Here is a 56,758-nt window from a genome sequence, read left to right on the forward strand (position 1 = left end):
ATCAGAATAACACACAAAAATCAAGGTGGGTTTAAAATGATCATAAACCTAGTAATAAATACGATGATGATTAAGAAAAGATTAACGTTAGAGATTTGATTTGGGTGCAGGAATTAAGGAAATCAAGAAAAATAGGAGAATATGTATCATACCAAACGAGGGATTGAAAATTAGAGGAAGAGCATATATATATATATATATATAGATACATATATATATATATATATATATTCTCCAGTAGTACAGTGTAGATTACATGATGTAGTTGCTGAAATCCTACCTACTTGTTGTGTAAGGGATTAGAACCAGTGGGAACCAGTCGTTTGTCATCCAACGCCTGGTTCATCTTCTTCTTTAAGTAGTTATACATGAGATCTGATGATCCTCTGAAGCTCTTCTTCTTGAACCCACCATGAACGTCCTTGTTATCAACTCTTATTGCAACACAAGCAAAACCCAAAACCCAGACCATGAAGATCACTAAACAGATTCTCATTTTCCCACCCAAGATTCTTATAAATGATTTTTTTCAAACCCTTCAGACCTTATCATACATATACACACACACACACACACACACACATATATATAGACACACACACACACACACCTTCAAAAGCGACCTCAGAGAAAGAGAAAATAGTGGCAAAAGGAATTATGAAGAAGAAGAAGAAGAAGAAGAAGAAGAAAGTGCAGGTTAAATATACATGCAACACTAATACCTAAGCTCTACCTCGGGCTTGCCGTGCAAATCAACTTATTTTGATTTGAAACTTCATAGAACCTTATTAATTGCACATTTTCTAATTACAGTGCGCTAAATTCGAAGACTGTTAGTATTTTAAATTAATTAATATATGATTCTTACGTGCAACATTCTGTTCAATATTAATTATGTAGCTATACATATAAATGCCCACTTAAACTGCAGAGGATTGTACGTAGCTCCCCAGGATCCAGTGAGTTTTGAAAGGCCTTCTTCAATGGAAGCTTTGTGGAGTGAAAGATTAATGGTGCCAAATTAAAGCTGATACAGAGGCTGGTAGAATATTTAATTTATCCATATAGGTATGCTGTCGTGCCTCGAGGTAAAATATACTTCTATAATTCGACTCATTGAAAAAAAAAAAAAAAGAAATTACAGGTTTGTTAAAATAAAATAATATGTATATATTTTTATAATTTTACTCCCCTTACAGCCTTGAAGACAGAAAGGTCATAGATTTTCCCCTCTCTCTCTCTCTCTCTCTCTCTCTCTATATATATATATATATATCCACGTATCTGTAACTAATATAAAGTGAGGGTTCTGACTTTTGACCCGCAGTTAGCATTTTGCTTGTAAACCACGATGATATGGTACATTTTTCGGCCTGTTATATCAGTATTTATAAACTCGTCGTAGTATGTTTTCATCGCCCAAGTGCACACATGTATATATATATATATATACATATATATTGTATATATCTGTACGTTACAACTCATCTTGGGGAAGATAATATGATAGATGAAACCCTCGTATGATAATATAATATATTATTATAATTGATGTTTGTGTGTCATTTAATTATTAAATATATTAATTTTTATTAAAAAAATTATACAAAATGATCTTACATCTTAAATTAGAATTAAAATATTTTTATCACATCCTGTCTTAGATAATTAAAATCAAACCGAATTATTTAACAGTAATTTGAGTGTAAGTGCTCGCTAGCCTGATTATTTAAATCTGTGCCAAGCAGCTCAGAGCTCTGCTCTTACCTGTTTATAAAATGGGCCCAGCCCAGCCCAGCCCAGCCCATTTGACAACCATCAACCAAAATTCCATTAGTTCAACACCTTACGTATACGTATCCTTCTGAAATGTAATTTTCTCAGGAAAACAAAAAATGTAATGTAATGTAATAATTAATAAATCGCAATGGAAGACGTCATCTAAGTGATTGACATCTTATCTCGAGATTTTCAACGTCTGAGCCCCTTTTTGTTGACTGTCGACTATAGATCGGTTGACCACCTCATCGAACGGAAACACTTGAAATTAATCCCTGGGGACGAGTGTAGCATATAACATCTCTTAGTTGTCCACTTCTAAACCGCATAAGATTGAGTCGCTAAACTTTTTCCACTTCCCCATGTGGGCACGCATCCCTATAACAGCAGCCTTCTGTCGTTAACTCTCCCGTTTCATGCGTTAGGGGGCGCCCGTCAACATAATTTAATATTTATGGTAAGACCGTTTGAAAATTTTAGATAAAAATGTTTATGTATAATTAGAAAGCTAATATTCATTTTAAACAAGAAGCTATGAAGTTTGGATAAAATTACATGATAATTAAATTAATTAAATATAACATTATATTAATACTAAAACTATTAGTTTTATTATAATATTTATTGGATGTCACGTTTTTATTTTAAAAAATATTAAATTTATTTATAGAATATTTTTTAACTGAGATATTATCATAAAACTCCTTAATATTTTTTATTAATATCAAATTAGTTTTTAAAGTAGCTAATTCCCCATTAATATCAATTTCATACTAAAAATATTTTTCTAAATTAGGAATAATTAGACAAAATTTCTTTTATCAAATTTTCTAATGCACACATGCCATATTATTTAATCCGAATTATTCAAACTTTTTTTTAATAACAGACAATAAATATTACTTTAAATAACTAATAGCATTAAAATTATTATTAAAAAATAATAATATTACAAAAATAATTGATAAATCAATCATACATCGCTCAACGGGGAGCAAAAACAAACGCGCCAGACTGAGCGTGAAAAAGCGCACCAATGAATCACGATAACAGCCATTGCCTCTCATTTCCTCCGTTTCACACGATATTTTTTTGGTTTTTACAGAAAATGAGACAATCTATACTATGACTGTCCAATCCCAAAGCATATTATAATATTTGAATTATTATTTATTCCGGGCGTTATAAAGAGGGAGTCTCGGCTATTTTCTTCATTTCTTTCAGTTTACCATCTCATCATCTAACCTGTCTGGTATAGAACAAGGGAGCAACAGAAAGCGTTTAGCTTGCCGAGACAATAAGCTATGGAGAAAGCGATCGAGAGGCAGCGAGTTTTGCTTGAGCATCTTCGTCCTCCTCCTTCCTCTTCCCACAGTTTCGAGTCATCAATTTCTGTACGTGTGCGCTTGCTTTCATCTTCTGATATTTACGGTTTCCTTTTTACTTTAGTTTTCAGTCTATGCCGATTCGGTTACCATAGCTTGAGTAGTGTTTTAGAATTCTCCTCTCTCTCTCTCTCTCTCTCTCTCTCTTTTCTCGTTTAACGTGTTTGATGATCTGTACATGCTTTTTATCTCTTGTGCGGTAGAAATTTTGATTCATTTTGATTTGATTAGATATAGTATCAGGTATTGCTGATTTACGTAGCTTAACATAATTTATCTGTTTGGTTTGCTGATCTTACGGGATGATCTTAATCATTGAATTGGTTTTCTTACATGTGATCTGAAATTCGGGTCTATACTTGCTCCTTGGAGATTGGGAACTTCTGGAATGAGTTAACGTTCGGATTGAATTGTGACGTGTTCTGTTTTCTAGCCTTTATTTGCTGCATCTGACTTCCAGAACATGATATTTTACCATGAAAATATGTAGCCACTAATATCCTTTTTGCTATTGCTCTTCCTTTTTGTTTTCTTTGAGAAATTGTTGTTTAAGTTCTTTTGAGGAATTGTTGTTTAAGTTCTTAGTGGTTGTGTACCTCAAAATAGTTTCCTTTTCTTTCTTATACTCTTTTTGAATTGATTTATGTTTTATAATCCCAATCAGGCATCAGTCTGTTTAGCCGGAGACAGTGCTGCATATCAAAGGACTTCTTTGTATGGGGATGATGTGGTGATCGTGGCGTAAGTTGCTCCTTTAAGCTATTGATATTTTAATGCGTTGGCTTATAAACTGTTGAATTTTGTTTAGCACCTATTAATTTAAGTTTTGAGCAAGTCTCATTTGCTATTTATGACAAAAAATTTCCTGTTTTCGTGTTCCGCAGAGCATATAGGACAGCCCTTTGCAAATCTAAAAGAGGTGGTTTCAAGGATACTCATGCTGATGATTTACTTGCACCTGTTTTGAGGGTCTGTTAGTTGATGCTTTTACTTTGCGGTTTTCATTTTCTTTTCTGTATTATCTGATTTCTTTTCCCCTGCATTCTTCTCTCAAAACAAAAATGGTACTTCGTGCAGGCAGTGGTAGAGAAAACAAATCTGAATCCAAGTGAAGTTGGTGACATTGTTGTTGGCACGGTTTTGGCTCCAGGATCTCAAAGAGCAAGTGAATGCAGAATGGCCGCATTTTATGCTGGTTTCCCTGGTATTGTTTTTTAACTGAATGCATCATTCAGCAACTATTTGTCTTTGTCATTTTTTTTGTTGCCCGCTTATGCACTATTATGTGTTATAGAGACTGTTCCCGTAAGAACTGTGAACAGGCAGTGCTCGTCTGGGCTTCAGGCAGTTGCAGATGTAGCTGCTGCTATCAAAGCAGGATTTTATGACATTGGTAAATATTCTTAAGAATATGTTTTTGCACTGTCTAAGTGAATTTGTACCTTCATCTTATGTACTTCCAATGTAGGAATTGGGGCTGGGTTGGAATCCATGACAGTTAATCCAATGGCTTGGGAAGGATCAGTCAATCCAAAAGTATGATCTTCCTCTCCATATTTCCCCTCTTTAACTTGGTGAAGTGATTTGATTGGTAGGATTTCTTATCCCTCCCATTCGTTCTTGCTGATATTACAGGTAAAGAGCTTTGAGCAAGCTCAAAATTGCCTTCTTCCCATGGGTGTTACTTCTGAAAATGTTGCACAACGATTTGGTGTAACAAGGCAGGAGCAGGATCAGGCTGCAGTGAGTTGAAAGAATATTCAGTCCTAACATTTAACTGTGAGAGTGTTCTATATTAATTTTCCTCGTTTATTTTGTTAGGTTGAATCTCATAGGAAGGCAGCTGCTGCTACCGCTGCTGGTAAATTTAAGGATGAAATAATCCCTGTAGTTACTAAGGTAAATTTAAGGATGAAATTTAATGATGAAAAGGTCGTGTCTTTGTCTCTGACACTGTGTTTTCGGGGGACTGACATTCATTCACTGGGGCAGATTGTGGACCCAAAAACTGGTGAAGAAAAAACTATCACAGTCTCTGTTGATGATGGAATTCGTCCTGACACTTCTGTGTCTGGGCTAGCAAAGCTGAAGCCTGTATTTAAGAAAGATGGGAGTACAACTGCTGGTATTGTGTGACACTGAATACGTTCTTCTTTTCCTGTTTGAAAAGTTGGATCAATTTACTGAATATTTTATATTGACCATAGGAAATTCTAGCCAAGTGAGTGATGGTGCTGGAGCTGTTCTCCTCATGAAGAGAAGTGTTGCAATTCGCAAAGGATTTCCTATCCTTGGTGTATTCAGGTGTGTAATGCTATGAATGAGGCATGTGTTATCTGAAGAGTTGTAGCAATTTAAGAAGGAAACAGATTGTATGTACTTACAGTTACACAAACCCAGTATGTACAATAGTATTCCTCATGGAAATTTTACGGTGCATTTTGACCATAAAAAAAGTAGTTGCTAGTTTGCATGCAAAAAACACTTTCTCACTCACCCAACAGTGATTCACTTTCTCACTCACCCAACAGTGATTCAATATTCTTTTTGGATCAATCACTTCCTTGCTATTAGGAGTCTGTCTCAAGTTGAAACTCTTTGTCTATTTCTTTCAGAAGTAAGCCAAAATTTCGTATTCATAACATTTTTTGTCCCTTAATGGGTGGACCTAATAGTTGGATGTTATTTAATGAGATTGCTAAAGAGTAGCTAATATTATTTAGTTTTGAAACTGTATTTGAAGATTGCTGCCAGCTTTAAAGTGTGCTCTAGAAACTGGCAACGCCTTGGTGCCTTCTTGAACTATTGCACTTGTCAACCATATTGTCCTTTGCGTGAGATTTGACCTAGTTATAATCCATAAGCATTTTCTGAGGCCAACTAGTTGTCTCTGGGTTTTTTCCTTCTTAGATTTACTCTAACTTGTGCTGTTGTGTCTTTTAAGCTCTAACTGCTATAGCAATTAAAATATTAGCTTGTTTGTTTCATTTTGTTATATCTGTCAAGAAATCATCTGTTTAATTGTTAAGTGTTACTGGTGTTCTAATAAATGTGAGAATTTCTTGATGGTGCAGGAGTTTTGCAGCTGTGGGTGTAGATCCTGCAATCATGGGTATTGGTCCAGCTGTTGCCATTCCAGCTGCTGTGAAGGCTGCAGGCCTAGAACTGGATGATATTGATTTGTTTGAGATTAACGAGGTAGCAACTTTTTCTGTTTACGTTTGTGTCTCAAGTTCCCCTGTTTACATTTGTGTCTCGAGTTCCTCTACGGTAAAGGTAACACTAATTTCTCTTTGAACAGGCATTTGCATCTCAGTTTGTATATTGTCGTAAAAAGCTGGAGCTTGATCCAGAAAAAATCAACGTTAATGGCGGTGCAATGGCAATTGGGCATCCTTTGGGTGTAACAGGTATTTAACAAACTTAGGGTATTTAAGGGCTCTGTTGATTAATTCCTATTTTATTCTAGTTAATTTTTCACGTCTAACTTTCATGTTAGTATTATATTTTAATGTATGGGTTCACTCACATTTTAAAAATTTGAACTGAAAGTAGAATGTGTGTAAAAATCATTTGAAATCTACACTTATAATGAGAGTCCGCTTAAATTGATAAAATTTAAGTTCACTTTTATTTCCTAAATAATATTTTTGTTTTCTGTTATCTCTTGTTTTTATGTAATAGCTTCAGAAAATGTTTTAATGAACCATACAAATCTACGTTCCTCTCTAAATATTGAGATAGGATGTATTTTATGTAACCTTTCTAGAGTGTGTAGGCTTTTTCTCTCTTAATTCTTGTTATGCAGATTTGTTTCTGGTCTAACAACCTGAAATGTTTTCTGGTCCATCTGCAACTGCTTGCTGTTGTGGATAGTTGAGATGAGTTTCCCCTTTTCTTGAGATAATCATTTTCAGTAATATAAGGTGGTTATGAGTTAATTCATTTGATGATCGGCGTGTCAGTTTGCGTTGGATGTGTAATAATTTATTTGTGAGGTGGGAAAAAAGTAAGCTTTTGCATGATTCAAATACTGAAATAGATTGAAGTGTTAAGCTTTTGCCTGATTCAAAAAATGAAATAGATTGAAGTGCTTGCTTGCTTAGCGGTGGTATCAATCACCACCATGATTTATGAGCTCGGATGACCTGTTGATGATACTCAATGTCAGTTCCTCGTGTCAAATTTCAACTCTGGATTACATTTGAATAGTCAATTTAGCTATTTGGTTTTTCTCCTTGGAAAAAAAAAAAGAAAAGCTCTTTGAATGAAGAATAATTATGATGGAGGCTTGTTGTGGATAGCAAAATTTGCTGAACATCAATGAAAACTACAATTGTCAAATGATGGAACATGGTATATAGACTATGCTTCTATGTGTTTTTTTTTTATCGTCTTATGTGTTTTCCGTTGCAGGTGCCCGGTGTGTTGCCACTTTATTGCATGAAATGAAGCGGCGTGGCAGAGACTGCCGCTTTGGAGTGATATCTATGTGCATAGGTATCTCTCTTTCTCTTTCTCTCTCTCTCTCTCTCTCTCTATATATATATATATATATATATATATGTACGAGCATATATATATATATGTAATAAGTAAATGAAATTGAATTTGTGGCTGACGATGGGGGTTTTGGTTTAATTGCAGGCACAGGAATGGGTGCTGCAGCTGTTTTTGAGAGGGGTGATTGTACAGACGAACTCTGCAATGCCCGTAAAGCAGATAGCGGGCTGTTATCGAGAGATGCTCGATAGAATACATACTCTCTCAAGTTTATGCTACTATTAATAATGTCGGTTGAACACCGGAGTATGAATCTCATGCAATAATATGATTTTTATATTATCAAGAAATGACTAATTTATTCGTTAAGTATATCCTTAATTATGAAGCATTTTCCTACTCAGAAAATTAGTCTTAACAAATCCAATATTAGTTTTTCTACAAATGCTTTCGCCACTCACAAACAAGTTCTATGCAATTGCATTCTCCTTAAGTTGATACCCATTTTTTCTTCAGAAAAAAAAAAAATTCGTCTCACTTTTGAAGTGCTTATCAGCCTTACTGCTATTATTGATGGGCTCAAACAACAATCTTTTACCACTGTCTGTAATTGAGAATTCTCAAACTTGATAAATGATAGAAACAATCTCTTCTTGAAGTTGGTAATAAAAATCTCAATTATACGAGTTTAAACCATTCTAGCACACCTTCAATTGCGCGGATTTTGTGAATACACCAAACAAAAATTCTCAAAACGTTAAATAGTGAAAAACAATAAATGTAGTGAAGAAGAGTACATTTTTTTCCTCTCATCAGTAAATCTTTACATCTAAAGTGACACAAAAACCAAACCAGATTATTGAAGATTCTTGTCAATTGGACACGCCTCTAACATAATTTCTTTTACTGCATAACGCAAGATTTCACAGTATTAAAATTCATTTAACTACGTGATCTTCAGCATGAATATAACAGACCTCAGCATCATATTGTCTTTCTTCTAATATTACCATATTTTACATTAACCAATTTTGTTTAGAGAACTTTTATTTCTCTTTTTCTCCAAACAAGTGACTAATTAGATTTAAAAAGTTATAAAAATAGAATTATAAATAAAAAATTGACAGACAATTCAGTTATGTAGATTTTCATCATCTTCAAGACTTCGAGCATCATAGATCGAACGTGATGTACAAACCACTAGTTGCAACTATCAGTAATCAAGAACCATTTTGCCATTCATATTTCACTGTAAAACTGAAGTTGGGTTGGGTAATAAGCAAAAAACAAACTACATTACAGCTACCCTGCAAAAGATCCTTGCTAAAAGATCTCAGTGAGAAAAAAAAATGCAAGCTTGAATCTGTTTTGAGCATTAGATAGCAACACATTAGCACATATCAAAATGATTGGGATATTGATCCCTTGACCCACACCAGCAAGGGCCTAGAGCCCATGTCTGCTCGTGTTCCATGTCCGCTAATCAACATTTTCATCCTCCACATGGTTATCAATCACTCCATATTTGTTCAGGGAACATTAAGGCCTGTGGTAATCATATGCATACTGAACATTAGGCCCTATGTTAATTCAAATAGTTATAAACTTATGATATGCCACCTAACGGATGCTTAAAAAGTAGTTCTCCATTAGAGTATGAATTTTTTTTAAAACAATAGAATGTATTCCTTGGTGTCAAAGCAGACAATTTTTTTTACAAAAATATCAAAAAGGAAGAAAACATAAATAAATCAAGAATTACCTTTAACCCAGATTGCTTGTCAAACTTAACATCTCAATCTGCCTCTCTAAAGCAATGGGAATGCTAGTTTGAAGTTATTGATGATTTGCAAACTGGACATGATGATTTCTGTCTGAGCCACTGGTCAATGCACTGCCACAAACGTCAAAATGACAATTAAAATGCTTGATAATTAAGAGCGTGAAAGGCTTCTTAAATCAACAAAAGAGGGGGAGGATTCACACATCTTTGTGAAATTTGTGTAAGCAAGGGAGATGACGAATGGAATCACCAGTAGTTGGGGTCTCTAGACAAATTGCACAATCTTCTCCGAAAGCATCAGTCTGTGTTAAGAAAGAGAGCGGGGAAAAAAAACAAATTGACAATAAATCCTGAGAATTTTGAGAAAGCTTCCAAGTTTAATGATTTTAATTTTGGCATAAATGATCATAAAAACTGTACCTGCACTTTAGACACAGGTAAACTATTAATTTGATTGACAGATGCCCCAACATGTTGGTTATTGTTCTCATCAAGAGCCAATAGCATTTCATAATCATTTCTGCATAAAACAAACAAGAAAAATAAGAGAACTTGATAACTTGCATCTTATCTATTGGAATTCCATTTACTTCAAAAAATAAAATCCAAATGACTAATAAAATTGTTGAGCTCCGAATCTAAAAGTAAGGTGTCACTAGAAAATGATGCATCCTAAATCTTTATCTTTTTAGGATAAAAAGCCTCAGACTTTTTGAAGATATTAGAGAGTTTGTTCGATCCTTTTTGTTTTGATGCTTCACAAAGTTCAAAATTTGAGTTTTGAGTTTTCACCAAGTGGGTAAAAATAATGCAGAATAAGAAAATCTTAATTTGGAATAAATTAAACTCATTCTGCATTACCTCGTCCATCATAATCTTGTCTTCCTTTCTTTTATGATCCTCAAGACCCGAGTTAAACTCGAAAAAAAAAAGCCAAAGTCTCACTATCATCAGTTTTAACATATTCTTAATAAGGTGAGATGAGGATAGAATGGCCTCTTAAGTCAAATATCACCTAAAATTGGTAAAACTATCCAGTTTCAGCATGTTCAAAGTCGCCATATTCAGAAAATAAATCCTATTGTCGAACTCAAATGGGTAAATTAAGGTCAGGATCATCAGCAAAGTGAAATATCAGTATAAACACTAGAGAAAGAGCAAAGCTAGGTGGTAGCATGCTTTATTACATGATCTAGAGTTCTGCAAGAAAATAATAAAGTGAAGACTTCAGTCAAAACTACAATTCTCTCTTGAAGGAACGTCAATAAATATTGATCGCATAAAATTAAAAAAATTTAGAATGAAATGTTGCACACAGAAATATGAATCTAATCCACCACAGTATGCAAACAACTTAGAGAGAAAAAATGAAGCCAACAAGAAAAAGAAAAGAAGAAGAAAGTTATTTACGCATTGAAATCACGTTGGATTTGGAGAAAGTGACTGGTCATGCTCAAAGGATCACCAAGGTCCTCAAGTGCAGCCTCCATTTCCTCCAATATATCAAGTCTCTGAAAGACAGAGATCAATGTCAGTCACAACATCCAACTTTAAAAAACGGGGAAAAAAACAATAATTTGAACTGCTGAGTGTCCTCAATTGTACTCATTACATATAAAGCTCGCATAAGGAGGCTTCAGGAGTTACCATCTCTAAATTCATATGTGCAGGGAACCTGAAGTTCCTTGGTCTAGATGATGCTGCAGGCGCCCGGCCAGAAAAGCGACTCCTAAATTGCCTCATTCTAACAGGAGTGGAAGCTTGAGCCTGGGATACTCTCCGATTTGAAGAACCCGGCAAAGACTGTGTCTGGAGTTGTCTGCGCAAACGAGGTATTGAAGAGCTTCTCTGTTTAGAAAACACAAGTTATCACTACAAGGAACAGCTTCCTACAATAAGAAGAAAGTTTATGGAACTTTCTACAATAGATGTAGAAGGCATATCTAAAAGCATTGAAATAAACACGAAGAAGATAGTGTGATAAATTTCTTTGCAAGAGAAGCACTCCAAAAAAAAGCAGAGCTTGCATAAATCATCCCGAGTATATATGCTTTAGAAAGGAAATGTTCATTCTAGTATGCACAGATAAAATTTAGAACATGCTCCTTAAATAAGCAAAAGGTCCCAAATGGTACCTCATTAGTTTTACCAGTTTCCTTCCTATTAGACACTTTTACATAGTGAAATATTGACTGATTTTAACAAAAGTTAACTTCTAAACTTCACTTGTTAATTGCTCGACACTGTTACAGATGAACAAATGGTACGCTTGCTAATATGTATTCTATACTGCATTTCATGATAGTGATAATGACCACTTTACAGACTGTGCTGTATGGTGATTATGACTAGAGGCTAAAAGTTTTAAAAGCCAGTTTATGAATGATCCCAAACTATTATATATATATATATATATATATGTATGTATATTAGTCTATATACTTGAGAAAGAAAAACACATTCCATACACAGAAAAATTTAGAACATACTCCTCAGAAGTATGTTCCGATGACTATGCAAAAGTTCTCAAATAGTTTCCCATTAGTCTTACTAATCTTGCTCTCTAAGCGGATAGCTTTTAACAAAAACTAACTTCTAGCTTCAATTGCCATGGCTATGACTTATTGATGCTATTACAGGTAATAAATGGTACACCAGCTAAATATAGTTACTGCTGGTATCATGGTAGCTATGAATGTAAGAAAAATGATAAGGATCAAGTACATGCTCTCTTCTATGGCGATTATGACTAGAACCAGGAACAACTAGATTCTCCTCCTGCTGCAGTGCCCACGCAACACTTTCATCAACCTGTTTAAAAGCCAATAAACATACAAAACTTGACATTTATCTGAGGAATTAAAAAAGAAAATTTTCCATTTATGACAAAAGCAACCTCGTTGTCTCCACCAGATATTGTTGCTTCTTGATATAACTGTTCTTGGAGTGCACGTGCCAATATCTCATCTGCTTCGACTTGTCTTGCCCTTGCATCAGATTCATCACTGTTACTGCATATAGTACCTCGAGAACGATTGCATACCACATCAGGTGATGAATCATCAACTTCAAAAACTAAACCAGGCATAATTTGATGATGATGATTCCAGATCTTGGATGATCTTGAATTAGAAGATTCCCCAGAAGAACCAAGAAAAACAACTTCTTGTTCACCAGAAACATTTCCAGCGCATGCACCATGATTCTCTGAGTTCAATCCATTCCTCTGCTGCCTTTTGGTGACTATGTTAGCTACACAAAAAGGCTCACCTGTTTGATCAGGTTCAGGCACAACCTTAAAACCTGTTTGAGTTGCATCTTGATCAATAGAATAATTGTATGTACCTGTATTTCTTTTATCCCTCGCATTCTCTCCGATTATCTGTGGGTCACCAATGCGCTCAACATTGTTTATTCCAGAAGGATGCTGAGATGTGCTATATAGTGATTGATCTGTTTTCTTTGTACGATAGCGAGTGCTTCTCCATCCACCTAATCCTTCAAAGCATCCAAGTATATCTCCACTTGCATCACCGGTTGCATTAGCTTCCTCTTTATTAAGATTTGGACTGAAGAAATTATCTTACCAATAATTAGAAGCAACACACAATAAACAGATCCACCAAGATTTTGCCATGTCAAAAGTTTAAATCTATAACAGATGTCACAACAAGATTCCTATCTCATACAAGAACTAGAAGAATTATATGTTTCCTTGTAGGGTACATATTGGATAAATCTTTACAATACAAAATCATAAATCTAATTCCCAAGGAACAACATAATAATCAGCGGAAAAGCACAAATAATAGACACCTAAACGCAATGAAGACCTAAGAGGCCAAGTCTCAACAAATCCTAACTTCTTCAGCATCAATTTTAATAAAAATAAAAAGACACAAACTTATATCACATGATTTATAGGACAAGTAATCAGTGTTATCAAGTTAAGCAACATACAAAAGACCGCTAGATCAAAAGGCTGAAAGAATTAAGTAAACAAAGAACCATGCACCCTTTTGAACTGTAAGATTTAGGGAAAAAAATTCTGAATATTTACATATATTCATTACATAGAGTTAGATATATATATATATAGAAGAGAGATTTATATGTGGAAACATAAATCACCCTATTAATGATAGGAAATTAATTAATACTTACATACGAATATTTCATAATATATTTTGTAATATTCTAACACTCCCCTTCAAGCTGAAGCATAGATATTGATCATACCCACATTGTTACGAAAATATTCAATTCGGGTTCCATTCAAAGTTTTTATGAATATATCACCTAATTGTTCCCATGTTTTCACATAACTGGTAAAAATCAAATTCTACTGAATCTTCTCACGAATGAAGTGACAATCAATTTCAATGTGTTTAGTTCTTTCATGGTACACCGGATTTGAGACAATATGAAGAGCAACTTAATTATCACACCAGGGATTTTGCAAGTAATATAGGATTCAAACCCACTTCCACTAAGAGGTGTTGTATCCATAAGACTTCACATGTAGACTGAGCCATAGCTCTGTATTCAAACTCTGTACTGGATTGGGACACAACAGTATGTTTCTTACTCCTCCATGATACCACGTTCCCACCAATGAAAACACAATAATTTGTAGTGGATTTTCTATCAATTTTAAATCCACCCCAATCAGCATCTGCAGAGCATTCAATGTGAGTGTACCCATGATTGTTAAACAGTATACCAAGTTCTGAAACACCTTTTAGGTAGTACAAAATATGTTCTAAAGCCTCCCAATGTTTGACTGTAGGTGTATACATAAATTGACTAACAACACAGGCAGTATATGCAATATCTGGACGAGTAAATGTAAGATAATTCAGTTTTTCAACTAATCATCTATACCTTTCCGGATCATCAAGGGAGTTACTACCATCTTCAATAAGGTGTACATTTGGTACTATTGGGGTGTTATGCGGTTTAACTCCCAACTTTCTACTTTCTGCAAGTAGATCAAGTACATACTTTCTCTAAGATAAGAAAATCTTTTTCTTGTTTCTAGTTACTTTTACTCCTAAGAAATATCTTAACTGACCTAAGTGTTTAGTGTGAAAGTTGGGATGTAAGAATGATTTGAGAGAGAATATTTCTGCACAGTCATCATCTATAATAACAATATCATCAATATAGACAACAAGGAGTAGAAGACCAACTGTTGACTATCTATAAAAGACCGAGTGATCACACTTGCTCTTCTTCAATCCAAATTCCATAACTATTTCACTAAATTTGCCAAACCATGCATGGAGACTCTGCTTTAGTCCATACAAAATTTCTTCAAATGACAGACTTTCTCATACTCCTTATGAGTAACAAACTCAGGTGGTTGCTCCATATACAGTTCTTCTAAAAGGTTGCCATGCAGGAATCCAATTGTGAGATGCTGTAATTGAGATAAATAAACAGACAGATGTAAGTTTTGCCACTGGAGAGAAGGTATCAGAATAATCAACCTCATAAGTCTAAGCATAACCTTTTGCTACAAGTCGTGTTTTAAGTTTTGCTACTGAACCATCTAGGTTTACTTTGATTGAAAAAACCCATTTGCACCCCACAACCCTTTTTCCTTTGGGTAAATCCACCAAATCCCAAGTATAATTTTCATCGAGAACATTTATCTCCTCATGCAACTTCCTTAACTATCTTGGGTATAGAAATTGACTTTATACAAGCAATAGAAGAAGTAGACGAGGGAGACAGATAGTCATACAAAACATAGTTAGCAATGCAACTTCCTTAACTATCTTGGGTATAGAAATTGACTTTATACAAGCAATAGAAGAAGTAGACGAGGGAGACAGATAGTCATACAAAACATAGTTAGCAATGGAATAAATTGGCTAAGGAATAGTGCACTGACATTTACCTTTACGAATATTAATGGAGAGCTCAAGGTCCTGTAAGGCAGTATCAAATTACGATGAACCTAGTGCAGGACATGTATCACAAATTTGTTGTCTTCTGGAATCATCAACTTGCTCAAGTAAGGTTGGAAGCACATCATGTAGAGAAATACCATTATCTATTTGCTCAGCAAAGGCACGTGGTGTGAAATTATAAATGAGTCACTCATCGTCCGACCCCTGACTTGTAGATTTGGACAATAAGGAGAAAAACGATGTATTCTCTGAAAAAACCACATCAGTTGATACCAAATATTTATTGAGATCTAGAGAGTAGCACCGGTATCCTTTTTAAATGCGAAAATATCCCAAAAATACACATTTTAGGACATTTGGATCCAATTTTGTCACACTAGATCGCACATCTCACACATAACAAGTACTACCGAATATCTTATATTACACCGGAAATAAAGACTTGTTTGGAAAAAGAAGACTGTAAGGAGCATCTCCATCAAGTATTGTAGATGATATATGATTAATCAAGAAACATGCTGTGGAAATAGCATCAACCCAGAATTGCTTAGGGACTTGCATTTGGAACAAGAGCGCTCCAGCCGTCTCAAATAAATGTCTGTTCTTTTTTTCAGCGATTCCATTTTGAGATGGTGTATCAATACACGAGAATTGGTGAAAGATCTCGTGTTGAGTCATATAGTTCTGAAATGAGTCTAATATATATTTCTTGACATTATCACTTCTCAATACATGCACAGAAACATTAAAATTCAAAACGATTTTTCATAAAATATATCCAAATCATTCAAGAAAAATCATCCACAAAGGTAACAAAACACTTAAAATCTGTTTTATACACAACAGGATAGGGGTCCCAAACATCATAATGAACCAACTCAAAAGCATACTCAACTCGTCTATTGACTCTTAAACCTGATGAACTACGATGATATTTTACAAACCGTCATGACTCACAATATAGCAAAGGTATATCATGGAATTGAGAACATAACTTATTCAACACAGGTAGAGAGGGATGTCCTAATTGACAATGTGCTTCAAATAGAGATGTAACACTAGAGCATGCAACCGGCCGAGACACCCAGCTATCAAGAATGTAGAGATCATCTGACATATTTTTTTTACCAATAATCTGTTTCGTCGTAAAATCTTGAAGAACACAGTTATCAGAAAAAAATGTAATACAACAGTTCAAATCTTTAGTCAACTTACTCACAGAAATCATATTGAAGACAACTTTAGGTAAACTTAATACAAATGACAAGGTAATACATGAAATTGGTTTTGTAGTCACGGACCCCACAATGTTATAAGTCGACCTATCAGCAACAGTTATAGAAAAATGTGCTTTATATGGTCGAAAACTAGAAAAAATATTAGGATTACCTGTCATGTAATCTGTAGCACCAGAATCAATTACCCATCTATTCGAATAGATAAGACATTTTTTCTCTAATTCAGCGAAAGCAAAAAATTTATTTAAAAATTCCTGATACTGAGTGAATTTAGCATACTCGTCAGCTGAAATCATAATACTTCTTTTAGAAGATGAGCTAGCAATAACAGTAACAATACTAGCGGTCTGTATCTTGTGATTCTGCAATTTCTTACAATACCGTTTTATATGCCCTTATTCACGGTAGTAGTAGCAGACAATATCCATTTCAATTCAGGAATTATAAGAAATATGTCACTCAGAATACTTAAAACACAACAGTCAAAGATACTCGAAAAAGACTGCAAATGAGACAGTAATTTTGAGAAAACAGAATACTTCCTCACACACGGAAACCCAAGAGAACCACACTGCTACCACCGAGCTCACGCACTGCCGCACACGCTGCCATTGAAGTTCATGTGCCACCGCCGGAAAACCATGCGCCGCCGCCAGAAAACACTAAAATTCCTCCTTTCAGCCGAAAATCACCACAAAACCCTAATGAACACCCTGATCCATAATAACGCTCGCCGAAATGCCCTAAATCGTATCAAAAAGCGGAGAATAGCTTGCTATCACACGATCTCCTCCGTTGTAGCTTTCCCTTCTTCTGCTTTCTGGCTTCATGCACAGAACCGGCTGAACGAGCTCCTCTGTGCCTTCTTTCCTCGAATGGGAACCCAAGACGCTCAGGGATGCTCTCCTCCGGCAATCCCGCCGCACGCAGCCTCAAACCGCCGTGCGAACTACTTCCACGGCTTCTCCCGCGTACACCACTGTGCTGGCCGCACTCTGAACTGTCCGAAGATCGGTGGTTGTTTTCCTCTGGCGTCGAAAATGGGTTGTTTAAACCTAATTTTAATCTGATGTAATTTGACGCCTAAAACCCTAACCCTAACCCTAGCTTTGATATCATGTAAGATTTAGGGAAAGAAATTCTGAATATTTTATACATTCATTACATAGAGTTAGAGGTATATATACATAGAAGAAGGGTTTATACGTGAAAACATAAATCACCCTATTAATACTAGAACATCAACTAATAATTACATAAAAATATTCCGTAATATATTTTGTTATATTCTAACATGAACAAACTCAACAATAAAAGCAAGACCATAACTAGGCTTTCCATGCATAACATGACATAAGCAGCAAAAACATATCCTAAATAGATGCAGGCAAGCAAGCCATGAACCAACAGTATTTGTTAAGACAGCTTGTGAAGAGACATTACCACTTTAGATGAGAACCTTTAAAAAAATGAGTATCCACGTGATAACTTCAATATTCGTTTTTAAAACATAAACTAATAAAGATAGGACTTGCCATGTGTAAGGATCTGAATGCAAATAGAGAATAATATACTAGGAAATATAAAATTTGCAAGGGGGGCACGAAAAGAACTATAGAAATGTCTGCAGAAAATTCAAACCCAAGAGGTCTTTGATCCTTTCAAACTCTTAGCTAACCAGTCACTCCCTCTTCTATCTTCATCCAATGAATATAGAAATTTCCTCTACAACCCTTTAGCCTTCCATGGAATATTGATTTTTTATTTACTTATTCATGCATCTGTCTTTTCTATATAAATCACCTATTTTCATCTATGTAATCCACCAGTTAATGAAATATTTTAAATACATTATCATTATCTCCCTCAAATTTCTATCTCTCTTTCAATATCTATCTTTCCTCTCTAATTTTATATTTCTTCCTCTTGCTATTCTCACTCTATCTCTCTCAAATCCTTCTATTTCTCCTCCCACTCTCCCTCTCTTTATATCAAACCCGAATACATACTTTGTTAAAACAGAACCACGTAACCAGGTCATGACACCATGTGATAAATTCAGTATGTTTTTAAAATAGAAATTAGTAAAGATAGGACTTGCAATGAGCTTAACACATTCCCAAACTAGTTGAATTCAGCTCAATCAAAACTTGATCGGAGTTCAATCATAAATGAACTCGAGCTGGACTCAAGCATGAAGAAGAGTTTGTTTGCCAAAATAAGTTGGACCTGAGCCTATAGATTCGTCATCTTATCTACTAACAAATTAAATTTATTTTAATGTTATTAAAATATAAAATATTTTTAATTTTTTTTCACAATGATAAAGGACACCTAACAAACTTTTTATTGAACTTGATTTTATATAGTTTAAGCTTACTCAACTACGAGTTTGACTCTCATCAAAATTTAGCTTTCTACCACAATCTCCTTTAGCCAGATCCAAACTCTATGTTTTTCTAAATAAACCGAGCCTCAAACCTGAAACAAAGTTTGGATCAAGCTTCAAGCAAATCCGGACTTGACAGAATTCGAAAAAATTAAACCCAAATGCCCAAATACTGAGCTAGGATCGGCTTGTTGCCATCCCTAAAAAGATACAAAGATGGAAAATGTTAACATGTCGATGCAGAATTTTGAGTCAACCCAGATAGAGCAAACTAATACTAGATTTAGAGCCTAAAGAATCACATGAAGTAAATAAATATGGTAAAACAATTATATAATTCCCAAGCTGACGGCTAAAGATCAAAATTTTATAGGGCAAAAGTTGTTTGAACTAGAAACAATTGATGAACCCAACATCATCGTTAATTTTTATGATCATTCATACAGCTTATTTAGAAGAAAATTTCTTCATGCTAACTATTCAGCTTATGCTCATGCTTTCTACCTAAATAGTCAAAATAGCTAATACCTAGTTAATAGATAGAACAAGAATATCCACTTGGAACCTTGTAGACATTTTGGTTTCTGACTTTTTCTAAATCCATTGCATATTGGTGTTAAGCCCAACAACCCCTCCCAAAAGAAAAAGATTATTTATTTGATAAAATAAATGCATTTAACTAGGAAATATAACTGTGTAGAAATTTACCTGCAAGACAAGTAACTAGCTTTACAATAAGTTCTTTCAGTCATAAAGTTAAATGAAAATGAGTAATATTCCAAAAAAAAAGAGATTTTTTATTCAATCAAATAAATAAATTTAACAAGGGAAGACCACTGTATAAAAATTTACCTGCAAGATAAGTGATTAGTTTCTCGAACAGGTTCTCTCAGTGTATGAGAGTGGAATAATACCCCCTTTCCCTTCAATTTTTTACTAACATTGTCATCGGCGACAATATCTCTGATATCTATCGGCGAGGTATCACTGGAAACCACCTTCCTACTATGACTCTGTCCAATATCATTATCTCTACTACCGTCCAAGTGATGTTCCACTACTTGTTTAGCCCTAGCTGCGATGACATGGGGAGAAATACAACCATTTCGTACCAATCTTCTCTGCCCATTGGCTCTAGTGGGGTTAATAGGCTGATGAGACAGTAATGGGCGTTTCTCAAATTGAGGTTGAGATTCACTGGACATATCAACATCTTTTTTATCCGCAGCTGAATTTGAAATATCATTTGTAATACCACCCATCTTCTCCTTCCCCTTACATGCAATGCCAACAGTCTTGCGAGAACTTCGACCACCAAGTAATGAAGAACCACCATTTTTTCCATTTTGAGCTTCTCTGATCCCTTCAATTGGAAAATTTTTAGATGAATTCTGCGGGAAGGACATTCCAAGTACATGGTCTTGCATTTTGTGTTGGTTTGAATCTGCAACATTCTTACCTTTTTGGAAAGCAGATAACTTAGAAGGGAACTGAGGACAAGTAGCTTTCTCCTTATCCACGTGCTGTATTTCATTGAAATGCATTTTTTCATGCCCAGAGTTCTTGTCCACAGCTGCTTTCCTAAATAAAAGTGCAGCATCCTTGTTACGACCCTCGGTTTCAGACCTGGGAACTTTCCGATGATGAAAATGAAGTATTTTATCTTGCCCGTTTTCAAATACTATGCCACTGTCCTTTAGCTGATTAAAACATTCTTCATCTATATGACCAGAATTTCTTGAAAGACAAAGTACTGTTGAATTACTATCTCTTCTAGTTTGCTCCCCAGTGTTGGTTTGGCATGAAATTATTCTATCAGGAGTGTCTGGTATGTCTACCACAAAATCAATGTTCATATCCTCCATCTGTAACCATTCAAACAAATACATTTTATCATAAGATGCAATAAATTTAAAAACAGCCCTTAACTAAAAATCTTATTATCCATTATCTAAATATAAAATTTATAATTCATGAACAGAGTTGCTTATAATGATCAATACAATACACCAATAAGAATAAAGTATACACCTCAAAACGTAAATAAATCTACAAACTTCACTCATGGATATGATAAAAAGCATATTGTATAAATAAAAAAGGAACTAATAGGTAGCCTGTGATACAAGCCTTTCTAGAGACTATAACAAGTGCATTCAAAATGCCAAGTCGAAGAAGCCATCACAGTGATGCAGTGCGAAACTCCCAAAAAGAAAAAAAAAAAAAGGACTTGCCACTGATCTTATTGTAAACAGGATAACACTAGTTATTAGATTGACCTATTCAACAGAAATTCAGGGGAAATATAACACAACAATGAAGAAGTCGCCACTGATTCAATGCCATTCAGAAACACAACACAAAAAAGTAGCTACAAATATAAATTCTTCCATAAACAATTAAACTAACCATTTTCACCAATTCAAAATCAAAACTGTTTCAATATATTCAAGTCGGTGTGACAAATAAGGAGTCTCAGAATCAAGATTACACAGCCATGAAATCACATAATGCCCAACTGAAAAGGATTATACCAAATGCCATACCAAACTCAAAAAGAATGCAAAAATCTCAGATTAATTTTACAAAACACTTCAAAAATTCCCAAAAGAATATAAAGAAAAAGGGTATAGGAGGGAACATACTCTCGGGTCTCCCTTCTTCCTATCTATTTATGTTTCCCTTTCTTCCCGAAGAAAACCCCTTCTGTTTTCCGGTAGTTTGCTTCCCTAAATTCCTCCTCCTCCGTCTCAATCGTGCAAAGGAAAGGAAAGCTCTTCAGACCCTCTAAGAACCTCCCTCAAAATCTGCGTCCTCTTTACCTCTTGCGACGACTCATTAATTTGAATTAATCGTCATTGATAGCATCATCATTCACCATCATCATCGTCTCTGACAACTGCCTCACCTGCCCCCTCTTTTAGTCTGAAAAAGAAAGGAAAAAAAAACCGATTTTTTCTCTCTCTGTCGATGAAGTATGAAATAACCAAAGTTCAAAAACCTTCCTCACCTGCCCCCTGTTTCACTCTGAAGAAATAAAGAAGGAACAAAACACTAATCTCTTCTCCCTCTGTCGACGAAGGAAGAGGGAAAGGGGAACGTTTTTATAAAGAGTATTTGCAGGGCCTCGTGTGGGCTGGGTCTCAAGAAAAAGATGAGAGAATGGCTCGGGCTGGGTTGTTTTTCAGGCCTGGTTTAGTTTATTTCCAGGCCTGGCCCGTGCGACGAAAAATAAGCAGAGGAAGGGGAAGAGCAAAACTAAATTAAAATTCAATATTTTTTCTTTCAATTTTTTATTTTATTTTTTCTCTTTACATTTTTTAGTTACTAATATGATAAAATAAAATAAATAGAAGATTATGTGAAAAATTAAGGACACTTTCTTTTGGCATTTTTTAATTTATAAAATTAAAAATTTAAAATAGTACATAAAATCTTATAATAATATATATTTAATTAATACGTAATCACAATTTCATTACAAACACATTCTTTTCCTAATTAATAACTATTACATTATAGTTTTCATTTAACCAGCCAAATATGTTGTAAATCTCTACTTATCAAAACATCTTTATGTTTCTATTATCCCAAAATAAAATTTAGCCACCACAAAAACAGAAATATTTTGAATTAGTGATATATTTTTTAATTAAAAACATCAAAAGTAAAAACTAAATAAATTTGATACACCACTTGTGCTATCATTAACCGAATATAATTTTTAACGAAAATATTTGTTACAACTAACTTATATGTTATAAATTATTTAGGTAATAATTTTTAAAAAAAAATTGTAAATACTCACAATTAGGTAAATAATAATATTAAAATTTATTAGTTTTACAAAAATAATTTAAAATTTGGGGACACATTTCTTGTACACTTTAATTAGAATGTTCAATAGAACTACGAGAACACATATTGAAAAATATAAAAGAAAGAAAAATGTAAACCGAAAACTTATGTGATTAACCTTCACAGCATAACTGGGAGAAATGGGAGGCAACCTTTTTGCTAATTTTTTTGTTGTTCAGGATCCAGATTTTGGTCGTTCTGATATAAAATGATTAATAATAAAGGATGAACTATATTATCTTAGTAAGAATATCAATATTTTACTACCGGTATGAAAAAATCAAATGTTTGTAGAAATCGTAAAACAATCAATGAAGCATATTTTTCTTTCTTAAGTAAATTTATTTAACTTAAAAATATTTATTTCTCACTCACCTTTTAAGTTCTCAGATACCATTTATGAAGAAAAGAAGCATAATAGTAATTCTCATCATATATTATAAAAGACCAATAATAATCAACTCTTACCTTTTTACTTACTTACTGGTGTTACTAGGGGTCCATAGGGGTTCCCACTACATGTGGACCAAGTATCTATTCTATTAATCAACTATTGTATTAATCAACTGGTCGTCTCCATACCCCGTCTGGTAATGGGCGTCAAACACACTACCGTTTCAATATGTCGTTCGACAATTAGCATAATCAAATAATTTCCAACCTCTTTTGGTATGGGATTCCTCAGTCCCGTCAGACTGAAGATAACGTCCACGACAGCGTTTACCCTATGTACCAAGTCTGTACATCATTTTCTATGACACCCAGTAAATTCCTTTAAATTTTTGGCACGTTACATACACATACTAGTCCCCATTACTATTTAGCCCTCAAATACATACAACACTCACATTTCAAAATTACAGGATAATAGGACGATCATTTAATAGGCAATATAAATTAATACTTAATAATTCAAGAAAACGTAATTAAGACATTGGTTTCAAACTAAGTTAACGGATAAAAATGAAAATGGTTAAATAAACTAAATAAATAAAAAGAGCAATTAAAATAAATAAATTAAAGTACACGAAGTAACAGTACGCAAGTAAAACAATATGACGACAAATAGGCAACACATATAAGCTAGGTACAATTATACATTCATCGTTTATTGGCTCCATCAGTAACCTGTATTTAATTAACTAAGGGGTCGCCAACTTTTATAATTTTTTGTTTATCATTTATTTAAACTTTAATTTAACCGTAATGGGAGAAAGGGTAATAGATTCTTACCTCAGGTCGGTGTCTAAAAAATTATCTTTTTCACTACACTTTTCGGCAGTTCCTAGTTCTCAGATTTCTTAGATTTTTTTGTAAAAACTAAAACATGCGTTAAATATCATAGAAATACGCAAAAAATTACCAAAAAGAGTCAAAATTTTCCCAGGGGCCAGTTTTAGGGTTCCAGCACGGCAGTGCCGCCATGCTCCGCCACCGGTCCTACTACCTATGGCAGCTCCCCCTCTCGGCCAGGCTGGTTTCAGCCAGTTTTGGGTGAAATTTTGCGCAATTTAAGGTTAAATGGCTTTTGTTGGTGGAAAAAAAAGGAAAACCAAAACTTATTAGCGATTTACGGTTTCTGGTGCGGCAGCTCCACTACTCCTCCCTCATGGTCGCAGTCCTCCTTCGATTGTCCTGCACTAAAAATATGTTAGATAACTTATGGTTGAGAAACGAAAGGGTATGGGAAAAGGGTTCGAGGCTCACAGAGGGATTTTTTGGTTTCGGGTACAGCGGCTCAGCCGAGCTCCGCCCTCTGTATCTGGCTTCGCCTTTGGTTTTCCAGCATCGATAAAGGTTTAAGGTAGTTTAGAATGGAAAAACGGGACGAATGGGAAAAAATTCACTTACTGACGTCGGTTTGGGTCTCCAATGCAATGGCGGCGGTGACCAATTTCCTCTCCTCCAACAAATGGTTCACTTTCCACCCACCCTTCATCTTCTTCTCTTGTGGTCTCGGCAGCTAAGCTTTTAAGGAGCCGGGTAGCGAGGTTTAAATACTTCATAATCTTCAATCTGGGTCGTCTGTGCAGGACATGTGGAGTAGCAAAGACCATTTGATCTTGCCTAATGGAAAAATTGATATGGACCTTCCAATTGGAGGCACGCGGCCATTCGATCAAGCTTATTCGGAGAATCGATCATGACTGTTCACACGCACGGGAGAGGCCCTGAGCTGTTTGATCAGCCTGGCACGCGAATCAACCGCGTGGCTTCCCGCGTGGACCTGGGCTAACATGTCCGTTACGTGGCACACAATGATTTGTCGCGCTGTTGATGTGGTTATCCCACGTGGCCACATTTTCCTTATTTATGATTTGGTCCTTATTTTTTTTATTTCAAATATATTCTCTCTTTATTTACAGTTTAACCTCTGACTTTTTAAAATTGTTTCAAACGCGTTAAAAATGCATATAACTCAAAAAATTCTAAAAAAAATAAAATGTAAAATTTTCAAAATTATTATTAAGATAATTTTTGTCATCCCGATGCTAAATTCCGGGCTTGGGGTATTACAAAAATAATTAAAATCAAACTAATTGTTCCCCAATAAATTACTAAAGATTTCAGGAAAATTCTTTATTATTCTTGAATAATTATAATAATTATAGTAATTAATACTTTACAGGAAAAAAAAGAATCAAACATTGTTTTCACCTAAAAAATATTTTTATAGTAAATATCAGTAATTCATAACTCATATTAGTCCCTAATAAGTCTCTCTAAAATTCTCCAGTGTTCAACAAGCAGCAACTAGAAGACCAACCTCATGAGCAAAAGATTGATTTTAACATATTCCACCTCAAAACCACTTACAGAAACTTCTACATGTTTCATCTTCTCTTTCTAACATGTTTATATCACCAGTATATTCTTCGAACCACCTGCAACAACTTCTATATGTTTTATCTTTTCTTTCTAACATGTTTATATCACTGATATATTCTTTTTCTTCCGACCCAGACCACACGGTTTCCTTTTCAACGAAGGTTTTTAACTTTGGTTCTCTCTTCCTTCATCGGGAGAGAGAGAAGAAGATCAGTTTTGTTAATTCATTCATTCTTTCGTTCTTCAGAGTGAAAAAGGGGGCAGGTGAGGAAGGTTTATATCACCATATATTCTTTTTCTTCGGACCTAGACCACACAATTCCCTTTTCAACGAAGGTTTTTAGGTTTGTTTCCCTCTTCCTTCATCGATAGAGAGAGAAGATTAGTTTTGTTCTTTCTTTCTCTTTTCAGAGTAAAAGAGGGGGCATGTGAGGCAGTTGTCCTCCTCTCTGACCACGACCATGATTATAGATTACAATACTTGTTTTGAAGTCCAAACCTCGAGAAATAAGCATTGGTCCCTCTTCATATGCATCAGTTATTAAAGCTGGAGTTTGAGGCTGTTGAGATATGAGTGGATTAAATTTCTGCAAAAAATAGAAGAATATGGAGGAAAGTGAATGGGGAAACATGCTGAAAAAATGACCTATATTTTTTCATTAATTTGATACATATATATATATACAAAGTGGAGGAAAAAGTTTACATACTAAGTCACCAACTAATCCTACAAACTCTGAAGCGGATCATCATTAAATCAAAAAAGCACGGGGATGAACAAAAAATTACGGAGCTCCATTCCTATTTGACAACTTACCACCTAAAGTTATCAACATAAAAAAAAGTAGAAAATAGATAATTTTGGAGCTGAAATGACAAAAATTCAGCTTCTTGTTCTATGAAAAATTCAATCTTTAACACTCATTGAGTTTTCTATTAAACAAACCAAATTTAACTCTCAAATCTTCAAATTTATAATTAGGCAGAGCTTTTATATCAACAAATTGATCATTAGATGTAACGCCTCATTTTTTTTTTCACTTCTAATGGCGTAGTTAAAACAAAATAATTCCATGATCAAATCAATTATGCACATAGAAACACTATCATGATCTCTTACTCAAAGTCAAGATAAACTTGCAATCATATATGATACATCACGCGAAGTACAACCGTATATACTATCTATACTACTATCAACTTTTACACACTCAATTCTGCCAAAAACAGAAATTCTTTATCCTATCGCTCTATACACTAGGTTCGGACACCAGTAACTCCGATTTGGACTCCGTTCCTACATCATCTGTGAATAATAAAGAGTGAGTTTATATGACTCAATACAGTAAAAATTAAATTACAAGTATGATATACAACAATATAAAATCCAATATTTCTACACGTACTTCATTACTTAACCTAAGCCCTACCTTATTATCATCATGGGACTACTCAGGACTAAAGCTTACCCCGGTATCTCAACTATCATACCTATCCAGTGTGACCGTCTCTCAATGCCACCCCAAGCATATAAACATTTTCATCCATCACCAATATCGGTGACCATCATCCACCTCTCGACCCCTAACAAACCACACACTCACACTATTATCATTCTCTCTCGTCACTAACATCGGCGACCATTATCTACCTCTCGACCCCTAACAGGCCATACACACACACACAGTTATTATTCTCTCCCGTCACTAACATCGGCGACCTAACCCCCTGTTCGTCGGGATCTCTCCACCAACACCACTATCGGTGATCGACCTACTCCCTCTAGTCGTGACCACCAATGTCGGCGTCCCCCTATAGTATACTCAGTAACATTTAACAAGCATACAACAACAAATTCCCCTTGCTAACCACTACTTTATAGTAACCTATATGTAATTCCCACCATACACACTCCACGGATCTCCCTTTCTTACTCTCTAATTTTCCAAACCTACCCCCTCTAGTAGTGACAACCAATGTCGGCGTCCCCCTATAGGACACATAGTAACATTTAACAAGCACACAACAGCAAATTCCTCTTGTCAGCCACTAATTTACAGCAACCTATAAGTAATTCCCACCATACACACTCCATAGATCTCCCTTTCCTACTCTCTAATTTTCCAGCATACCTCTACCCCCAACCATATTTTCCTTTCTTCTTCTTACACTAATTCCATTCTCCCACAAAGCTCCTCGTTCTCTCTCTTCCCGCGGCATACTCCAAGTGTTCCTACTCACACCGCATTCCTCCTTCTCTCTCCTCCTGCGGTCTCCTCCATGTGTACTCATATAAATCTGCTCTCTCTCACAAATCTCAACATTTACACTCCTCTCCCTCACGGACCTCACTCACACCACAATCCTTATCTATCACGGACTTCACTCACACTGCATTCCTCCTTCTCTCTCCTCCTGCGGCTTCCTCTATGTGTACTCACACAAGTCTACTCTCTCTCACAAATCTCACTCACACCGCAGTCCTTCCCTCTCACGTACCTCACTCACACCGCATTTCTCCTTCTCTCTCCTCCCGCGGCCTCCTCCATGTGTATTCACACAAGTCTACTCTCTCTCACGAATCTCACTCACACCCCGCACTCACTCCCCTCCACGGCCTCCTCCGTATACCGCCACCTCTAAATGTACTCACAAATCTACTCTATATCTCAAACCAAACCAGATTTCTCACCAAAATTGCAAACTCAAATCCACACATGAAACTTAAACTTTACCGTACCTCCCATTTTCATCTTCTTTCCTCCCGCTGATCGCATTGTTACCATCCTTTTTCTTCTTCTCTCTCTCTTCTCGTTCTTCTCTGCTCCGACTCCCCTCTCTCTCTTTCTCGAACCTTCTTTTCTCTCTTTTTTTCTCTTTCTCGCTCTCTTCCTTCTCTGTTTTCTCTTTTCTTTCTTCTTTTTTTTTCTTCCTCTTTCCCCTTTCTTTTCTTTCTCGTCCCCTATTTATATCTCACATGTTTCCTCAAAACGATGTCGTTTTCCCCCTTTCAAAACGACGTCGTTTTTCCCCCTTCAAAACGACATCGTTTCCCCCACTTTTCTTCTTTTTTTTTTCAGTTACTGCATTAGAATTGCAGTACACCAAATGAACTTTACCATCCCTCTCAGTTTCACAAAGAAAATGATACTTCACTAGGCCATTCAAGGCATTCTTCAACTTATATACCATGTAAGCATTTCCATCAACTATAAACCCTTAGGTTGTTCAATAAAAAACTCTTTTTGCATAGCAAGCTGCCACTCCTTGTATGTCCTAGACTCCTTATAGTTTGTTAGTTTAATGATGGTCAAATTATAATTTTCATAATCCTCTGCCAATAACTTAGTTTTTGTGTCTGGTGTGTCTGCAGTTAGATCCTTAAATTCTACAGAATCAAATTGAACCTTTTCAACAAGAACACTTTGTAAACTTGAAGCTGCAACAACTGCATCTTCTATAAGCTTATTTGCTTCAACTTGTTTCTTATCCCAATTCCAAAATGTTGATTCATCGACAAATATATCTATTGTCATGACTAAATCTTTTGTGCCATAAGCAGATCAAATCATCATTAGCAATAAAAGCATGTTGATTTGCATATTTCAAACCAAACACATAACTATTATCATTTTTCTTGATTTTTGCTACTAGCATATTTGTAGCATCATAAATAAAGCAGTAATCATTTTTGAACAAAATAAAATAACTCTTATTTTACATTTAAGCAACATTCAACAAATTTTAGTATAAATCAGGAATAAAGAACACATTAGTTAATGAGTTTAATACCTTGCTTAGTTTGAACTAATATTGAGCATCTTCTTTGATCTTTAACAACTGTCTCATTGCCAAGTTTTACTTTAGTTCTGCAATTAATATCCAAGTTGCTGAACAATATATGATCCTTGCTCATATGGCTTGTGCATCCATTGTCCTCATACCATAAATACTTCCACTCACACAAGATGCCTCAGTCATCATGAAAAGATGACTTTTCTACTATTTATGGTTCTCAGTAAAATAGATTTCCTATTATTGAAGTGGTTGTTGTTGTTGTTAAGGCTCATTCTTTTGTTGTGATGCTTGATTTTTTATCTTTCAGCACACCTTTTCTAAATAATCGTACTTTTTGCAAATCTTACATTGTACACACTTTCAGCACTTACTCTCAGGATGATTGGATTTACCACAACGTCTATAAGGAGAAGACTTTCTTTTTTCTGATGAATCTTCTGAACTCTATAGCTGCTTTCTTTTATTTGTTGATGATTGACCTTCATATTTTGAAGTTAAGGTCCTAAACTTGTATGTCTTGCTTGAAAAGCATTTTTAGTGATCTCATCATTTCTGACTGAAACTCTCTACTCCTGAGTCTGTAGCTTATTAATAAGTTCAGCAATAGTAAGCTTCTCAATATCACATGTTTCTTCAATTACTGAGAGTTTTGATTCAAACCTTTTAGGAAGGTTGATTATCTTCATTTCTACTACTTTTTAATCCTTGAAGTCTCCTTTGATCATTCTGATTTGATTCACCAGATTCACAACTATGGTAGAGTAGTCTTTAACACTTTCACCTTCTTGTATCTTCATTAGCTCAAACTCCCTCTTTAATGTTAATAATTTTACACCATTCACCTTTGCACTTCTAGCATACTCCTTATTTAAATAATCCCAAGCTTTCTTTGTCATTCTAAAACCTACTAGGCCTTGAAAAAATATCTTCCGATATAGCTAATTGGATAATGGATAAAGCTTTCAAATTCTTTATAGAGTCATATGCATCTTAATGAATTTGTGTTAATATAGAATTTTCAAGTAAATGCACCCTAACATAATCCTCCTCCACAACAGCCCATAAGTCATAAGCAAGCAAATATGATTCCATCCTTACAGCTCAATAATCATAATTTTCTCTTGTGAACACTGGTGGTGCAGGTAAGTTCACATTCATGGTCATTTTCTGCCAACTTGATGAACTTTAATCAAAGAACAAGCTTGTTTAACTCCTCACAGCCCACAAGAACAGCAATTCTGATACTATTGTTGAGATATGAGTGGATTAAATTTTTAGAAAAATGGAAGAATATAGAAAAAAGAGAAGAGGACAAAATGCAAAAAAATAAGAGTTTCCTGCTGCTGAGAAAGTGTTCAATGACCTAGATTTTTTCATTAATTTGATATATATATATATACAAAATGGAAAAAAATTACAAATTAAGTCACCAGCTAATTATCATCATTAAATCAGAAAAATATAGAGCTGAACAAAAAATTATGAAGCTTCATTCCTATTTGACAGCTTACCATCTAAAGCTATCAACATTAAAAAAAAAAAAAAAAAAAAAAGTAGAAATAGATAATTCTGGAGCTGAAATGACAAAAAAGTCAACTTCGTATTTCATGAAAAACTCAATCTTCAACAGAGGCATATGAAGAGGGACCAATGCTTATTTCAATTATGTCATCATCATCTTAGTGCCTTTCAAACAAATTGAAGGCATAATCCAGAAATACAAACTATTCGTGAAATGAGGAAAACAAAAACAATCGTAAAAACATTAAAAATTAAAACCCAGTTCCAGCACCATACCTCACTTCCTCGTGGAAGACAGAAAGGAAAGAAGTTTCTTATCTGATCGAATGGTGATCACATCAATAATTGAGTGAACGTGAGTATGGATCTATCAAGATTTGAGAGATGGATCTGCCAAGATTTCCATAATTAAAAATGGAGTGAATTATGGTACTGCAATTGGTTTTTATTTTTAACCGTTCTTTTTTTATTAAAAATCACGGTCAAGGTCAGACTCTTTGACTGCATAAATAAAGCTGGTACAGATGCGAGAGAGATTGCTCCGAGCAGGGAATCAGAGTGGTTGGATATTGATATAATATGATAGATACAGAAATTGAGAGACTGTTGACAGGATGAATTGGTAAGAAATTTCTAATACAAAAATATTTTGCTAGTTAAGTCTATACAAACCAATTGATGTAGTAATGATCATTTCATGAATGGTGAATAAAAGAATCCAAATCTTGACACACAAAAAAGACATCTAATCTAATATAGATTCTCTATCTCCTTATTTTTTGAGAAGCTGCATATATCTATATATAAAAACACACACACACAACAAGCACACCTAAGTTTTACAAATAAAATGTTTCGTTCAACCTCTTAATATATATATATATATATATTATAAGATATAATTGATTAAGTAAATTATGCGGGGTTCATTTTCCTGCACTATCATCGGATTGGTTAAGAGTGTCAAACTTCTGCTTGAAGGAGTCCTGCCTCTAACCACATCATGTGCCCCTACAAACAATGCAACATCCTGCAGTACCCAATACCAACACAGCAATGAAGGGAGATGGTCGTCGTACTAAAATACGTTGAGGACAATACAATAAGTAACACATTTTGTTAAGGTTTATCAATGAAGAAAGAAAATTCTCACCACTAATTAGTTGTAGATGCATTAGAGTGCTTTATCTTTTAAAACATTCTGCAGTCTATTATTAAGTGTTGGTAGTTACTAGTATAAGAATAAGTCAAGGATCAAACAAGAAGGTAGTTAATAAATTCTAGATATACAGAACTTCTGGGATAATTACATGTTTCCATTGTATAAAGTCTACTGCTGTCTTTGAACAGGATTATGCATGGTAAATAATAATCAGAGTTTGAGTACTTTCCTACTGAAGAGATTGTTGGGTTCACTATTAACGAACTCGGTTAGACAAAAGGAAGGTGAAGAAAGAAAAACTCTTAGACATTCAAAAAATTCCTAAAGAATTCTATGTTCATTGTCCCATAACAAGATCCATCAGTAAGGACTCTAACCCAATACCAGGTTTGTAAATGCAATTCAACTTGAATAGAAGATACCAATTACAAATAGAATACCAATTTTATCCTAAAAGCATAAGAAGAATACTTTCAACTGACAGTCTGCTCAGGAAAGCAAATGAATAGCTCCTCTTTTATCCCCACATAAATTGGGAGTATAATCCAGGAGTAAACTTTACCTACTGAAAAGGGTAGGAGGAATAACCACTAAGGCAAGACCTCTTGGTTGAATAGATAACAACACTTAAGTCATACCCATCCACTTGGAATGTAGAAAATCAGATGATAAAATGTTCAAGCTACTTCTTCTTGTCAGGAAAATAAAAAGTTCAATCCAATTCCAACCAATAACTTATCCCAAATCAGAACTCTGATTACCATAATATACCTTTCCTCTTTAAAAGAATGTTCTTAAAGAAAAAAAAAAAAAAAAGACACATAAAGATACCTTTCCAAGACCTGCTCCCATTATTTCTGATTTTTTAAATATTTTTCTTTAATATGGAAGGGAAAAATTAACTATACTTAAAAAGAAATATTGAATATATTTACTAAGGTTCAAACCCCAAATTAAAGAAACCAATTATATTTATCTAAATATATTTATAGAACATGTTAATACTAATTATTCATATTATTTATCTTCCTAAAACACAATAGTGTCTTAAATTCTAATAAAAAACCAACTGAAGACATCAATCTAAAACATGAATAAAAAAATAATACAAATGAAAATAACATTCCTCAACTAATACACAAAATCAACAAATCCTAGGAATTTAACAAATTTGCCTACTCATTTTTCTTTACCACTTTAATAATATAAGAATAGAAAACCTACTTTAACCCAACCTGAAAATGGAATCAAATTAATTCCAAAAACAATATGCAGATCCTCGCTTGTACAAGTTACATCTAATATAAAAATAATAAAACGCATATGAAATTATCATGTCGTTTCACACAAACAGATTATACCAATTCGTTCTTTGTTCATCTCACTTCCAAACATAAAATAAAATGGTGTCCAAAAGAACATAAATTTAAACTTGAAAAACAAATAAATGAAAAAAAGGAAATTTAGAATTCAATATACCTATTTTTTGGGCAATCTTTCATTCAATTTCCTTCTTCACTAATTGTCTTTGGAATTGTTACTCATCGAATTCCCTTCTTAATCTTCATTTCCTCCCTCTATGGAAGCTAGAAACAAACCCTCATCTCTTCTTTTTAATCAGAACCTAACCTTCTCCATCTCAGCTCGCACAAGTGTCTCAAACCTAGGTTACTCTTTTCCTTTCCTTAACTAAGATAGCCTCTTCAACCTTCCTAAAATTTTTTGAGAAAACTTTCAATATATATATATATATATACATGCATATATAATTATACTATACAATTATAATTAGATAAATAAATATTCTACTGTTCTATAGATCTATATTTTAGTTTTGTTCAAACCCAAATTATTCCAAATTCTAAAAACTAAATTAGCCAAAACCTGAAAACACAATTAGCCCCATCCCTTTTCTTTCTTTTGTTTTAGTTTTGCTCTTCCCCGGTCAGGCCCAGAAATGAACCAAACCAGGCCGGAAAATAGCCCAGCCCGAGTCTTTCTCTCTCTTCTTTTTCTTCGGACCCAACCCACACAGGGCCCTCCAAATAGCCTTTATAAAACGTTCCCGCTTCAACGAATATTTTTAACTTTGGTTCCATCTTCCTTCATCGTCAGAAAGAAGAGATTAGTTTGCATTCTTTCATTTTCCACAATGAAACAAGGGGCAGGTGAAGAAAGGTTTTCTTGGGAAGAAAGGGAACCCACCTTTACCCCATTTTTCTTTCTCTTCTTTTAGAAATTCTCAAACCTGTTTCGTAAAACCTGCTTTCTTTTTGAGCCAGTCGATTGGGAATTGGGTGATTTGAATAGATTCAATTGTCTAATTTTGATTTTGACTTGAATATAATTGAAATAATTTTCAACTCAAAGAATCATGGTGCTTGCTCTAGAAATGTTTATGGAGAACCAGAAATTGTCTTTCTTGGTTCTTTTGGGGAATCTTCTAGTTCAACATCATCTAAAATCTAGAATAATCAAATCATGCCTAGTTAGTTTTTGAAATTGACGATTCTTCACCCGATGAAAGTTTTCTTTCTAAAGCATATATACTAATTTAGTTAGTTTAGGATGACTTATGTTAGTGCAAAGAAATTTATTACACTATCTTCTTGGTATTATTTCAATGCTTTTAGATATCCATTGTAGAAGTTCCAAAAACTTTTTTAATACTGTAGGAAGTTGTTCCTTTAGTGATAACTTGTTGTACTTTCCAAGTAGAAAAGCTCTTCAATAACTTATTCACTCAGACAGCTCCAAACACATTCTTCAAGCTTTCTACTCCCGTGAAATGAGACAATGTAGGAGTCACATTTCTAGCCGGGTTCCTGCAGCATCATCTAGACTGAGGAACTTCGGATTTCTTGCTCATATGAGTCTAGAGATGGTAACTCCTGAAGTCTCCTTATGCAAGCTAATGTTTTATGAGTACAAGTTCATTTTTTCTTTTTTTAGTTTTTTAAAGTTGGATCATGTGACTGGCATTGATCTCTTTATCGTTCAGAGACTTGATATACTGGAGGGAATGAAGGCTGCAGCTGAGGACCGGAGTAATCCTTTAAGCACAACCAATCACTTTCCCAGAATCCAACATGATTCCAACGAGTAATAACTTTCTTCTTCTTCTCTTATGTTTGTTGACCTTTTTTTTTTCCTCCAAGTTGTGTGCATATTGTGGTAGATTAGATTCTATTTATAACTTTCTTGCAAAATTCTAGATCATGTAGTAAAGCATGCTACCACCTAGCTTTGCTCTCTCTATGTTGATACTGATATTTCATTTTGCTGATGATCCTCACCTCTATTTGCTAGGTGGTAGCATGCTTTACTACATGATCTAGAGTTATGCAAGAATTATAAATAGAATCTAATTCGCCATAATATGCACACAATTTGGAGAAAAAAATAAAGCCAACAAACAAAAGAGAAGAATAAAAAAATTATTACTCATTGGAATCACGTTGGATTCTGGGAAAGTGATTGGTTGTACTTAAAGGATCACTCCGGTCTTCAGCTGCAGCATCCATTCCCTCCAATATATCAAGACTCTGAACAACAAAGAGATCAATGCCAGTCACAAGATCCAACTTTAAAAAACTAAAAAAAGAAAAAATAATAATCCGAACTTGAACTCATTACACTTTTTTTTTAAGAAGCTTGTACTCATAAAACATAAAGCTCGCATAAGAAGACTTCAGGAATTACCATCTCTAGACTCCTATGAGAGGGAACTCCGAAGTTCCTCAATCTAGATGGTACAACAAGTTATCACTACAATATGAATAGAGTTTCTGGAACTTTCTACAATGGATAGTAAAAGCATTGAAATAAATACCAAGAAGATAGTGTGATAAATTTCTTTGCAAGAGAAGCATTCTGAAAAAAGCATTGCTACATAAATCATATTAAACTAAATAAAGTAGTATACATACTTTAGAAAGAAAACCTTCATCGGGTGAATAATCTGTCAATTTAAAAAACTAAACCATGTATGATTTGATGATGATGATTCCAGATTTTGGATGATCTTGAACCAGAAGATTTCCCAGACCAAGAAACATAATTTCTGGCTCACCGGAAATATTTCTCTGAGTTCAAAACCATTTCAATCATATTTAAGTCATAATCACAAATAAGAAGGACTCCCAAATCAAGATTAGACAACAGAATCTATTCAAATCACATAATGGCTAATCAACTGAAAAAGGTTATACCATACCCAAAAAGAAAGCAAAAATCCCAGATTAATTTTACGAACCAAGTTCAAGAATTCCCAAAAGAAAGAAAAAGGGTAGAGGAGCGGACATACCGTTCGAGTTTCCCTTTCTTCTCCAAGAAAACCCTTCCTCACCTGCCCCCTGTTTCAGTCTGAAGAAAGAAAGAACAAAAACTATTCTCTTTTCTTTCTGTCAATGAAAGAAGATAGAACCGAAGTTAAAAACCTTCCTCCCCCCCTGCTTCACTTTGAAGAGAGAACACAAACTAATCTTCTCTTTCTGTCATGAAAGAAAGAAGGGGGGAGGTTTTATAAAGAGTATTTGGAGGCTGGGTCCGAAGGAAAAGAAGAGAGAGAAAGGCTCGGGCTGGACTTCGGCCTGGTTTGGTTTATTTCCGAGCCTAGCCCGTGCGACGAAAAATAAGCAAAGGGAAGAGCAAAACTAAATTAAAATTCAACCATATATATATATATATATTATACCATATAATTAATTAAGTAACTTTTGCCTTTTTATTTTTTATTTATTTTTTTCTTTACATTTTCTAGTTATTAATATGATAACTAAAATAATAGAAGATTATGTGAAAAATTAAGGACTTTTTTTATTTTATTTTTTATTATTTTATTTAATTCAATACCAAATAAAGTTAAAATATAACATTATCCACAACGGTATATATAAAGAGTTGATAAATTATATGTTTTTCGTATAAGAAATGGAGAAATTAATATCACAAATGTTGTAAGTTTAAACTTATCGAAACAAATATGAAACTTTAAATTAAAAAAAAAAAAAAAGCTAAGAACAACGAGAAAACAAGTGATTTGGTTTTACCAAATGATTATCTTAACTACATAATACGCATATAAATCAAAACAAAAATTCAACGATTAAAATTATGACAAAGAACGAGAAAATTATATTTTTTAAAAATAAATAACCTATAACAAAAAAAAAATTTCAATTATTAAAAGTCATAATTTGTGAAATATATGTTAGGCAATAGGAAAGGGTTTTGTTTGTATACTCTACCTTCATCTATGATATTCCTTTATGGGAATTTTCAGTGACAAGGTAGATGCATTTCTAAATTCTTTTTTCTTCATTTTTTTTTTTTATAATTTGTGAACTATGAAATAAAACTTAAAAATAATACATAAAATTTTATTAATATATTATGTAATAATATATACTTTCAATTAATATGTAATCACAGTTTCATTGCAACACATTCTTTCCTAATTAGTAATTATTACATTACGATTTTCAATTAACTAACTAAACATGTTATAAATCTCTACTTAATCAAAATATTTTTATGTTTCTATTGTCCAAAATGAAATTTAGCCCACCAACTCATGAGCAAGAGATTGAATTTAACATATTCCACCTCGATGCCACTTGCACCAATTTCTACATGTTCAAATTTCTCTTTCTAATATTGTCCAAAATGAAATTTGACCACACCACCTCATGAGTAAGAAATTGAATTTAACAAATTCTACCTCGATACCCCTTGCAGCAATTGCTACATGTTCCAACTTCTCTTTCTAATATTGTTCAAAATGAAATTTAGCCCACCACCTCATGAGCATCTCATGAGCAAGAGATTGAATTTAATAGATTCCACCTCTTAAAACAATTTCTACATGTTCTAACTTCTCTTTCTAATATTGTCCAAAATGAAATTTAGCTCACAACTTCATGAACATGTCATGAGCAAAAGATTGAATTTAACAGATTCCACCTTGATACCACTTGCACCAATTTCTACATGTTCCAACTTCTCTTTCTAACATGTTAATCTTATAATATATTACTCAGTATATGTTTGTTGAATTGTGATCTTTCTTTATATCACCAATATATTTTTAAAAATGATAACTCAAAGAAGAATACAGGATAAACAAAAAAATAATTACAGAATAAACATTTGCTATTAATAAATGTCAGTAGTTTTTAATAGAACAAGGACAAGAAACAAAACTTGACAAAATTAAACATAAAGAAAATTGTCTTGTTTAGTTAGGCATATACGAGCCGCAACAGATAGCCAAATATGTCATTTTCTCGTGAGTACGCACAGGCTAACAATCCCTCTATAAGCTTTCTAAGAACTGCCTTTTTGTCTATTCTACTCATCAGTTACACAACCCTTTGATGCCGGCTGCACATTCTTTATGTACTGGATCAAAGACAAAGTTATTAGATCGTTAAATAAATTAACCCTAGAAAGCAGATAGTAAGAAAGATTCTTTAAACTCCTGTACTTGTGAAGAACTCCTCGAGTAGTCTTATACAGGGGTGGAGTCCATATCTTTCTTCTCTCAGTCATTTCTTCAATCTGGATATCTACTCTCTTATTTTTGACATAAATCTTGATGACACCTCCATTTTTTATGAGACCAATAGGACCACCCTCCTATAAATTATTGGTTTCTTGTAAAAAAAAAGTACTATATTCCTCTAAATATACATAGAGATTTAAAAGAAAAGAAGAAGATTTAAAAGGAAAAAAATTTCTCTATCCTCAAAATTCTCCTCAAATAATGCATAGTCCACCCATTAGGAAATTTCAACCCAACCCCTGTAACACCCCAACCCTTTCTTTTTTCCTTAATTTTATTTATTTATTTATTTTTTATTTATTTTGTAATTATTATATGAATATAATGATTTATTATGCAATAATACATTGAATTTAAATTAGTTTAATTTATTTTAATGGAAATAATAATAATAATAATAATGGGTAAAAATTATTTAGGAATTTAATTGAAAATAATTTTGTAAAAAATGAGTGAAAATTTGGGTTCTGTGAGTATTTTTGAAAGAAAAAAAATTGAAAACTGGAGTCAAAACACAATTCATAAAAATTGTGCCACGTCAGCTGTCCGGTCAGCAGCCCCGGCCAACCAGGATGCGCCGCGTGGCAGAGACACTGACGCAGGAGGCCACGCGGAAAGGAGACACGTGGGCGATCCGCGTGCGCGCGATTGAACGACTGAGATCCGTTCCCGCGCTCACGGACAACCCAGATCAAAAACGTGCACAGACGGCCCAGATTGCACGCGCACAGACGGTTCAGATTACATCGCGATGAACGGTCCATATTCATTTCCTATTTAATCACGATCGGACGACCCAGATAGAATCGTGATGGACGGCTCAGATTAAAAGCGGATGGTTATAAATAATCACATCCGCACCCTAACCCTAGCCGCCAGAGCCCCTCACCGGAAAAGACAGCCCAACCGTTAGGGAGCCGATTGCTGCCACCTGCCGCCGCACCGGAGCAATTTTCGGTCGCCAAACGAGGTTAAAATTCTCTCATTGGCTCAGAATTCGATTCTAAACCCATCTATAACCAAATCGGAGCAAAAATATCAGCTAATTAGCCAAAAAACGCTGTCAAAACCCAGTGGCGCCGCCTCGGGTTGTCTCAATTTTTGCCTCCGATGATGCCCTTTTCGATTCCTGTTCGATATAATTTTTCCACCATTGTGACCACCGTTTCCTCATCTACAGGTTGGCCAAAGTAAAACACTAAACTGCGACGCGAGCTAGAGGAGTCGCCGCACCGGAGAGCCCCACCGCCGGTAAGTTTCAATTTTTTGTGTTTTTTCGGTCCGCCGAGGGTCCTATGGGTATTTTCTCATAGGAACCAGTGTAAGTTTAGCTGAATTCGGCCAAAAATGATCGAAAACAGCCAACCCGAGGCAGATCGCCGCCGCGAGCGGCGACGCCGTCGCTGGAGCACGGCAGAGCCGTCGTGCCGGAATTTCAAAATTAGCCGAGTAGGCCCTGGGTTTGATTTTCAGGTTATTTGGGACATATGTAGGTACTGTAAGCGCGTTTCAATTCCCAGAAAAAAAAAATTCAGGGAACTTAAGAACAGCCCGTGGGCGCAGTGAAAATCTAGTTTTCGGCGTCAGATTAGGTAAGGACCCCTCACCCTATTTCCTATCATGGAATTGAAGTCTGAATAAATGATAAAACTGTATTTTGTACAAATTGAGTAGATATGTATAATTAATTATGGTTGCTAATAAAGCCCTTATCGGACATATTTCTCTGTCAGTTCCTATTTGATTTATTTTACAGTTTAAATGCATTACGGTATCTGGTTTATTTATTTTATAATTTTGAATGCATGAATCACTGTTTACTTCACTACTGCTTAATTTTTTGAATCTAAGATGTGCTTGCCTTGTTGGATGCACGTTGTTTGTTTAAATATTCATGTTTGAATGGGTAACGGAGACTAAGGAAAAAATAGAAAAGGGTGTGAATTGATTATTGGATAAGATGACAGCCTCACTAGATATCCTGAGAGATTGTGGACGGACTGGGTCCATAGGGAACCTTACCAGGAACGATGTCTCATACCAGACGGAGTATGAAGACTTTAAATGTTTTGGCGCTCATACCGGACGGGGTATGAGGACGGCTCGCTTCACCCTCATACCAGATGGGGTATTGAGGTTTATTGTTTGGCACCCATACTAGACGAGGTATGGGAATGGCCCTAGAAATTAAGTTTGTTAAGGGAATGGTTCACGTGTAGCGAGGACCCCTATGGATCCTCATGAATACTAGTAGACTGATGAAAATGGAGCAACTGTTGTTTGATGATTGAAATATAAAAGTATGATATGTGCTATGTTATAGATTATGTATGACTTCATGATATCTATGATGTTATTGTTTCTATGGGTTGTTTTTTATAAATCTCACTTAGGTAAGTGGACGGTAAATGATTTGATTATTGATAAATGAATTTGTTTAAAATTTGTGCTCCATTGGTTGTTTTTGGTTTTCTACCAACCTTTACTTTTGTGACAGTGATATAGTGTGACGTCCTTACTGGGTTAGTGTAGCTCACTCCTTACTTAACGATTTCATATCAAGATGATTTGGTTCCCGGGCTCGATCCATTAAAGACGGCGAGTAGATGCCTAAATATTTTATAATTTTCTTTATAGTCTTTCATTTCTAATATTTCCTTTAAAAGACTTATTTTTTGATATTGTTTAGTATTTTTAAGTTATTATGTAAGGGATCTTAATTTAAATCTTTTACTAATTATATATACATTCTAGAGTCTATTTATTAGGTGTTGGTAGTTAGTATAAGAATAAGTCGAGGATGAAAAAAAAAGAAGGCAGTTAATAAAATCTAGATATACAGAACTTCTGGAATAATTACGTGTTTCCATTGTAATAAATTCTACTGCTGTCTTTGAACAGGATTATGCAAGAAGAATAATAACAGAGTTTGAGTACTTCCTACTAAAGAGGTTGTTGGCTTCTCCCTAAACGAACTCATAAATTAGAGCAAAAGTAGGTGAAGGAAGAAAAACTCAAAACATTCAAAAAATTCCTAGAAAATTCTATGTTCACTGTCCCATTACAAGATCCATCAGTTGGGACTCTAACATAATACCAGGTTTGTAAATGCAATTCAACTTGAATAGAAGATACCAATAACAAATATAATACCAGTTTTATCCCAAAAGCAATAAGTAGAATACTTCAACTGAGCGTCTGCTTAGGAGAGCAAATGAGTAACTACTCCTTTATCCCTACAGAAATTGGGAATATAACCCCGGGGTAAACTTCACCTCCTGAAAAGGATAGGAGGAATAACCACTAAGGCAATACCTCTTGGTCGAAAGGATAACAACACTTAAATCACTATAAAAACAATACCCATTTACTTGGAATGTAGAAAATCAGATGATAAAATCTTTGAGCTAATTCTTCTTGTCAGGAAAATAGAAAGTTCAAGCCAATTCCAACCCAATAACTCATCCCAAATCAGAACTCTGATTACCATAATATACCTTTCCTCTTTAAAAGAATATTTCTTAAAGAACAAAAAAAACATCAAGGTACCTTTCCAAGACCTGCTTCCATTATTGCACTTGTTGGTGTCAACATCTCAGGCATGCCTTGGCCCTCCCTTAGGCCCCTCTCCTCTTATTACTACCACTTTTTCCTGAAACCTGACAATCATAATCAGAAACCCGGTATGCTGTCCGTCTTGCTTGACTGAGCTGAAACGGTGTTCAGTCCAAACGGTGCGTCTAAAACTCCCCCTCTCTCTCTCTCTCTCTCTCTCTCTCTCTCTCTCTCTCTCTCTCTGTTTGATATTTCTAGTGGGTTCCTAGAGACTCTGTATGCCTTTGTATATGAGACTCTCTGCATAGTATAGAGAGAGAAAGGAGGCCCCATTCTATCTCTCTATGTCATTCAAATAACTCTATCCACTTCTCTGTTTATCTCAAATTTGTGCACGTATGTGTGTGTCTATATATTACATTACAGATGGAGTATATATATATAATGCTTATGCAATATTCTTTGACTAAAATATCTTTTAAAAAGACTAAATGTTTTAGCCTATTTAGTCTGGAAGGGGCTTGCTTGCACTATTTTCAGTGAGTTCTCTCAATTGTCCCTCTTTCTTATAGCTGAAACTAGGTTTATAATTAACTTTGATTCGTTCATGGCCACTTTGCGTATATTCAAATGTGCCTTATGCCTTAATTGGGGAAGAGATGGACAATTTTGATAATTTCTTGTGTTTACTGATATTTCTCGTGCTAATTTTTGACTAATATCATTGTCCTATGGAAAAATATTTCCCGGGTTTTCTTTTAATTAATTTCATAGTGCTGCGGAGAATGATGTGCAGATAAAGAATGTCGTCCGCAACTCATGCCTTGGGGATGAGGCTTGTGGTGGGATGTATAGAGCTAATACCATGGCTTCTGCAATCGTCTCTTCCTTTCAGGTATGACTATACTCACAGGAAAACTTGGATTTGCACACATGAGAGCCATGTCTTTCTTGGCTTCTCAGTAAATGGTTTATTCAATGTCTTCCTTAGCTTCTCGTCTAATACAGTGCTTATTTTATGAAAGCTCTTCAGTCCCTGCTGAGACATTGTTACTTCGTAATCCTCTAGAATTAATACTTGAAAATATCTTCTAGAACTTATAAAAAAGGACTTGAAACTGCAAGACATTATTACTCCAAAATCTCTATGAAATGCTGTGTTACATCTAATTGCTATTGCATGGTGAGCTGAATTTTTTGTCATTTTCCATCTGAAAGATATAAATGAAAAGATTTGAAGATATACTTCATATTGCACTTTTATCAAGTCTGTTGGTTTGGAGTTAACTCTCGATGTTTTTCAGAAGGTCAGTGATGAGGTTTCGATTCTGGCTGATCTTAAGCCTAGTGGCAGTTATGTGCACAGGCTGTGTAGTTTACTAAATATCTCTTGTCGTAGTTTTGTGTTTCGGTAAACATTGCCTCTAATTGCATCTTGTCACACAATGATAGAATTGATATCAGTTGACAAGTTAATGAATAATTGTTATCATAGGTTGGCGGAACACCTTCAGTTATGGAGATTGGTTATTGGATGGTGATTTGTATAACTGGTAATTAAATGTGAATTCTATTGTGAGTTCTTCTATGAATTTGAGCTTCCAGTGTTTTCTTCTTTTGCTTTCTGATGCCTTCTTTCAAGTTGACATTGGAATTTTCCTTCCTTGTTATGGGGATCGCTCAAAATGCTGAAAGTTTCTCGCTTAACTAGTAGGGCAAATTTTTCAATTTCCAACCCCACTTCCCTCCCCTTCTTTCTAGAGGAAAAAAAGGGACTAAAAAAGAAAGAAAAAGCAGAAAAGAGAAAGAAGATTAGAGAATATTTTGACTATTTGCTTTGTTTTGATTTTGATAAGTGCTGTCTTTAAGAATAGAGAAGGTTAAAATTCCACAGATTCTCTCTGATGTACACCCAGGACATCATTAAACCTGTGACAAACCCCATCAAGGAGACATGCCATATACAAATATTACAAGGCTGGCTTGCACCATAAGGTTGCGTAGCAAAAATTACTGGGAAAGAAGGGTTATATCTGGCACTTATCTCCGCTGAAACTTTAGCATAATGGTCTGATTTTTGTCAAATTTAGTAAACTTCTTAAAGATGTGATGATTACAAAAGCTGGAATTCAGGTCCAGCACTTGTTTCTGGAGGGAGACGAATCTATGATTTCTGCCATCTCCGAGGATCATTTGAGTTTTAAGGTACTTTTGGCAGTTCACAATCTCGATATGTTTTATGGTCCTTATTTCTTCTGGAGTGACTATATCATATCCTGTGAACATTAAAGTAGATTTGTAGCAAGAGGACCATTTTTCAAATGACTTTCATGTTTCATTGGTGCTATTAGGCTTTCGGTCAATGTAACTTTTTATACAAATCGAGCCCTTGTATGCATAGCCTCTATTTGGGCTTGCTTTTCAATTTCATCATTGAATTAAAACTTGGTTCTGAATCATCCACGTCAGGCTTTGTTTTCCGCTGTAACTTCATTATGCTGTTACAAAAGCTTTTGTTTTGTTTGTCCACAATAGCCTGCTTCTTTCCTAACTGAAGTGGTACTTAAAACGCACATCATTCTGTTGCATTATTTTCTGACCAAGGAAACCTTGGTTCCCTTGTGGCTCTTGTGTGAAAACCTTACTTCACTGGCCTTAGAAACTGATGGTTCCTCCTCCAAGGCCCTTACTTCAGCTGTTATGAAGTTCCTATCCCAAGTACACAGCATTTTAGCGGGCTCTTCTTGTAAAAAGAATTTTTTTTTTGGAAGAAAAAAATTTATGCAGAATTATAGAGCTTGCTGAAGTTGGGAGGTAGAAGAATATGAAAACCTTCTCCAACTTCTAGCTACTGTCAAAATGGGTATTGAAGCTGATAAGTTAAGCTGGAAATGCAAGAATGGATCTTTTTCTGTTAAATCTCTCAACAGAAAGTTGATGGACAACAATTACTCTCTCTCTCTTTTTCCTTACAAAATCATCTAGAATATTTCTGTTCCTCCCAGAATTTTTGTCTTTGCTTGGGAAGCTGCTATGGATTCTTTTTTTACGTTAGACAACCTTTGAAAAGAGGTTTTTTTTTTTGGCAAACTAGTGTGCATTGTGCACGCAGTATATGGAGTCTTGCAACCATCTTCTCCTTTTGTGCCCAACGTCCTATGAACTATGGACAATGATTTACTCCTTTAGTGTTTCCTGGGTTATAGCTGGATCTGTCAAAGGCGAATTGTTAGCTTGGGAAGGCCTCAAAACGTGTAATAGGTGGCATAGGATTATTTCTTTAACAATCCTTTAGATTATATGGAAAAAAAGGGAATTGTAGCATTTTTTAGGGTAAAGAAAAAAATTTTGCCATTATTAAGGATAAGTGGCTTCATTTTTTTGGCTCCATCATCCTTGGTCATAACCCTAACTCTTTTGATGATTTAAGTTTCATTGTAAATATACTTACTGATCTGTAAATACTTAACATTTTGTACATGGATTTTGTCATCTTATCATTCTTTTTAATACTATTACTCACTTTTATCTCAAAAATGAAGATGCTCTCTCATTATAATTTTCTTTTGAGATAATTTAGTTATTCCTGCTGCTGTTGCTAATATGTTAGGCATTTGATAGAAAATGGTTTTGTGGAAGGTTAGAGCCGACCAAACAAAAGATTATGGTGGTCTACATGTGCAATTGGGGAAAACTGATTTTTCGATTATGATTGTCATGTTTCATGGCAAAGTGGTAGTAACAAGAGGAGAGGGGCCTAAGGGAGGGCCGAGGCACCCCTGAGATGTTAACACCAACAAGTGCAATAATGGGAGCTAATCTTGGAAAGGTATCTTAATGTTCTTTTTTCTTTAAGAATATTCTTTTAAAGAGGAAATGTATATTATGGTAATCGATGTTCTGATTTGGGATAAGTTATTTGTTGGAATTGGCTTGAACTTTCTATTTTCCTAACAAGAAGAATTGGCTTGAACTTAAAAAGAAAGAAGGAATAAAAACTTAAAAACCTTCCTTATTGTTAGGGATATAAGTGTTGTGCCCACAATTCAATTATGTGTAATATATTTAATACATTTTTATTTGATAATTTATTTTAATATATAATAATAATATTTTTATTATTATATTTATTACGTTATTGTTTAATTTATGTGATAAAGTTTTTGATTAAATTTATAAATTTTACATCAAGATGGAGATCTTGATAATGATAATAAAAATTTTTGTGATTTAATTTAAAATATTTTTACTCGTTAAATCATTAAAATAGGATATTAATGATTCGGTAAGCCTAATATATATGTGACTGTAATATAGCAACTTGAAAATTATGTCTGAAATAATTTACTAATAATAATAATAATAAATTAAAACAATTTAATTTTAATTTTTATGAATTTTTGGAAGAAAATTTGTATTTTGGATGCATTTAAAAATATTTTCAAAAATTATAATCTAAGAAAAAATGAAGGAGAAATTATTTGAAAAGAAATCTAAAAAATTGGGATAAAAGTGAAAATAATGAAACTTTGGCCACATGGACTACCACGTCAAAAGCACAGCTAGTCGTCGTGCGCCGCGTGGTAAACACGTGGGCACGCGTCCACACGGAAAGGCATGTAGGCAATCTGCATGTCAGCATATCCAACGGCTCAGATCTTCTCTCGTGCACATGGACGATCTAGATTCGTTTTTCCTTCAGGCGCGATCGAACGGTCCTGATTTCATTTAATCATGCTGTCCAAATTCATTCTTCATATAGGATTGATCCAAAAGCTGAGGATGGGCTACATCTCCTCGAATGGATGGTTCGAATTTAATGAAGATGAGTATTTAAACTCCCCTTCCATAGGAAACCCTAACCCTAGCCGCCAATAGGAGATTGAAGAAGAAGAAGAGGGGTGGCTGGAAGCGAACCAGTTGTTGAAAAAGAAGACCAACTGTTATCGCCACTGCACCGAAGCCACCGCCGACACTGGAGAGGTATTTGTTTCTCCTTCTCGTTTGAAATTCGATTTTAAACCTACCCACATCCATATCGGAGCTAAAAAGTTAAAGGGTAAGCCAGAAAATGTGAGCAAAGCTCGATCGAGACGTCGCAGCCGCAACCCAAAATTTCTCCGATGAGCCCTTTCCTGTTTTTCATTTCTCGTTTCCTTTGATTCTTTGACCTTTGTGTTCCTCGTCTCTGTCTAATGCAGGTTAACCAAAGAGAAACCCCGACTTCGAGAGAGGAACGGCGAAGCCGCCACACTGAAAAACTCCTCCGCCAGTAAGCCCTCGATTTAGGATTTCGGCACGATGGCACCGCCATGCTCTAGCGTCGACTCTGCCACCCACGACAATGTTCCTCTCGACCTGGCCATTTTCAGACAATTTTGGCCGGTTTTGCATGAAAACCTATAAAAAACAAGGTTAGACAGCCTCTGTCGGCCGAAAAAGAAAATAATCGTGGCCTTATCAGCGGAGAGATTTTCTAGTGCAATGGCTCCGTCGTTCCTCTCCTGCGATTGTGATTTTTTTTTTTGGTTAACCTACTCCAGAAAGAGACGAGGAACACAAGGGTCAAAGAATCAAAGAAAATAGAAAACGAAAAAGGGCTCATCGGATGGGTTTTGGGTCGCGAACACGACTGTTCGGTCGAGCTCCACTCACGTTTTCCAGATTACTTTATGGTCTTTTGCTTCGATATGGATGTGGGTAGGTTTAGAATCGAATTTTGAATGAGAAGGAGAAAATAAATACCTCTCTAGCGTCAACAGTGGCTCCGGTACGACGACGACGGTGGCCGATCTTCTTCTCCAGTGACTGGTTCACTTTTGACCGCCACCCTTCTTCTTCTCTGATCTCCTCTTAACGGCTAGGGTTAGGGTTTCCTATGAAAAAAGAGTTTAAATACTCCTCTTCATTAAACTCGGGTCGTCTGTTTGAGACATGGTCCATCCTCAACCGATAAATTAATCTTATCTAGAGAATGAATCTGGACTGCACAATCAGATGAAATCAGGACCGTTCGATTGTCCTTGAGGGAGACATAAATCTAGGTCGTTCGTACGCGTGGGAGGAGATCTGGGTCGTTAGATCTGCTAGCATGCGAATCATTTACGTGTCTTCCGCATGGACGTGTGCCCACGCGGTGCACGGTGACCGACCGTACTACTGACATGGCAGTCCACATGGCCAAAGTTTTATTATTTTTACTTTTACTCCAATTTTTTAAATTTCTTTTCAAATAGGTTCTCTCTTATTTCTACTTTGGTCATGATTTTTAAAAATAATTTCAAATGCATCCAAAACACAAATTTTCTTCTTAAAATTCATAAAAATTAAAATTAAATTATTTTAATTTATTATTATTAAATTATCTCGGACCTAATTTTTGAATTCGAGTGTTACAACTCTCCTCCCTTAAGAAAAATTTGATCCCTCAAATTTGTCGCTCTCTTACTAGTCAAGCAGTTGAGGGTACTGAGTCCTGAAGTCTGATTTTAACTCCCAAGTGGCCTCGTTTTTCAAGTGATTCTGCCATAAGACCTTGACGATGGGAATTTCTCTGCTGCGAAGCACTCTACTCTTCTTGTCCAAAATACCTACCGGCACCTTCTCATATGATAGATCTTTCTGGAGTGGGAATGGCTCATAAGACAAGACATGTGAGGGACCCGAGTCGTACTTACCTAGCATAGACTCATAAAATACATTATGGACCCGGAATAGCTCCGTAGGTAGTGTTAGTCTATAGGCGGCTGTACCAACTCTGTCTAAGATCTTAAACAGTCCGATGAACTGGAAATTTAATTTTTTCTTCTTTCCAAACATACTGATGTCCTTAAAGAGGATGAACTTAAGGAACAATCGATCGCCCTAAGCATGTGAAATACCAGTATCAATTATTGTAGGCGAACTCTATCAGAGGTAGGTGATCGTCCCAATGTTTTCCGAAGTCCATAACATAAGCTCTAAGTATATTCTCCAGTGTATAAATAGTTTGCTCTAATTGTCCATCTGTTTGAGTGTGGAATGTTGTGTTAAAACACAGTTTTGTTCCAATTGTTTGCTGAAACTTGACTAAAACTGAGAGGTGAACCTAGAGTCCCTACCTAATACCACTATCACTGAAACTCCATATAGCCTGAATATTTTATGGATATAGATTCTTACTACCTTGTCTAAGGGATTGCTCACTCTGATGGTCAAAAAATGAGAGGACTTGGTGAGTCAGTTAATAATTATCCAAATTGTATCATGCTCCAAGCGTGCCTTAGGCAATTCTGTTATAAAATTCATAGTGATATGTTCCCATTTCTACTCCGGAATTAGTAATGACTGAAGTAACTTGTATAGGCATTGATGTTATGCCTTAACTTGCTAATATACAAAGTACTTGGAGACAAAATCGATAATTTTTCATTCTATCCCGCTCCACCAAAATTGGGGTCACATACTTTAATACATCTTAGTATTTTTTGGGTGCATGGTAAATTTTGAACTATGAGCTTCTATCATGATATCTTTTTTTAGTTCATTGTCATTTGGAACACACATCATGTCTTGGAACCTGAGCAACCAATCAGCGGAGACTCAAAATTCTAGATTTATGGCATGTTCTGTATCCTTTCTTAGAGCTACTAGAGTGGAATCAATCAGTTAGACTTCTTTTATTCTCTAAATCAATTCAGTTTGAACAACTAGATGGGTTAAGCATGTGGCTCTTTTTCAAATCCTGAAACTATATATGTTGTGTAGTCTTTATTACCCTGCATTCAAAAATTATTATGTGAGCCAACATATTTACAATTTTCTTACTAGGTGCGTCGGCTACCACATTGCCCTTACTTGGATGATATAAGATCTTACAATCCTGGTCCTTGATGAGCTCTATCCAACGCCTCTGACGCATGTTGAGATCCTTCTGGATGAATATGTGTTTTAAACTCTTATAGCTTGTATAAATCTTAAAAGGCTCTCTATACAAGTAGTGGCGTCAGTTCTTCGAAACGTGAATAATAACGGCAAGTTCAAAGTCGTTGGTGAGGAAATTCTTTTCATGCCTTTTCAGCTGTGTGGACCCATAGGTTATGACCTTTCCGTGCTGCATCAGAATACAACTCAACCTAGGGTAGGAAACATCACTGTACACTGTGTATCCACCTGTCCCACTCGACAGAGCTAAAACTGGCGTGGTAGTCAATCATTTCTTGAGTTTTGTAAAGTTTCTTTCACAGTCATTATTCCACTCAAATTTGATATTTTTCTTCGTAAGCCGGGTCAGGGAGGCGGTTAGGCTTGAAAATTCTTTTATAAACCTGCAGTAATAACATGTCATACCCAAAAAGTTACGAACTTCCTTAATCGAAGTCAATTTCTCTCAACCCATTATTGTCTCAACCTTCTTGGGATTTACTGATACCTCATCCTTTGATATTATGTGGCCTAGGAAGATAGTCTACTCAAGTCAAAACTCACACTTGCTCAGTTTTGCATATAACTTCTTTTTCTTGAGAATCTGCAAAAACTAAATCAGATGTTGAACTTGTTCCTCTCTGATCTTTGAATAGATCAGTATATCATCAATAAACACTATGACGAACAGATCTAAGAATTACCTAAAGATCTTGTTCATCGAGTTCATAAAAATGGCATGTGCATTGGTTAACCCAAATGGCATAACTAGGAACTCATAATGCCCGTACCGGATTCTGAAGGTCGTCTTGGGATGTCCTCTGCCATGATCTTTACTTGATGGTAATCCAAACACAAGTCAATCTTGGAGAAAATATGAGCACTCTATAACTGATCGAAAAGATCATTGATCTTGAGGAGAGGATACTTGTTTTTTATTGTGACCATATTCAATCCGCTGTAGTCAATACATAATCTTAAGGACCCATCCACTTTTCTTGCAAACATGACTCCAGCACCCTAAGGAGATATATTATGTTGGATGAACCCACTAACCTACAATTCTTTAATCTGTTTTCTTAGTTCTTCTATCTCAACACGACTCATACGGTTAGGAGCAACTGAAATGGAATGAGTGTCAGGTTGAAGATTTATAGTAAATTCAGCTTCTCTATCCTCCGGCAGTCCTGGTAGTTCATCAAAAAATATATCTGAAAAATCTTGAACTACAGAAATCTTTTTAATGCAAATTTCTTTCTTAGGCTTGCCTAACGTAGAAAAGAACAACTGAGTTAAAGCATCATATAAATAATGTAGTTACCATGAGAGAATAATATTTCAAACTTTTATTAATTTGTTAAGGACTTTTCGTTAGGAAGATTGAATACAAGTTTCTTATGAAAATAATTTACGGTGGCGTGATACGCTGCTAACCAATTCATCCTCAGAATTACATCAAAATCTCTCGTATCTAGTGTTATCAGGTCTACACTCAATTTTATATTTACTATTTTTACGATACAAGTTTTGTATATAACATTCCCTAATAGTGTTTCATCCCCAAGTGTAGAACAAAGAGTACATAATCAAAGTTTTCAGGTAATACATTTATTTTTTTTATACAAGTATATAAAACAAAAGAATGTGAAATACTAGTATCAATTAAAATATGTGCAAGGTGATTTCAGATAGTGTACGTATCATGTATCACATCCAGGTTGGCTTCAATATCCTACTAGTTGAGGGTGTAGACTCTGCCCTGGATTGGAGGTCTGGCTTAATTTTGATTCTGCAAACACTCTCTCACGTAGTGCTGAGCACTTCCATATATGCAGCAAGTATTGTTGAGACGATAATAGGGTCGGTCCTCATAATCCTTACCACATTACTAGCAAGTTCTACTACGTCTTATTGTTGAGACTTGAGGAAGAACTTGAGTCACGGGCCTAGATCTCTTATTCTGCTGAATTGGTGCAGTAGGTACTGGCCTGTGATGTGGAACCGGGGGTCTGGAATCGCCCACTGCTGGGAAATATGCGAAGATTCCTCTCTATCAACTGTGTCTTGGCTAGAACTGCTAAGTAAGTGCTAATCTCGAATACATACAATTGTTATCTGATCTCATGACAGAGGCCCCACTCAAATTTTTTTACCTTTCTGCCTTTATCCATTATGCTTTTAAGAGAATATCAGCCCAACTCCAAAAATTTTCAGGCATACTCAGACACTGTCATATCACCCTGAATCAGTTGTGCAAACTCAATCTCCTTCAAATGCCGAATATGTTATAGGAGGTACTCTACATTGAAAGTTATCAAGAACTATTCTCAGGTGACCGGAATGGGCAAAGAGGTATGCTTCAGCTGCCACCAGCGATCTGTCTCACCCACGAGCATGTAGGTGGCAAGTATAACCTTCTATTCAGGGACTACCTCAAAAGTTGTAAATGTCTTCTCTGTCTCTATTAACCAGTATTCGACTTCTTCGAAAATGGATGCTCCTACAAAAGTATATTGATTAAGTCTCTTGTACCTCTCAATATAGCTTAGGTCCATCACGGGTGGAACTAGTTCCTGTTGAAGAGGGAGTAGATTATGCTAGTGAAGGATCAGGTGACCCTGTGGCGGTACCTGGTTGTGTGGTGGGGGCATCGGATTGTACTACGGCGACGACGGATGATACGATAGAGGAGCATGATTGTATCGAAGTGGCATTGGATCTTCTTGTTGCAGGGGTGGCTAATATTGTGGCAGTGGTGGAGGGTCAGACAGCTCCATCTTTTCTTCCTGGGCCTGTTGGGTAGAGATAAGTCTCTCCAGTATCTTAAAGAGCCGATTGACATCCTCTCGAAGTGACCTATCCCGAGATGCTCTGTTTAGTGGAAACCTTCATCTCCTCATATCTTTCTACCTATATTTCACAAGAAAGGGTTGAGTGTCGAGTTATGTTTAATTATTCTAATTTTTGTGCAAGGAATAGTTTCAAGGAACGCGGCTCTAATACTAACTGTAAAGGCTCAAAAGTTTAAGAAATGAATATATATTATAATGATGGAAGCAATTAAAAGTTTAGGGTTTATATTTCTTACACATAATTAGGATGTCCAATAAGCTTACGGGAATATCTCTTTAAGGAAGTTCAAATAACGAAATAAATAAAAATATAACTAAAAATCTTATAGGGTTAACCTCCACTAGGCAGCTCTGATGGGATGCGAGAAGCAGTTTTTATTCACAACCTTCTTACTGTTCAGGATCTAGATATTGGTCTTCCTGATCTGAAATAATTAAATAAGGTGGATAAACTACACTAGTGTAAGAATGTCAACACTTAACATCGATATGGAAAATTAAATGTTGGTAAAAATCGTAAAACAACCAATGAAATCATTTTCTTTTTTAAGTAAATTCATTTAATTTAAAAACGTAAGTTTCATACTCACCTTTTAAGTTCTCAATTCGACTTGTGAAGATAACAATCAATATAACAATTATCATGCATTTCAAAATATAATAATCGTCAATATTACCTTTTCACCTACCTACCGGTACCTCTGAGGGTCTATAGGAGGTTCTCCTTACTCGTGAACCTAATATCTAATTTATTGATTAATCGGTTGTCCTTATACCCCGTCAGGTAATGGGCGTCAAAAGTACCACCGCCTCAATATTTCGTCCAGTATGAGGGTGAACCAATACTTCTCAACCTCTTCCGGTATGGAATTTCTCAATCCCATTCAACTGAGGTAATATCCACGGTATGGTTATCCTATGCACCAGGTCTATACACCCTTTCCTATAATACCCCGTAATCCCTTTAGCAAACATATTTACATCATCTGTCAGTCACCATTCACATACAACCAACTCATTCCATATTTATAACACAATATGTTATAATTACACAGGCAGTATAAACTAATAAATTAACAACTAAGGAAAACATAATCAAGACATTCATTGCAAACCAAATGACAAATAGGGACAAAACGGGTAGATTAACTAATAAATGCGAAGGCAATTAAAATCAATCAATTAAAGCACATGATTGTAAATAGTAAGCAATTCGGGTAATATAGGAATAAATAAGCAACACATATAAGTTCAGAAAATTATACATTAATCGGTTTTGGCTCCCCTAGTGATATGTAATTAATTTAAGAATTTTTAATTTTTACAAAAAATACCGGTATTAATTATTAAACTTTAATTTACCATAATGGGAGAAAATTGTGAGGGATTCTTACCCCGAGTCGGTATTTGAAAAATACCGTCTTTTTCACTACGTTTCCTGGTGGTCCTTGAATTTTTTGAATTTTTTATGCTGAAATAAAAAAATCTGTTACGTTTTCCAAAATACTCCAAAAAGGCCAAAATGATCATTTTATACAGCAAGAAAAAACTCAGAGTTGCCTAGCGGAGGTTAACTCTATAGGATTTTTAGTTATTTTCTTTTTATTCAGTTATTCGAACTTCCTTAAAAAAAAAATTCTCGTAACCCTATTAGATATCCTGATTCTATATAAGAAATATAAACCCTAAACTCTTAATTGTTTCCGTCATTCTTTTATAAATACAATATATATTGATTTCCTTAAAGTTTTGGGTATTTATAGTGATAATCTCTATAAGATAAAGATTACTTGATCATATTAACTAAATCACATATATAAATAATGCATATAAAGATATGATCATTGAACTGATCCAACTGAAAATTTTTAATGGTTAATATTACTTTAAACTATCAATAGAGTATTCTTTTATTTTGATTAGACGTAAGAATTTTCTTATACCTGAAATCATCATATTAATTGACAAGTCATTTATTATATTTTAATTCTTGATAACTATACTCATAAAACTGTAGTTAAAAAGATATTGGGTGTGATTAAATACTTGTAAAATTAATTATTGATCAAGACAGAATCTGTCAACTTTAGTAGTAAGTTTAATTTCTATGTTGTCATTTATTATAACGACTAAATTAAGATCTTGATCAGAGCAGTAAAAAAGAAAAAAAAAATAGTTTCTTATGTCATTCATTAATCAATTATAAATGACAAGAAATATAATTAGTTATCTATTGGAATTTGATAGTCAAAACCATATCTCAGAGTTAACCCGGAAAAATAATAATAGAATGAAATATTACAAATTTTTTTAGTAGATTTTTAAGAGTAATTGTATATTTCATGCTATCCGGTTGTTGATAAGTGTTGCTAGACGCCAACCTTAATTAGTAAATTTGTCTAACCAATTTGCTATCGGTTGATTATTGAATGTATGGGTCGCACACTAACGCGAATATAATTAAATAGATTAAGTATTTTAATTATTTGATAATTAAATTAAAAAATTTAATTTAATCTAATAAATAAATTTTTTGCTCTAAATTTAATATTATTATATTTTTTGCTAGCACCGATAATATAATTAATATTGAAGATAAATTGAATTTTTTTATTTTTGAAACAGAAAATTAATATTTATATTTTTTATTATTATATTATTAGTATAATAATATAATATGTATTAATATTATAATAATTGAGATTATTATAAATTTAATTTAAAATTGAATTGATTTATAAAATTATTTTATTAAATAATAATAATTAAAAAATAAAAACATATATATATGAGAGAGATATATATATATATGTATATGATTGGTATGTTAAAAAGAAAAGAAAAAAAAAAAGTAGATGAGTCCAATTTGATTTGGACGTCTATAGAGAATTTTTTTTATTAAAATTTTGGGAAAAAATTTTAACACACATATTATTCAATTTGTTCGTGCTTTTCGTTGATCAAAAAGTTAAATAGTAAATATCAATTTCGATGTGGGTATGCGTAAAGTATTCGTGTTTTCGAACAGTTTTAATTTGATAACCCGTTTTAACAGTATGTTTTAAATTTGATTTTTAACTTGCAATATAATTTTTGAAGTACAAATACATCATATTGAATTATTTTATATTTTTCGCTGCGTGTTGTGAACACATTACAAGATATCTTGTACTCAGCTGACTCATGTTTCACTCTTAAGAAAGAAATGAAGGAAAGAGGAAAACCAAAGTTACAAACCTTCGTTGAAACGGGAATCTTTTATAAATGCTATTTGAAGAAAACGAAGAGCGAGAAAGGCTCGGGCTAGGCTATTTTTTGGCCTCGTTTGGCTCATTTCGGGCCTGACCCGTGCAAACGAAAAAGAAGCAGAGGAAATGGAATATAAAAACTAATACAAAATAAAGAAAAGAGGCGGGACTAATTGTGTTTTTGGGTTTTGGCTAATTCAATGACGACTTTGAAAACTTCTAAAATTATGAATTATTTTTGCACGCTTTTTTGAGCCTCATGTCACCCACGCTGTGACAATTTGACAACTCTACTGAACACTTAATCAAATAACATTTTGAAGTTTGATGCATAAGGGGCACTGATGGGGTTTTGGCACAAACCTTAGGACATACGTTAAAGGTTGGCTCTCACATAGGGATAGATAATAACAGCAAATTTATAAAACAATTTCAATGATTAAGAAATTTGTAAAAAACAAAAAAACTTTATA

The 56,758-nt window shown here is 34.7% G+C and overlaps 3 protein-coding genes and 1 long non-coding RNA gene across 28 annotated transcripts; 2 read left to right on the plus strand and 2 right to left on the minus strand.

Annotated features, from left to right (window-relative positions):
- The first annotated feature begins 2,972 nt into the window (after positions 1–2,972).
- PKT4 (peroxisomal 3-ketoacyl-CoA thiolase 4) lies at positions 2,973–8,036 on the plus strand. Its single transcript, XM_022041276.2, has 14 exons — positions 2,973–3,173; positions 3,829–3,905; positions 4,049–4,133; positions 4,242–4,368; positions 4,459–4,557; positions 4,633–4,700; positions 4,800–4,907; positions 4,986–5,063; positions 5,157–5,289; positions 5,372–5,468; positions 6,239–6,362; positions 6,466–6,574; positions 7,581–7,664; positions 7,812–8,036. Exons 1-14 carry the CDS (start codon positions 3,084–3,086, stop codon positions 7,916–7,918), a joined length of 1,386 nt encoding a protein of 461 aa, XP_021896968.1. The 5' UTR covers positions 2,973–3,083; the 3' UTR covers positions 7,919–8,036.
- An 842-nt stretch (positions 8,037–8,878) lies between these two features.
- On the minus strand, positions 8,879–22,155 carry LOC110813931 (RING/U-box superfamily protein). Of its 3 annotated transcripts, XM_022041220.2 has the most exons (12): positions 22,006–22,155; positions 21,641–21,920; positions 19,848–20,860; positions 12,796–13,019; positions 12,347–12,720; positions 12,175–12,261; positions 11,098–11,298; positions 10,861–10,961; positions 9,871–9,970; positions 9,654–9,752; positions 9,430–9,561; positions 8,879–9,213 (listed from the first exon to the last, which is right to left on the minus strand). In XM_022041220.2, the coding sequence occupies exons 3-11, from the start codon at positions 20,858–20,860 to the stop codon at positions 9,493–9,495; spliced, it is 2,268 nt and encodes a 755-aa protein (XP_021896912.2). In that variant the 5' UTR covers positions 21,641–21,920; positions 22,006–22,155; the 3' UTR covers positions 8,879–9,213; positions 9,430–9,492. The 3 variants fall into 3 exon arrangements, with proteins under 3 accessions (XP_021896912.2, XP_021896913.2, XP_088071490.1); XM_022041221.2 differs by having other exon boundaries at positions 12,347–12,702; positions 21,641–22,083; XM_088215364.1 differs by having other exon boundaries at positions 21,641–22,083.
- An 8,908-nt stretch (positions 22,156–31,063) lies between these two features.
- On the minus strand, positions 31,064–36,786 carry LOC110813984 (uncharacterized). The gene is made up of 2 exons (XR_002539592.2): positions 33,643–36,786; positions 31,064–32,031 (listed from the first exon to the last, which is right to left on the minus strand). It is a non-coding gene; the product is annotated as an uncharacterized LOC110813984 (long non-coding RNA).
- Positions 36,787–42,031: 5,245 nt separating this feature from the next.
- On the plus strand, positions 42,032–46,304 carry LOC110806368 (uncharacterized). Of its 23 annotated transcripts, none has more exons than XR_015817670.1 (5): positions 42,517–42,822; positions 43,058–43,178; positions 43,779–43,836; positions 44,178–44,488; positions 45,923–46,304. XR_015817670.1 is itself a non-coding variant. In XM_088215366.1 (5 exons), the coding sequence occupies exons 1-4, from the start codon at positions 42,710–42,712 to the stop codon at positions 44,485–44,487; spliced, it is 363 nt and encodes a 120-aa protein (XP_088071492.1). In that variant the 5' UTR covers positions 42,520–42,709; the 3' UTR covers position 44,488; positions 45,894–46,304. The 23 variants fall into 23 exon arrangements, 9 of the variants coding, with proteins under 9 accessions (XP_021886932.1, XP_021886899.2, XP_021886923.2 ...); XR_015817671.1 differs by having other exon boundaries at positions 42,518–42,822; positions 44,200–44,488; XM_088215366.1 differs by having other exon boundaries at positions 42,520–42,822; positions 44,417–44,488; positions 45,894–46,304.
- Positions 46,305–56,758: the final 10,454 nt, after the last annotated feature.

The sequence above is a fragment of the Carica papaya genome, chromosome 3 (assembly GCF_054855325.1).
Source record: "Carica papaya isolate Zhongbai chromosome 3, ASM5485532v1, whole genome shotgun sequence".
NCBI lineage: Eukaryota > Viridiplantae > Streptophyta > Magnoliopsida > Brassicales > Caricaceae > Carica > Carica papaya.

Excerpts from the sequence above, each read along its gene's own strand:
- PKT4 (XM_022041276.2), top strand. The coding sequence starts at position 3,084 with ATGGAGAAAGCGATCGAGAGGCAGCGAGTTTTGCTTGAGCATCTTCGT. Across the intron at positions 3,174-3,828 it reads GTTTCGAGTCATCAATTTCT|GCATCAGTCTGTTTAGCCGG; the intron begins GTACGTGTGCGC and ends AATCCCAATCAG. Across the intron at positions 5,290-5,371 it reads AGATGGGAGTACAACTGCTG|GAAATTCTAGCCAAGTGAGT; the intron begins GTATTGTGTGAC and ends TATTGACCATAG.
- LOC110813931 (XM_022041220.2), bottom strand. The coding sequence starts at position 20,860 with ATGGAGGATATGAACATTGATTTTGTGGTAGACATACCAGACACTCCT. Across the intron at positions 13,020-19,847 it reads ACTAATCACTTATCTTGCAG|TCCAAATCTTAATAAAGAGG; the intron begins GTAAATTTTTAT and ends TAATTTCTTCAG. Across the intron at positions 11,299-12,174 it reads ATCGCCATAGAAGAGAGCAT|AGAAGCTCTTCAATACCTCG; the intron begins GTACTTGATCCT and ends TTTTCTAAACAG.
- LOC110806368 (XM_022031199.2), top strand. The coding sequence starts at position 42,710 with ATGGAGTATATATATATAATGCTTATGCAATATTCTTTGACTAAAATA. Across the intron at positions 42,823-43,057 it reads GCTTGCTTGCACTATTTTCA|TGCTGCGGAGAATGATGTGC; the intron begins GTGAGTTCTCTC and ends TTAATTTCATAG. Across the intron at positions 44,489-45,922 it reads AGGATCATTTGAGTTTTAAG|GTTAGAGCCGACCAAACAAA; the intron begins GTACTTTTGGCA and ends GTTTTGTGGAAG.